Source organism: Trachypithecus francoisi, unplaced genomic scaffold (genome assembly GCF_009764315.1).
Source record: "Trachypithecus francoisi isolate TF-2019V2 unplaced genomic scaffold, Tfra_2.0 Lachesis_group10, whole genome shotgun sequence".
NCBI classification, from domain to species: Eukaryota; Metazoa; Chordata; class Mammalia; order Primates; family Cercopithecidae; genus Trachypithecus; species Trachypithecus francoisi.
In genome coordinates, this window is record NW_022681455.1 from 3,520,263 (window position 1) to 3,581,210 (window position 60,948).

The following is a 60,948-nucleotide window of genomic DNA, read 5'->3' on the forward strand; positions in this document are numbered from 1 at the left end:
ACTCCCCCATCCCCTGAGAATGATGTTCTGGTAGCAAGTGAAAAAAGAGGGCAACTAACAGTGTCTGGCATGTTCATTCAAATTCCCCGCTATCATTGTGAGTTTGTCATTTCCCGTGTAATTGGGTCCATTTTTGTTTTTATACTTTAGGCCGTGTTTCAAAGGTATACAGATTCACCACTTTCACATCTTCTGTTGGAGTGTTGCTGTGATAATTAATTAATAACTTCCTTTATCCTATTAGTGCTTTTTGTCTATTCTAATTTTTCATATTAATTTTGCTATGTCGCTTTTCTTTGAATTAGTAGTGGTTTTTCTGGATTATTAAATTTTTGGTGTGTTTCTTGCAAACATCAATTGGCTCAATTTTCTTTTTCATCCAGTTTCAGAGTCTTTATTTAGAAATAGATGAGTTTAATCTATTTACATTTATTGAATGACTATTTTTTGATTCATTCTACCACCTACTGTTTTGTTTTCAGTTTACCATGCCTTTTTCCTCTTATCCTTTTGTTCTTTTTTCCTTCCTTCTATTGTATTAAGTCTTCTTTTCTTCTATAATTTTTGAGGTTAAATATTTAGTCTCCATTCTTTTTGTAGTTATGCCATTTTTGACATGTATTCATAAATTTATATTTTAAATAAAGTAACAAGCTAATAAATATGTTTGTCTTACTTCTCAAAAAGGCAAGGACATCTAAGCCCCTTCCATCCCTCCCCTTCCATGTGTTATTAAGTATTAAAATTTCATCATGTTTTAAACTTTCCCTCCAGAGTGAGTTATGATTAAAAGTTTAAGAACCAATTTTATGTGAACCTACCAGCAGACTGTTTTGTGGATTCATGTCTTTTCTTGATAAAGTACATCCTTTAGTAGTTCTTTGAGCAAGAATTCAGAGAGTAGTCAAATCTCTTAGATTTTATTCATTTGAAATGTATTAATTTACCCTCCCTCTTGAATGATGGACTTGCTAGTTACAAAAGTTTAAGTTTTCAATTATCTTTCTTATCCCTTTGAAGATACCATTGTGTTGCTTTCTGACATTTGTAATTGCTAATGAGGAGTCTGATTGTGACTTTCTTCAAAAATTTTATTTCACTAGTTTTTTCTTCAGTTAGTTTTAAGATTTTTCTTCCTTGGCTTTCCATAACTTCATCTGTGTTATTCTGCTTGTTAGTTTGTTTCCCTTGGAATTTGGCACAGCTTTTGATATAAGGAGTCCTGTCCTGAGTTCTAGAATCTCAGCTATTTTCTACTTGACCCTCGCTCCTCCTATTTATCTCTGTTTTCTCTTTCTAGAATTCCCATGGATTAATACTGGGTCTTCTCTTTCTGTCCTCCACATCTTTTATTTTTATTTCCGTATTTTATATCTCTTATCACAAATGTGTTCTGTTTTGGATGATTTCTTCAGCTATACCTTCCAGTTAATCAATTGTCTCTTCAGTTTCGTGTAAGCTATTGTTCAAACTGTGAAAAATTATTGTTTCAGTGGCCACAATTTCTCTTTCTAGAATTTCTATTTGTCTAATTTTTAAGTCCAATGTTATTTTCCTTTTTATGTTCTATTATAATTTATTTCTTCCTTTGTTTAAAAGTTATTTTCCGATTGCTCTGCTATCCATTGTTCTTTCCGTATTTTTCTCCCATTTATTGTGCAGTTAGTTAACATTGTTGTACCACTGTTTGATATTAATTCCTTCTCTGCCTTGTAATTTTTGTCTGTGAGCTCATCTTCAATAGGAATACCTTTTGCAAAGGTCTCACAGGTACCCTGCGTTGCTAAGGGCTTCCCATGGGAATGTTTCCCTACTGCCTCTGAAACTGCTCCAGAACTGGAATCGTTTTCTGTTAGAGATCTTGACCCTGTACAGGTAGTGTTAAGAATTCTAGTCACACATCAACAATCGGCAGAAGTTATGGCTTCCAGTTTCTAACAATTGATTTAATGTTCACCAACAGCCCAGGGCCAGAGACCTGCTTCCTGATTGTATCACAGGTCATATTCAGAGCTTTCCTAGTCTCAATTCATACACAAAATTACATTGTTTTGTGGCTCCAGGTTTCATGGAATAGCCTCGTTTCAGGAGTTCCTAAAACTTTGACCCTAATCCATAACATCACAACCCCAGCTCCTATAATGTATTTCCAGTTTAGTTACATTTATGTGCCATACCATTTTGCCTCTCACTCAGTGAAGTAGATTTTCTACTTTTTTCCTGGTACCTGGCAGCTTTTTTACTTGCTTTCAGCCCCTAAACATGTTTTAAGAATAAATCTATGGGGCCGGGCACGGTGGCTCATGCCTGTAATCCCAGCACTTTGGGAGGCCAAGGTGGGCGGATCACAAGGTCAGGAGATTGAGGGAGACCATCCTGGCTAACACGGTGAAACCCCGTCTCTACTAAAAGAAATACAAAAAAATGAGCCGGGCTTGGGGGTGGGCGCCTGTAGTCCCAGCTACTTGGGCAGCTGAGGCAGGAGAATGGCGGGAATCCAGGAGGCGGAGCTTGCCCTGAGCCGAGATCGCGCCACTGTGCTCCAGCCTGGGCGACAGAGCAAGACTCCGTCTCAAAATAAAAAGAATAAATCTATGGAGTCAGGAGAGAGGCTCCCTGCAGCAGTTTACTCTGTCATCTTGAGTTTAAATCCCAAGAACAATGTTTTTACTTAGAGCTCATGTTTATCCGGATGGCTTTTCAGAGGACATAAGGGGAACTTAAGAATCTCCTCAAATTACTTTTTAGGGCTGCCGCTATTGGTAGCTTAGGAGTGAGAACAGATCAGAGAAGGACGCAATCAATATATTATATTAGGCTATTTTTCCTGTTCTCTTTATTATTTTTATAAAAACTGATTTTAGGGGCAAATATCTGCTGAAGATATTGTGAAGAAACCACTCAGAAACTCTGTATTTTATGCTTCTTAAAATTTATCTTAAAGTTTACGTGCTTAATAAACTTTAATTTTATACTTTCATAACTCCAAGCTTTTAAAAGAAGAACATAGAAATAATTTGATGTTTACAAAAGAAATGACTGGGTGTATATTTTACTAATACAACACAAAGCTAAACTTCTGAACAGAAGAAGAGACAACATGGATCAGTTATAACAACAATAATTTTTTTTTTTTTTTTTTTAATGAAGTCTTGCTCAGTCACCCAGACTGGAGTGCAGTGGTGGGATCTTGGCTCACTGCAACCTCCGCCACCCAGGTTCAAGCGATTCTCCTGCCTCAGCCTCCCGAGTTGCTGGGACCACAGGTGCGTGCCACCATGCCCAGCTAATTTTTTGTATTTTTAGTAGAGACAGGGTTTCACCGTGTTAGCCAGGATGGTTTCGATTTCCTGACCTCGTGATCCGCCCACCTCGGCCTCTCAAAGTGCTGGGATTACAGGCATGAGGCTTCGTGCCCAGCCCACAATAATAACTTTTAAAAGATTACAAGAAGAGAAAGGGAAAAGGCTAGAATAAACCCTATGGTGCTGGATTTATGAAGGTATCAGTATGAACTCACACTTTTTAAATATAAATATAAATAGAGGGATGAATATCAATGTGAATATGCATGGATTAGTATACAGACATTTACTTCTAGCTGTGTTTGCTTAAATGGCCTGAAAGCATTGACACCTCTGTAGCAACGAACACATCTAGTGCCCAGATCTTGGTTTCAAAATACCACTCTTCAATAAAAGAACCAAGAATCCATGGAGAAGTGGCTGATTCCAGAGCTGGGGCAGGGAATATACAATAAAAAGTGCCCGGAGTATCTTGAAATGCCAAAAAATAAGGAAATGCTCAAAAAAGGATGAGACTTCTCAAAAGGACACTGGAACTCCTTCAGGGAGCAACCAATGACCAAAGAGGAAACAATTTGAGCAACAAAATTATAACCCACAGAAGAAAGTCAATATCCAGGAACCTATACTGATAAATACATAATTAAAGGAATAAATATTAGAGAAAGAAGAGACAGCTCGTCCTTACAGAATTCCAATTAGTCAATTAGAAAGAATAAAGGAAACAGAAAAACATTTTTTGTGTTTTTTTTTTCTTAATTGGTACATTCATTAAAAACCTAGACTAAGCCGGGAGTGGTGGCTCATGCCTGTAATCCCAGCACTTTGGAAGGTCAAGGGGTGTAGATCACAAGGTCAGGAGATTGAGACCATCCTGGCCAACATGATGAAACTCTGTCTCTACTAAAAATACAAAAATTAGCCAGGCATGGTGGTGCACACCTGTAGTCCCAGCTACTCAAGAGGCTGAGGTGGAAGAATTGCTTGAACCCAGGAGGCGGAGATTCCAGTGAGCTGAGATCTGCGATCAGGCCACTGCACTCCAGCCTGGGCAACAGAGTGAGACTCTGTAAAAAAAAAAAAAAGAAAGAAAGAAAAAAGAAAAACATAGACTAATAATCCTGTGTTTAAATAGCATTGTGGTTGTATGCTGACTTCCATAAAACATGACTAATTGTAAGGGACTCCATAAATACACTTCGTACAGAAGTAAAAAGGTAAACAGAACTGACTGACAAAACAGTGCCATTTCAGACATAGTTCCCTTAATTATTAATATATGCTAGAAAATGGAGTTTGACATTATTTACTATTATACCAACATTTACAGAGGCCAAATGTCACAAGCATAATGGCACACCCTGACCACAAGATGTCTTTTCATACTTCTCAAATAGTTTTATATTTTAGCTATAAATAGCTTTATATTTTGGTTGAGAACAAGCTTAGCTGAGCCAAACTTGTTCTTAACAAGCAGAATTTTTATACCCAACCATTAAAGAGTCTCACAGTTTTCTGGGCCTATTTGCTTGCAGAGACTTGTAGAAACTGTAATCAGGTTCTGCATATTATACATTCACATGTGATACTCAATCTTCATATGCTGTGCAATTTCTTTAAGATAAAAGGAATGATTTGCAGCAGGGCCACGTAGATGAGGAGGTTCCATATGGAGGAGATCACATCCTCACACACCTTCCATTTCATCCCCTCTACATCCAGCTTCTGCACAAGGCCCTGGATCTGGAACATTGTGACTCTGACTCACCAGCCTTCAGCTGCCACTGAAAATCACTCTTAGAACACCACAGTGATTGTTGCAGACATGATCTGCTGATGGATAGCAACAAAATTGAGCCAAAGTTTCAGGGTAAATGGGATATTTGCATAGTCTCAAAGTATCTCCCCTCACCCTCGATTATTATTAATTACAAAGAGAAAGATACAAACTTTAGAATGGAGAGGCCCAGCAGACCTGACCTTAGCCACGTTGGCAAAGTTAATACCAGTAATGAGGCATATTGATGTCACGTACCCTTGGATATGATGGACTGAGGAGAGTGCATTGCTTCTATGATGTTCTTTTCAGAAATGCATAACCTCAAAATAATGAGGGGAAACCATAAGATGAACTCAAATTGAGGGGAAAACCTACAATTCTTCAAAATCACCAAGGTTATAAGAAACAAAGACAGACTGAAGAGCCATCTGAGGCTGGAGGAGACCAGGGAGGCAAGGCCAAGTGCAAGGTGAAATCTTGGATTGGATCCTGGACCAGCAAAAAAAAAGGCATTAGCTGGAAAACTGGGAGAATATGAAAAATGACTATTGTTTAGTATTGTGTTGTATCAATGCTAATGTCATAGTTTTGGTCCCTGAACTCTGGGTACAGAGACATTCACGTTAGGGGAGTCTGGGTGAAGGGTGCACAGGAATTCTAAGAAATATTTTTAAAACTTTTATGGAAGTCTAAAATTATTTCAAACTGAAAAGTTTTTTTTTATGTTGGGAACATTCTAAATCTTGTCTTCTAGCTATTTTGAAATATAGAGTTGGCCCTTGAACAAGTGTTGAGCTGTGAAGGTCCACTTGTAAGTAGATCTTATTCCACCTCAGCCACCCCCAAGACAGCAAGACCCACTCCTCCTTGTCCTCCTCCTCCTCCTTATTGTACTCAATGTGAAGATGACAAGGGTCAAGACCTTACTGATAGTCCATTTCCTCTTAATAAATAGTCAATATATTTTTTCTTCCATACGATTTTCTTTGTTTTAGAAGCAGGGTCTTACTCTGTTGCCCAGGATCGAGTGCAGTGGTGTGATCATAGCTCACTGCAGCTTCAAACTCCCGGCCTGAAGTGATCCTCTCACCTCAGTCTCTCAAGTAGCTAGAACTACAGGTGCATGCCACCACACCCAGCTAATTTATTTTCATTTTTGTAGAGTTTGGGTCTTGCTATGTTGCCCAGGCTGGCCTTAAACTCTTGGTCTCAAGTGATCCTCCCACCCCAGCTTCCCAAGGTGCTGGGATTAAAGGTATGAGTCACTATGCCCCACCCTTATCATTTTCTTAATAACATTTTCTTTTCTCTAGCTCACTTTATTGTAAGAATACAGTACATAGTACATAGATGAAATATGTGTTAATTGACTATTTACATTATCAATAGAACTTCTTGTGAACAGTAGGCTATTGGTAGTTAAGTTTCAGGGAAGTCAAAAGTTATCCACAGATTTTCAACTGCATGAGGGGGTTGGCCCTCCCCCTACTCCCACGTTGTCCAAAGGTCAACTGTACCATAAATTCTTGTTAACTATAGTCACCCTACTGTGCTGTCAAACTCTAGAATCTATTCCTTTTGTCTAACTGTATTTTGTGCCCAATGTTCCCAGCACAAACGTGATAAATGTTTGAGGTGATGAATATTCCAATTACTCTGATTTGATCATTACACACTGTATGCATGTATCAAAAAAACCTCATGTATCCCATGAATATATGCAACAATTATGCATCAATTTCAAAATCTTTTTTTTAAGGGAGGCAGAGTTTGTGGTTGTGAGGAAACTTCTGGTAGTGTGAAGCTAACCATGGGGGTTTAGGCTGCCGGTGGGAGGATGCACTGTGGCTGTGGGCTTCTCCTGCAGCTAGCTGCCCAGGCAGAGGGACGGCTCCTTCCTCCAGCTGGGGAACAATGGTGAGGAGTTATAAAGGGAAGAGCACTCATTAATACAGGATGAGTGAAAGAGCTGTGGAATTGAAAAGACTCATTTGAGGTGTTAAAACTGAACGTGAAAATGGAGATACATGATGAAGCTTCCGCAAATCTCACAATCTCCAAAAGGCCAGGTGGGGAGTGGGAGAGCAGGGAACCAGGGGAGAAAGAAAAGTAGAGGAGCGCATTTAGGAACACTGAAGGCTAAGTGATTAGAAAAAGCTCTTCCAGCCTGGGGAAAGGAAAGGGGCCAAAGGATACTTTGAGAAAATGTGATTCAACTCATCAGTCATTACTCAATTATAGATGATCAGATAGAGATTGTAAGGTAACTGTTTCAATTTTAGTGTTCAAATATTTTAAATCTTGCTCGCTCTAAATTGAATATTACATTAAAATTTTTTTTTAGTTTTGTATATTTATAGACATTTTTAAAATGTCTATAGATAGTTGGTGCTCCTTCTAACCTCAGCAAAATAGGGACCCTCCCTGCATGATGGAGAGAGGGACCAAAAAGAAAACTCAAACGAAGACCCTTGATTCACAGGAATGGCGTGTCTTTTTTCTCTGGAATAAAATAAGTAATTTCATGGGCCCATGAAATGCAAGCAGGCTTCTGATGATTGTGGAATGGAATCTTATGCAAAAAAAAAAAAAAAAAAAAGAAAAAAAAACAAAGCCTTTCCCTGCAGCCAGCCAGTGTTTAGGCAGCACCTGCCACACACCCAGGACTGGGACAGCTGCCTTAGAGAATACGCAGATGGTGAGTTTTGCTCACCAGAAATCATGAATAAGAATTTCTTGGAGAAAAGCTTTCAGTGCTACTGAAGGCCTGCACATCCCAGGGAGCTTCCGCCACAGAGCCAGCCGCAGAAGCCCTCACGGTCCCCTCTTGTAGGGGAGAGATAGGCGGTGAGATGGAAGGGAAGCAAGAAGGGAATGAGGGGAGCAGGGAGGCAGTGGGAAACCATGGGATGGGGAAGAGGGAGAGATGCAGGGGCTGCCTCAGCCCTGGTATGGAACTTCGGAGGAGAGTGACATCCAGAGAAGGTTCTGAGATGCTTATTTGGTGGCACACTATGCAAACCCCTTGGATGAGGACCTCACTTTTAAAAAAGCCTACAGCACAGTTCTTCACTATTCCTCTGGGCTTATGTTCCTTTGAATTCCACTTCATGCAGAGATTGGACCTGAGCGGCACTAGCAATTCAGTGGGGTTACAAATAACGGCCTTGAAGTTTCTTCCAAATGGAATAGTCTATGATCTTTGATTATTTCTAGACAACAAAGCCAGGGCCACAGAAGCAGATAAAATAAAGAATCAAGACCTGTACTAAACACTTAGAACCCCTACGTTCTGCTCTAGAAAGAGAGGGGAAGTACTGAGTGCTCTGAATTTGTCCCGTCTCCCATTGCCACACAGGATGCAATCATCCTCCCACCTTATGCTTTGATGTTTTCAATGACTAGACATCAGTTTTATCTTTGACTTGACCATGAGCAGGGGATGATGGAAACATGAACTGAGCCTTTCGGGTGTTAATCAATTTCTTTTAGAGAGCCTGGATTCCTCCCTTCGGAGCCCCTCCTCTTTCCCTTCTCAGGTCTAGTGATGCTCAGTAGGGACTAGGGTTTGTCTTCCTACTCCCCTATCTACTGGGCATCAGCACTCTAACAAAAAAATTTTTTTAAGCACTTCTCAGACTGCTAAACATGAGAGAGACAAATCTTACCACATTTTGTATTTTTGGCCCTTTTTCCTCAACTTAGCACTGAGTTCACACCCCTCCTACTGCAGTTGAATGTTGAGTCATCCATTCCACTCATGCCCTTTTCCCAGACTTCATAAGACTCATGTTTCAGAGAAGCTTCCATGGAGCCAGAGCAGGCCTAGGTGATTCTACAAATCTTCCCAGTGGTGCCTTCCCAGCAGTTACTGAGATGATGTGAGAGACATGCTGGAAACATTTAAGACCATAGAGCATGTAAGGCCTTCTACAATCTGTCCCAATATATCTTTGCAGTCTTTAATTTTCCCCACTGACAGAGCAGGAGTATCGCCATCTTGGACAAGCACCACCATTTTAAAGTTACCCTTGATCAAAAACCACCTAAATCCAAAAGGCATCAGCCTAATGGCTAAGGTCAGCATGACCATAAACCACAAATGACATCTCTGACCAGAAACATTCCAACCCTAAGATAAATCCCTCCCTGACCAGAGACATGCCAGCCCTGAGATAATCTCCCCTCCTGCTGGAGAGATGTCAGCTCCAAGATAACCTCTCCTCCAACCAGAGACATTCCAACCCCACAATAAACTTCTCCACACAGAAACATTCCAAGCCTGTGATAAGCTCTTTCACCCTAAATCCAATGAATACTCCTAGTCTGTAAGAGGGAGTGCTCCTGACCAAAATCAGCCAGATGCCCCTCTCAAGTTTATTCTCTAAAATAAACCTGTCTTTGACTGTTGAGCTGCTTTTTGTGTTTCTTTTCTCTTTCTTTAACTCTTACACCCATTATTCATATATATAACTTTACACCCATTATTCATATATAGAATATATACAAATCACATCTATCAATCAAAGCAAATACTACTTGCCAAGAATTGAGCTACATGCTAAGGTTACAGTGGAGCAAAAACAACAAAGTCCCTTCCTTCTTGAAGCTTATAGTCTATTGGATAAATACATATTAAATATTTAACTGTAAAAGCAATATATTTCAGCTGTGAAAAGTGCTGTAAGAACTGTAATATAATTTAAAAATACATATATAGCCTTTCTCCTCAGTTGGTACACAGCTTCAAAAACCCTCGGAGTTTTCTGAATGATAGGAATGTCTTTGTGATGCTAATGAGGTGATGCCCAGTGGGCCTCTACATAGCCTCAGTATGGGGGCTGGCCACCAGAAAGACTAACGATGAGATTATAGGGTTGGCCTTTCAGCTACCCAACTTCCAGGGAATGGAGACCTCAAGATCGAATTCAACTATGTGGCCAATTGTTCAATCTATCATGCTTATACAATGAAACACCAATAAAAACTCTAGACACCAAAGCTCATTGGAACTTTCTGGTTGGTGAAGACGGTATTGAATAAATGGGCTTGTTGCTTGACACACATAGAAGCCAATACTATGGCACTAGCTTTTGAGAGAAGAAAGGCTTTATTGCAAGACCAGCCAGCAAGGAGACAGGAGATGCAGTTCATATCTGTCTCACTGATTTGGGATCTGGGGCAAGTTTGAAGGGTTGAGAGGGCAAGAGAAAGGATTTAGGAATGTTGACTTGGCAGAGTCTGATGGGAGAGCTTCAAACGAACCATTTACAGTAAGGATTTTAGCCCCAGATATTCTGGGCCAACAGATCTGTTTTGAAAGAGTTCCAGCATTCAGGTTCCAGTCATTTCCCAGTCTTTTGATTCCCCAGAGAGGAATCCTTGTACCAGGTGTTGTTAAAGGTCAAACCTTTTTCTATTGCACATCCCTGGCCTACATGACTTTCACTCCGTTATGCCTACAAGGTGACTCGACGTCCTGTTATCAACAGAATAGGCCTAGTTTGGGCTGGTCCTGTGGTCACAAACACAGTAATGTGCTGGGAGGAAGAAATACCTGGATTCCATGAGGAGAGGGCTTGGGTGCTCTGTGTCCTCTCTACCCCATCCTATGTATCTTTATTTGGCTGTTCCTCATCAGTATCCTTTGTAATAAAACTATAATTATAAGCACAGTGCTTTCCTGATTTCTGTGAGTCACTCTAGTGAATTTTTGAGACTGAGTTGGGGATTGTGGGAACCCCTGAATTTGTAGCCAAGTCAGATAGAAGTGCAATTGGCCTGGGATCTCCAAAGTGCACCTGTCATCTGAAAGGGGTACAGTCTTATTGGGGTTGAGCCCTTTAATTTGGGGGCTCTGCACTAACTTTAGATAGTATCAGAATTGAACTGAATTGCTGAACACCCAGCTGGTGTCAGAGCATTGGTGCCAGAATGTAAGCGCATATAACAAGGAGGCTGTCCAGACGGAGGGATCAGAGAAGGCTTGAGGAGTGGCATTTAGGCTGAGACCCACTGATGAGCTTGAAAGGTTGGAGAATACATTTCTCTTCCATCCCTTTCATACCTCTTCATTCCTGGTCTTGCACTTGGAATTCCCCTTGCCTCAGTCTACCTAACTGCTACCCATCCCTCCAGATCCAGCTTAAACCCACATCCCTATGCCTTCCCAGCCCAGGTTGAGCCCCAGGGTTCCCATCCTCACTTCCGCTACCACGACTTTTTTGTCTGCTTCACCCACTTTGAAACGCATGGATTGTTGTTCTTTTGCTGTATCCATTTCGTCCAAAAAGTAAGCAACTGGGATTCAAAGTCCATGACTTCCACACCATAATAATAATGAAGTTACAGTCACACACAGAGCTGGCAGCTACTGTGCGGCTTAACTTGCAGCAGGTCCTATCCCACCCCCTTCCCAAGGGCTGCCTCCTCTAACCCCTGTGATACATTTATGAGGTGGACATTATTATCCCCATTTCACAGGTAAGGAAACTGAGGCCAGGAGAGGCTAAATAACAGATTCCCATAGCTAGGGGAGAGAAAAGCTTTAATACTAAGCGCCTATTCATATTTTTTATGAGATGAGGGACTCTGCAGTTGCAAGCAGAGCTAACCCCTGTTTTTATCATTTTCGCAGCACTTTTCTGGATGATCAAAGTTGCGTGAAGGCAGTTCATGAAAATCTAAAACTTTTCTTTCCAGGTAACAGGTAACAAGAAAAGGAGCTGTGAAATGTCAGCCCTTCTTCCAAGGGGTGAAGCCCCTGACCCCACACCAGAAACTCTCTGGGCCTTTGAGCAGGTGTGAGTCAGCATGCACTGCACCCAGGAGCGGGGGTGAGGCACCTACACCCAGGTGCTAATGCCTTTCTTCATTGGCCACTCCTCATTCAACAACTACGCATGAAGTGCCTTCTGGATGCTAGGGACAGGAGGCCCAACCTGAATACAACACAGCCTCTGCTGTTAAGGAGCTAGCAGTCCTTAGAGAGAATGACGAGTAATGAGAGATTACAAATCCAGTGACAATCCCTTCAAGACAGCATGATGCCCATGCAGTGCCTCTGTGCAAACCAGGAAAAGGCACTCCTCTGAGTGGACCCAGAGCTTGACAAGCAGGACTCGTGGAGTGAAGAGGTGTCCCCCAACCCCTGCCCCCAGGGGAGCACAGGGCTGACTGTCAGCCTCCTCAGGCCCCCTTGGTCCCCACCTGCAGAGCACTGGTTTGGCAGAAGTGAGGGAGGTACCCGCACCCCTAATCCAGATTGGCCAAAATGGTCTGGGAGGGATGAGAGAGTGAGGAAGTTAAGAATGGAGCCCTGGAATCGGAGTCAGACTCAGGCTCAAATCCTCCCACCTACATGATCTCAAGCAAGCAAATTCACCACTGAGCTCAATTTCTTCATTTAAAAATGAAAAAGTAGAAGAAGGTGATGATGATGTTGATGTTGCCCAACTCATGGGTTATTCTGAAGATTAAAAGAGAAAATGCGTGTATAGTTCTTGGCACAGAGTATGCTCTTAATAAACATAAGTTCTTGTTGTCTTTAATGAGCTGAGACCTGAAGGATCAATAACACAGGAAGCATGCATGGGGAGAGAAGGCGACTCGAGTGTAAAGGGAATCTGAGCTGCTAAGATGGGCCCCCTTCCTGGCCCTGCCATCAGCCGCAGCTTTCCCTGACCAACTTCTGCAAGTTCCTCCCGTGTACCCCAGGCCTTCCAGTGTTACAGTAGGTAGCTAGCCAGGCATGAGCAAGGCAGGAGAGGGCTCCCCAACACCTGCCCACCAGAAATGTCAGGAGACCATCAGGTGATGGTTTGGCAGTTGCCACACTGCCTCTCTAAAAATGAGAATTGGCAGACAGCACCAGGGAAAGGCAATTTCCTGATGGCCCACAGCTGTCACACTAAGGTGATAATTGGTTGCAGGCACCAGGGAAAGGCAATTTCCCAGTATATAAAAACACTTGAAATTGGGAGTCAGACGCTTCCAGTAAAATCTCATGAATCCGGGGAGTAAGCTTGGACATGTGCATTAAGAGACATGATCTTCAGGGGCATTCCACCGGAAAGGTAAGAAAGTCTCAGATGAGCGGGTGTACAACTCTAGTCAACACACGCACGTGCTCACCTCCCAAGCATAAAGAGAGCACCGCGTGCAGGCAGCCCCCACTACGAGAAAAACGAGGGGAAAGGGTCGCGAGATGCTGGGAAGGGGCTAGCATATAAAGTCCCAGGATCAAGGTGAAATGGGGCATTTGACTTCCAAGTCGCCTGCTTGGGTCTCTTCCAAGTGTACTTTCCTTTCTTTCCTGCTCTAAAGCTTTTAAATAAACTTCCACTTTGCTCTGAAACTTGCCTTGGTCTCTTTTTCCTGCCTTATGCCCCTCAGTCAAATTCTTTTTTCTGAGGAGGCGAGAGTTGGGGCTGCTGCAGACCCATATGGATTCTCCACCAGTAACTTGGATATTCGCCACCCCAACACGGGGAAGGAGCCTGTTGTCTTGTCTTCCAAGGATTTCTGCAAGGCTGATCCATCTTCCTCCCAATTCCCAGCATAAAGATGTTCCATGCATTCTTCAGGTCTGCAATACCAGGGACTGAACTCAGCCAGCCCCACTGTGAGAGGCGAGAGGAGCAGAGCCCAGGGGCAGCTGGGCAGAGACAGCTCACTTCTACTTCTTCACTTCTACTTCTTCCTCTTGGCCACCAGTCTCCTCCTACTTTAGGGCAGTGAGGACTCCTTCCAGGCTCCTTCCAGTGCATTTTTCTGAACTAAAATTCAGAAAAACTCTCTGATATATCTGCTGAGTGTGTGTGCTTGTGTGTATGTGTGTGTGTGTCTGTGTGCGCCTCTGTGAGTACGTGTTTCTGGGAGTGTGCTTGCGTGTGCCTATCTTTTGTATATATCTGTGTGTCTGTGTGTGTGTGTACATCTGTGTCAGTGTGTGTGCATATCTGTGTGTCTTAACATGTGTGTCTCTGTGTGTGTGTATCTGTGTGTCTTAGTATGTGTGTCTCTGTGTGTCTGAGTGTGTCCCTGTGTATGTACATAGAAAGCACAGGGTCAGAAATGAGGCAGGAGTCATTTATTTAAACACACACTTTTCTCCATTGATCTCAGGGTTAGTCGGTTTGCAGGCAGGAAGCGGGTGACTGAGTGGACCCAAAATAAACCCTTGCACACACAGCAAAATGATTTGCAACAAGGGTACCAAATCATTCAATGGAAAGAGGGCAGTCTTTTTACCAAATAATGCCGAGAAAACTGGATATTCATATGCTGAAGAATAAATTTGAATGCTTTCCTTACATGATATACAAAAATTAACTCAAAATGGATCAGAAACATAAATATTAAAGTTAAAACTATAAAAAATCTACAGGAAAACATAGGAGAAAAGCTTCACAACACTGGCTTTGGCAATGATTTCTTGGGTATGACAACAAAAGTGCAAGTGACAGAAGGAAAAATAGATCACTTGGACTTAAACAAGATTAAAAACTGTTGTCCATCAAAGGACACAGTGAAACGGCAACCCATGGAATGGGAGAAAAAACTGCCAACCAAAAATATATAGAGCACTCCCACAATGCAACACAGAAAATCCAAGCAACCCAATTCAAACATGGGCAAAGAACTTGCATAGACGTTTCTCCAAAGAAGACACACAAACGGCCAATAAACGCATGAAAAGAAGCACTCGGCATCGCTATCATTAGGGAGAGGCCAATCAAAATGCAAGCCAAATCCACAATAAGCTATCACTTTATACCCATTAGGATGGCTATTATTTAAACACAAACAAACAAAATGGAAAATAGCAAGTGCTGGCGAGGATGTAGAGAAATTGGAACCCTGGCGGATTACTAGCGGGAGTGTAAAATGGGGCCGTTGCTGAGAAAAACAGTTTGGCAGTTCCTCAAAAGTTAAACATAGAGTTACCACGTGATCCAGCAATTCCACTTGTGGGTATACACCCAAAAGAATTGAAAGGAGAGGCTCAGATAGATACTTTGTTCATAGCAGCTTTATTCACAACAGCTGAAAAGTGGAAACCCAACTATTCATCCGTGGAGGAGTAAACAAAATGGAGTATATTCACACAATGGAATACGATTCAGCCTCAAAAAGGAAGGAAATCCTGTCACATGCCACAACACGAGGGAAACTTGAGTACCTTATGCTAAACAAGCCAGTCCCTGGAGAGACAAACACCATGTGATTGCACTCGTATGACGTACCCAGAGGAGTCAGACTCGCAGAGACAGAAAATAGAAGAGGGATTGCCAGGAGCTGGGGGAGGAGAATTGGGAGTTAGCGTTTCAGGGGTGCAGAGTTTCAGTTCGGGAAGATGGAAAAGTTCCGGAGATGGATGGTGGCAATTGTTGCATAACATTATAAATGTACTTAAATGCCACTGGAGTTTACACTTAAAAATGGTTTAAATGATTAATTTTATCTATATTTTGCAATTATATACACATGTATGTATATATTATACATACATGTGTATTTATACATATATATGTCTGTGTGTATATATATACATTATACACACATATATGTCTGTGTATATATGTACTATATATACATTATACACATGTCTGTGTATATATACTATATATACTATATATGTATGTAAACTGTATATATGTGTATGTATACTGTATATATACTATATATACACATATATACATGTGTATACATTTAGATATACTTTTGTGTATATATACATATATATATATATGGTTTGATTTTATTCTTTTATAGGTTGCACGGTTTCATATCATTAGAATCCAGCTTGTGGCCACGGGAGTGCGTGTCCAAGGCCAGCAGAAGGCAGTGTGTTTGGAGGGCTAGAGTGCGAGGCGCTAAGGCTGCACTGTCAGCATGCCTGCAAGTGAGGAGGCACCATGAGGAACTATGAGGCCCTGGATGATGGGATGGAGGGTAGAGGAGCTGGAGCCTCAGAGATACTCGTGCTTGGGCAGGAGAGAGCTTTTGGTCTGCAAGTGGTAATGTACAGACCTTGGAGGAATGGAAAATTAGCAGCCTCTCCTGGAAGCGGTGAAAGGAAAGTGGGGTCCCCGGAGCGAGCCGGGCTCTGCCAGGGTGAGGAGGTGACGTGGGGCAGCAGAGCGTTCAGAGGCCCCAGAGAGGCTGCTCCCACCATCCAGGTGGGACATCTCCAAGAACTCCACATTGGTCTGGAGCCTGGACTCCCTCTCCTTGGCTCTGCCGATTTTCAATTTCATGCACTCCTTGCTGGGATGAGAATTTATGCCAAAGATCTGCTTCATGACTACTACCGAACACATTTCACAACGAGCGACCAAGAAGCAAACACAAAGCAACCTTGGCAGAGCCATCATCAATTCAAGATCAACATAGCCTGGCCTCAGAGCCCAGACACACCCCAGGGACAAGCCCTAACAATGCTTCTCCTCCTGGTCCAGAAGGTGTTAGAGAAGTCACTCCTGAAACCCACAGAGTGCAGCCCAGAAGTCAAGGGTAAGTCAGGACTGAAGAAACCCCTCGCCCAGGCATGCGTTAAATTAAATTGGGCAGAGCAGGAGGTCCTGTCTCTGCCAAACTCTGTCCACACAGGCTCTTGTTTTACTGGTGAACCCACACGCTACACCCTCTGATTCATCAGCTTGAATAATTAATCTATCCGTATGAACAATTAAGGCTCAGTTGAAACCTATCTATGAGAAATCCTGTAGTCATGTGGCTTGTTCATGCAGTGTGAGGAAGGAACCAGTAATTTTTTGACAAAGGTAGGTACGGTAGAAAACGCACACCCTGGTACCCAGTCCCACCAAGAGCTGTTGAGGCAGTAGCCATCTGCCACCTACTCATTTGCTCAATAACACAATTCCACCTCTTTATCATTCACAGGCCAGTCCTGGGCTATGTGGGGCTTCTGGCTTCCTGGATCCCAACTGCTGCAAAATCATCTAAATTCCACCTTTTTCAAGAAAAGCAAAGTTTGAGAGGGCTTTAATAAGGAGGAGGTGGACACTCAAAGTCCTTGGACAAAAGAGAAGACCTATTATGAGCCAGCCAACATGGCACTTCACACTCATTGTTTGTTCTTTACAATGCACTCTTTTATTTTTTTCTTTGACAGGGTCTCACACTGTCACCAAGGTTGGAGTGCAGTGTGCAGTGGTGCAATCATAGGCCTCTGCATCCTTGGCCTCCTGGGCTCAAGTAATCCTCCAGCCTCCTGAGTAGCTAGGACTACAATGTGTATCACTGCCCTTGGATACTTTTAAAAAACGTTTTATAGAGATGGGGGTCCCACTATGTTGCCCAGGTTGGTCTCAAACTTCTGGCCTCAAGCCATCCCCCAGCCTTGGCATCCCAAAATGCTGGGATTGCAGGCCTGAGCCACTGTGCCCAGCCTCACTCACTCCTCTTGACCAATATAGGGAAGCAGGTAGTAAACTGAAGTGTCGCCATGCTTGGGCCAGATTCCTTCCTGCCGCAGGGCCTTTGCACATGCTGTTCTCGCTCTGGCTGCTCTTCTCTATGTCCCACCCCTCACTTATCCTCCTTCCACATTTCAGCACTCAGTCAAGTCACTCACTCATGAAAGCCCCCGTGGACCTGCAGCCACATGGGTTTCTCCATGGTACACGACTTACCTGGTCACAATCCCTGTTGTAACTAACCACTGCATTGCATGTCATTCCAGCTAGAATGTAAACCCCCTCAGGGTCAGGACCCTCATCTGCCTTGTCTGTAACCCCAGAGCCCATGCAGAGTATCTGCCCTTCACCTGCTTGTGAGACCAGTGATTGAATGCAGGCAGAAGGAGAATTTAAATCCATGTCTCTCAGACTTAAAGCCCAAATCCTTTTAATCACACCAAATTCCAGCAGAAGGAAGACAGTGGGGGAGGGTGGACTTTGAGGTCATGATCACAGCTATCCAGTGGTTTTACAGAAACTAAAATCTCTGCACCTCCTTGAAAACTCCCAAAAGCTTCAAGCAGGAGACGGTATGGTAGGCCGGGGGCTTCCCTCACATGCTTGGCTTTCCATCAAGTCCGTTCATAGAGGAAGCTGGATTCTAACAAGTCCGCTTAGTCCTGAAGCTAAGCTTGTCATTTCATCACAGCTTTGCTAAGACAATTCAGGGTCCATATTCAACATTTTCAGGGTCGACTTCTGGGTAGGACCAGGCATTTTCCTTTATTGTGACACTGATCCTCCACCCTTCCTCTGCCCACAGGCTGAGTGCTGCAATCCTACCATCAGAGCCTGCTCTCTTGGTTTGAGATTTTGACCCCTAACAATGTTTTTAATACCCGGGGAAGAGACGACTCCTTGTACTATAATCAGGCGTTTATACCTCAAGGTCAACAAACAGTGCGACAGCAGATTCACTGAGTTAAAGGCAGCAAGGAGCTGGGCTGTGAAGTCATTCTGTGTGTGAGTGCCTATGTCTGCGGGACGAGGGGGCCAGGCAGCATCTCAGCTCCTCCAACAGGGACAGACAGCAGGGCCAACACCCACCAGGGAGGCTGAAATTCTACAGCATGCCCCAGGGCTTTTCTTCCACAAGTGTGAACAGTGATGCACAAAAGCTGGTTACTTTCAAAACAAACTCTGATCTTCAGCTGCTTTCTTCACCCTGTTTCTCTCCGTCCCGGTCCTACGGTACAGTCTTCAGATCCGTGCTGAGCGTTTTCATCTGAATTAGCCATGAAGAGATGAGAAAAGTCTTATTGAGTCTGAGCAATGACCCGTCCAGCTCACAGCACCACCAGAGAGCACAGGATGCCCACGGGAGGGCAGGGTCTGCTCCAACCTCAGAAACCAACAGGCCCTGGCTTTCCCTCTGAACCCAGTCATACACACGCAAGCTATGAATCACGCAAACCCTTCTTACACTCACTTATAAATACAAATTGGTATATACTAATATGAACAGCTTGCTTCATCTGTAAGGAAACAAATACAAGTTTTTCTAGACCAAACTCTAATATAGATTGCTCCAAAAATAGATCTCTAGTAACAGGCTCTATCTTCGGTGGGCCACGTATCCTAGACACTGTGCTAACAGATTTATATCCTTTATCTCATTTAATTCCCATAACGACCCGGACAAGTAGTTATTCTCTCTGTCTTCAGTTGAGTAAACTGAGGCTGAGAGGTCATGTGACTGGCTCAGAGTTACATGGCTGTTTAGTGGTTTAGCCAGGTTTGAACTTGGGTCAGTTTGATTCCAAAGACTGTACAATGACTGTGCTCTAGTGCCGCCTTTGTGACTTACCACAGCAGCTCTGACACTTATTAATGCGTAACTATAGGCCAGGTGCAGTGGCTCACGCCTGTAATCCCAGCACTTTGGGAGGGTGAGGTGGATCACCTGAGGTCAGGAGTTCAAGACCAGCCTGGCCAACATGGTGAAACTCCATCTCTACTAAAAACACAAAAAATTAGCCAGGCGCGGTAGCTCACGTTTATAATCGTAGAACTTTGGAAGGCCAAGGTGGGCAAATCACCTGAGGTTAGGAGTTCAAGACCAGCCTGGCCAGCACGGTAAAACCTTGTCTCTACTAAAAACACAAAAAAGGTGGGCATGGTGGTGGGCAACTGTAATCCCAGTTACTCAGGAGGCTGAGGCAGGAAAATCACTTGAACCCAGGAGGTGGCAGTTTCAGTGAGCTGAGATCACGCCACTGCACTCCAGCCTGGGTGACAAGAGTGAAACTTTGTCTCAAAAAATAATAATAATAATAAAGAAAAATTAATAAATAAGCACATAACTATAAGGGAACAATTACAGCAATAATTACTTCACTGCTGAAGTATAGTAACAACTACTAATAGCAAGCAAGTAACAAAAGAATGGCACTTGGACCTATCTGGATAAGAGAATCAGGGAAGGGAGTGAACGCAGTCAATCATGGTTGCCAAGAGCAGGCTTGACCACTTTGTGTATGAGAAGGAAAACAGCCAGGCTTGCTAAAGAATTGGGGGTACTCCCGCCAACCTACCAAGGAAACCATAATCTGGGCCCTGCTCAATGTCGGTTTTTCAGATTAATTATCAAGAAGATAATAAAGTCAACGAAAAACTCTAATCAAGCCTGTTAGATGCGCATGGTGGCAAGTGCCTGTAGTCCCAGCCACTCAGAAGACTGAGGTGGGAAGATCGCTTGAGCCAAGGAGGTTGAGGCTGCAGTGAACTGTGATGGCACCACTGCACTCCAGCCTGGGCCACAGAGAGACACTGTCTCTTAAAAAAAAAATTGTGAAAATATAACTTTGTAGAGATGTTCCAGTCAATTCATCTCCAAAACTGGCTTCTAGCTCACTGTAATAGAGCCAGCCACACGGAAAGGGTGGTGTGGGTTCTGAGATCTGTGTGTGTGTGTGTGTGTGTGTGCGCGTGTGTGTTACAGAGAGATGGGTAGAGGGGGAGAGACAGACAGAGAGAGAGAGAGAGAGAGAGAGAGAGAGAGGCAGAGAGAGAGAGAGAAGGGAGGTACAGGTTTGTAAACCCAACATATGAAGTCATGAATCCATCAGGAGCGCCGCTCCTGGTTATGCCACATTGTACCTGATGGATGACGGGGCAGTGGTTCTGGGGGCCATGGGCTTGGAGAGGGCACACACTCCAGCATGAAATATGGGAGCAGGATCCCTGGCAGAAGAAAGCCTGGGCATCAGGGCTCCACACAGAACAAGGTGGGTCCAGGCCAGGCTCTACCCATCAGGTGCCTGGGTGCTCCAGCAAAGCCAATCCGAAGTCCAGCCTCCCCATGGGCACAGGGCAGGGGCAGAGCAGAGCCAGGCCTGTGTGGCTTCCAGGGATCCAGACCACAGCCCACCTGCTCAGTGGGGGAGCTCCTGCCATCTGGCTGCTGCCCGTTGGATGAGCTGGGATCTTCCAAACCTCAACTGCCACCTTGCTTCTGATGAGCCCAGAAACCAAACACCCTGCCCTCTGCAGTCCCCAGGGGAGCACGGCAGGGCCCCCCCTTATCCTTGGGTGCTGGCCCCAAATGTGTTCCTTGAACACATAAGCCAGACCCAGAGAACCTGTCATGTACACTTCCTCATTCTTTCTTCTTTTCTTTCTGGTGAGCTGGAGGAGAAATTCCAGTGAAGGAGAAAAGCAAAGACCCTCTCATGGCCGCCCCGGGACTACTGAAAATCAAGCTGGGAAAGAATGAAGGGGTCATTTCCAGAGAAAATCCAGACTCCCTGGGGTACCCTGGGTGCTTCGGGAAAGGCGTTAGCCTGTTCCAGACACAATGACACACTCACTCAACGCGTGGTCGTTTCTCGCCTTCTGTGTGCAAGGCATCTTTTCAGAGTGGGAATGCTGGCACTGAACAGGACACACCAGGCTCTGATCTCATTTAATAAGATCCAAGGGCCCCTGAAGGAGTTCCTGGGACTTTAAGCTGCTCAACTCTTGTCTGGATGCCAATCACATGTCAAAGGAGTTTAGCTTAGAGAAAGAAGTTTCCAGGCCACATAACTCTAACTCTCAAATCGGAGTTGGAAGTGCGGAGCAGTCTCGGGGATAAACAGGCTGTGGATCCTGCCCCTGCAGCCAGGAGTGGATTTGAAGCTCAAACTCTCCGTGAGTTGATGCTATCTGCAGGCGAACCAGAGACTGAAATAGTCAGGGCCTCTTTCAACAGTGGTTAAGAAAATCTTCCAATGCCCCATCAGGTGGTTGGTCTTTGACGTACCTTCTCACTACCCTTGTTTTGCAGTAATTCCTTTTGTTTCTTTATTTTTCCTCCTTCCCTATCTGCTCCACCTTCTCCTCTTCCTTCTTGATACTGTGTTTTTGTGGGATTTCTTACATGTTAGCTGATGTCTATTCAGGACTGAGACAGCATCTTATGTGTCTCTGTATACACAGTGCCTTGTGCTGTGCTTGGAATGCAGTAGGTGCTCAGTAAAAGTCACTTCTCTTTCTCCTCCTCTTCCTGCCCTCTTTCAAGGGCTCTCCTTGGTTTCTCAGGCCTGCATGTGGATGACAACATCACGTCACAGAAACACTCATGCCTCAAGGGTTGCACAGTCACTGTCACCTCTCTGCCCACACTCTCAGAGGACTAATTTCATGGATTTTATTATAGACTTTTCTCCCCAAAATAGCAGGCTCCTGGGCTGACTCAGTCAAGTCAACTCCATTTATGAAATGAAAAATATAAATTGGATGAGAACAAGGGTCAAGAAGACTATTTTCGATGAGTCAAAATTTCTCCTCAGTCACCTAACTGTCCCAGCATGATTCTGAAGGCTGTGGCTTGGATGTGGTCTGTTTCCACTGAAACATGTTAGCAGCTGAAATCAGCAGAGATCAAACTTGTCCTGCCGGGTTGTGTGGAATGCCAGAGGGACACCTGGTCAGTGAAGGAAAGAAGACAGCTTTGGAAAATAAAAATCTGTTTTTAAAGCCAGAAAGTGAGGCCATTCCACATTCCGCATAGTCCTGCACCCAGTCCTCACGGCTCCATCACCATTATGAGTGGTCTCTCTACAGAAGGCAAGAGCTTCACTGTAAGGAAGCTCATATTCCAGAACTGAAACTGCTGTGATCAGCTGCTTCAAGGATCATCACCACTTCTAGCACAGTCCCTTGCTTTATCAATAAACGGACTAGAGTGGTAACCCAAAATACTTATGACAGAGAATGAAGATTAGGCCTCTGTGGCCCACCATGGATTGGTTGTAGTAATGACCCGGATTTGTTCATGCCTCCCTGTATCCATGCCCTTGGGTAGTGTCTTACCACATGGACACTGGACTTGACTTGCCTCAGCCAATGGGATAGTACAAATGGGATGCAGAGGCTTGAAAAGCACTTGTGCAAGGGCATTTGGTCTCTGACTGCTCTTGAACCATGAGTTGCCTTGTGAAAAAGCCTAGGCCAGCTAGATGGAGGCTGATTGATCCCATGGAGCAGAAAGAAGAAAACCACCCGGCTGAGCACTCCCACCCTAGCTGTTCCTCAACAAGCCCAGCCAAGATCAGCCCAGCCTGGCCCCAAAGAGCAGAACCACCCAGCTAATCCCAATCCATATTGCAGGCCCAAAGAACCAGGAGCTGAATAAACAGCTGTTTAGCCATCCACTTTGGAGCTTGTCTCATACAGTAAAAGCTAACTGATACAAGGGCTAATTTCTTTCATGTGACAATAGAAAGAACCACTACAAATCAATCAGGATCTCTATTCTGCAAATATATTCTCATGCATAAGAAATTTTTGCATATTCAGGTGTATCCTTTGCTTCTTATTTTGCAAAGGCAAAATATTTGAAGTCATCTCACTTTCCATCAATAGAGACTTAACTGTATTCACACATGCTGCTGATGGGAATGCAAACTGGTATGACTCCTGTGGAAATTTGCAACATCTACCAAATTATAATCTACCCTTGGACCCAGAAATCTACTTTGGAAGAATTGCCCTATAAATATACCCACACATGTATTGTGAAAAGGTCATTCACTGAAGAATTGTTTGTATAATCATGAATAAAACACTGGAGACAGCCCACATGTCTATCAACAGGGAACTGGTCAGGGCATGTCCATAAAGAACCATCGTACAGAAGACAACCAAGAATGAGGAAGCTCTTTAAGAACAGATAGGAAAGAGCCTTAGGATAGCTTAGGAAAAATAGCAAGGTATAGAGAAGTATACTTAAAATGCTAACTTTTACACTAAAAAGTATAGAGTGAGAATATATATTTTCCATGTATACTTATATTTGCATAAAAACTCTTGATGTATAAATAAGAAATTAATAAAAGTGGTTCCCTAGGTGGGGGCAGGGGTTCTGGGAAATGAGCAGACAACTGATAGGAGGGAGAAGGAGAAGTTTTACTACACACCTTTTTATTCCAATCATGTCTTTGCCACTCTCATCACTCCACTAAAATTGCTATTGTGAAGGTCGACAGTGACTTCCACTGTGTTCAAATCTGGCATTCTTTCCCTATCCTCATTGTATGTATAATAACTATCTCTTATGCACTGATCCTTGGCTGTTCCTTGAAACACTTTCTTCATTTGGCTTCCAAGACTTCTCATTCTCCTCACTTTTCTCATATTCCCTGGCCCTTCTCACTCTCCTTTTATTCTTATTTTACTTATTGATTCATAGGGGTTCTTTGAATAAGAAAGAGGAGTAGGAGCTCTTTGCACAGGAAGGAAATTAGCCCTTGTATCATTAGCCCTTGTATCAGTTAGCATTCGCTGCGTAACACAAGCTCACATGTACCTCACTCTGCTCTGCTGGTACCTCTTAATGTTGGGGAGCTCTGGGGCTCAGTCCTCAGAACTCTTTTTCTTTCTATACCTGCTCTTGTGGTGATCAAGTCCATTATCGTGGCTTTACCTATTTCCTCTTCTGTGATGATCCTCCCAAATCTCCACCTCCAGATCTGTTCTTTCTTCTTGGACCCAGTATTTTGGGAGGCTGAGGCAGGAGGGCTGCTTGAGCCCAAGGGTTCTAGATCAGCATGGACAACATAGCAAGACCCTGTCTTTATTAAATTTTTTAAAAAATTAGCCGAGTATGGCACACACCTGTAGTCCCAGCTACTTGAGAGGCTGAGGTGGGAGGATCACTTGGGTCCAGGAGGTCGAGGCTGCAGTGAGCCATGATCATGCCATTGCACTCCAGCCTAGGCGACAGAGGGAGATCCTGTCATTAAAAAATAAAATAAAATCATAATAAAAGGTTGCTATTTGTATGTTAGGTTCCAAAATTGACACTTAATTGATTAGAATAAATGATACATTCAAATTCTTTTTGAATAGAAAGAATAGATCTTGAATCTTGGCTGTAAGACCTGTCTAAATGTACTGAAGTGTCTAAGGAAGAATGTGTTAGAGGAAAGGCAATCAGCCACAGTAGCATTGCCGAAGCAAACTTGTTCATTGCCCATCAAGCACCATCTATCTGGTGGAGAGGAAATCTAGACCATCCTAACCAACTCTGAGTGTCTAATCCAGCAGTCAACCATAATAGTTCCATCCAAGAGGACACAGTTAGAGCATGGAAATATAAGTGCCCTGTCTTCCCACCATCACACTCTTCCTGGAGAAATGTTTCCCTGGTGAGCTGGGACTCTTTAAGGCTAGGAAGAGGGTCCTCCCTCCTAACACACTTCTGAATATTTCAGTCACACTATAGGCAAGGCCACTCTGACATGAGAGATACTATGGCTTAGACTTCCATGGGTGAATTTGTTCCTGTTGTCTCTTCATTCAACTCAGAGATTTCCAATACACTCATTGCCTATGTCAAGTTTTCACTTGTTCATAGGGAGAAAGAAAAAGCATGGTATAGTCACTTCTAAAAATTGCTTATTTATTGATTTTTTTTTTTTTTTTTTGGTGTGAAAGTGCCTTCTGGGAAAACTCCAAAGTCTTGGTACAATAATATTTCCAGTGGCATTAATGTAATTAATTCCGCCTATTACATTTTCTATATTAGCAGAGCCGGATTTAGATCATTATTTGACTTTTCCCACTTGTAGGGAGTAAATACTGTGGCAGGACATGATTTCTAAGTATTCTGATTTTGAGGTCAGTTATTTCTATTGTAAATATATACATGGGCAGCTATTTTGGTGTTTGGACATCTACCTCAAGACTGTTTAATATGAGTGTGCCCGCAGGAGACAAGTTTGCTCTCAAGGTTACTATCTGTAAGACCAAGAGCATCCCCTTGGCTTGTGGCAAATTCACCATCCTTGGCCACCTCCCACCACCCCATCCTCACCTCCACCCCCAAAACAGACAGGAGTGAATAACAGAAAGTATAATGCTTTGCCCAGAATAATAATAAAATTACACTTATTTAAGATATGATGTACTGCACATCAGCCAAGCCCTTTAGAAGCAAAACTCATCAAGTTTGAGCAGATCATCTATTTCCGAAGTGCTTCAGGTAGATAAGATAGATAGACAGATGAAGATACAGATATAGCTTCAAGACACGTTATTTTTGACCATAAATGCTAAATTATATAGACTCCAGAGGAATTCTTTTAGCTATTGTCTAAAAAGTGTATGCTTACATTTGTTTGGCATTTGCATGAAGAAATATTGGCAGGATATACCAGAAACTAATCAATTTTGAGGGGTAGAATAAGGACAGGAGGCAGAGTGATACTTTCTACAAAACCTTTCAAAGCTTTTTAATTTTTGGACCGCAGAAATATATCACCCACTCAAATTTTTAAAAGCAACATTTACATCTACACATAGCCTTGTTCACGTTGGAAGGCCTTTGGCATGAAGCATACGGGTGTGCCACGTTTGGTTTTCTCTGTGTTCCCGCAAAAGATAAAATCAAATCTCTCCATCAACCAGAGGTCCACAGGGATTGGTGTGTGTCATCACCATGGTTTCTGGTTTCTGTATTTGATGCTTTGACATCATGGGGTCTTGCTGACCCTGGACGGCCCCTCCAGGAATTAGCCAGTTCCTAGAGATGATAAAGGACCCATCTGCTAGTTTGCTTGGCACAGGCACACCAATCCATCCAGAGCCCACATCCAACCACCCTTACTGGCTTCCATACTCTGGGCCACCATCCATCTGCCCTAATCACCCCAGGACCAGGTACAAGACGACTAGGTACAGTCCCTCTTCTGCAGAGCCTGCTGAAATTATCAAACTGGCCAATCTTGAAGACTGCTTAGTCTGCCTCCCTATCTCCTCCCCACAGAAACCACAGTAAAGACTCTTGCTATGCCTTCCCCTGCTCCTTCTGCCTCCTGACCCACCCTGGTGCTTCTCACATGGTTCCCCAGGGCATATGTGCCCCCTCGACTTGGGATCTGCCTATATAGCAAACTATCTTTTCAATGGCAGCCGCCTCCTCATCTGTTGGCCTTGCCATCCTGAAAAATAATACAGTCTGCATTTTAAGTCCTTAGGCCTAGAAGAGAATACTGGTCTGCAGAAGGCACAGAGGACATGGGACAGAAATTTTAGTTGCAGTAAAAAGGCTTATCATTTGACAGAATGCTTCTAAAATGAAAGCCAAGAATGTGTTCTATCCCCAACAGGAGAAACTAGTGAAGGTTAGGACACATTTCTCAGGGCAGTTTGGCGGCCAACACCCCCGAGTGTACTTCTATTAATAAATGTTACAGCCATGAGAATTGTATGCTTACGAATGAGCCCACAGCCAGCTCCGTTACCAGGTAGCTTATGCTCGTGTGCCTCCCCACAATGAGGCAAGTGCTGGAGAGTGTCAGTTCTGGACGAATCATCACAAGCGGGCCTAGGCAATGTTTACATTGTGCATTTTTCACTTTAGGCAGGCCTCATACATGAAAACGAGCATTTATTACAAAACAGACGAAGAAGGGATGATTCCTCAGCCCATAAACAGTGTATGCCGAAAGCGCTTTCAGATGGGAAACTTAGGTGGCAACAGGAATTTGTTTGCATTGCCCACCGCTTCACAGGAGTCTCAAGTAGTGAGTGGAGTTGATGACAGCAGCCTTCACACAATTGTCAGTGACTAAGGGCGGTGTCCAAGCCACTGCAGCCAAGGCTCTCTTAGTTGCCAGAGCAGCACAAAGGGCCTGAGAGTGAATTAGGAGAGACGCCGGTCCCCAGAGGAATGTGCGGGCAAGAGTGAAAATTCACACATGACCCTCAACTGCTCTGGTATCGATTTCCTGGAATGACAGTTTAGAGGCTGAAAATTCACAATTCTTTCACTTGGTCAACTTTCTAATCTATTTTTGTTTATTTTTATGTATTTATTTATTTTTTGCCAATGCCTCAAAATTGGGATATTTCACAAAGAAGAGTCAGATTTCTAACTTTTACTGAAAAACTAGGAGATCTGGCCATACTGAGCCCATACTTGCAGGCAAAACCACCAGCTAAACTCAGCAGTGACAGCTGACCTCATTGCGCATGGACTGGGAACGGTAAAACTTCTTCAGTGAAGGCTGAGCAGGGGATGGGGTTGGGGAGCCAAACTGGAGTCTTGACAGAGGAACAAAGCCTGAGCAAAGAGGTGGCCAAAGCTGCATCAGTGACCAAATGGCTGGGGAGAAGCAGGTCTGTGAAACAGATGAGACGAGCCCGTGAATCAATCCTTGAAAGTCAGATGGCATTGACTGAACATGCTGATCAATTCTAACCTTAGCTACCAAACAGGAAGCCTCATCCTTGCACAGATCCAAATTTGATGCGTCAAGAAAAAAAAGGCAAATGGTCAGCCTCAGAGTGAGCCACCGACTAGCCTATTTGAAATCAAGATGGTTTAAACAACACAGCTGGAAGGCAGAGGGAACTGCAAAACCAAAGGGAAGTCCATGTGCTTTGCAGCTGGGCCATCAAAGAGATTTCCTGTGGCTGCCAAAGAGAAAAACGGAGGAAAAGAAAAAAACCCCAAGTCAACCCCCTTCTCCCTCCAAAATAAAACAAGCTGTGTGTCCATTTTTCAATCTGGGCAGATCGTTTCCCTGGGGTAAGAACATAACACACTTTCTCACTCACGGAATGTGACAGGAAGAGGGGGAGGGGCCAGGCCCGAGGAGTCAGTATTTGGTTTCCACCCTGTCCCAAGGCAGGGGACAAAAAGAACCATGCCTTTATACACAAACATCTTGGACAGACCAAAGTAGAGTCATAGATTTTATTTAATTAAAATAGATTAAAAACAGACTGTGTAAAAGAATTAGAATTCTCAATAATTTACTATTATTTACATTAGCAAATGTCGGTCGTTAGCAGACAGTGAGCAGAGAAGCCTGAAGAACAGGGATCCTCTCCTGCGGGCTGGGGAGCCCCCGCTTCCCTCTCGAGTCCCGTCCTTTCAAGTTCATTATGGCAGCTCCGTCAACAAGCACTCCGGGGAGGTGTGGCTGCAGCACCAGGACCTGCGCTGAAGGCCCAGAGACCTGGCAGGCCGGGAAGAAATTCCTTTCCTCTGGGAAGAACCACCAGCGCTCAGCCCAAGCTCACACGGGCATCTGGTCAGCAATGCCTTCCCCACCCTGTGGCTGACACCCACACTGTGCTGGGCCTTCTGCAAACACTCCTGGGGTTGACCCAAAGCCAGTTTCCAGAGAAAAGATAAAAAGCAAAAAAAAAAAAAAAAAAAAGCCACACATCCCAGTTCTCAGAGAAATCCTGGATTACTAAACATCCCCTGCCTGTGGTATCTGGAATGGGCGACTTGCCAAAATCTCCCTCAAGACGTTTTGTGCGTTTGCCGCGGGAGGGAACGGTGGGGAGTCAGGGTGGCCGGGGGGCGCTAGGCCACTTGACCAAGAGGGATGCACCTCCCAGGAAGCAGTAACAGTGAGAGCAAGCCCTGCAGGAACTGTCCCTGCCCCAGCAGTGTGCAGCCCTGTGGGCACCAAGCGGTGAGTGAAGACCCTCAGAACGCAGGCCCTGTGGCCTCCGGCCAGGACCTCAGCTTGCTGGAGATTCTGCGGTCAGCCTGGCCCACTAGGAGCCCCTGCTGCTCCACTTGCAGGACACCCAGGCCTCCTGGCGTCAGTGGGGCCCGGGACATCTGGGAGGTCCAGGGTTGGGGCAGCAGCTGTGACCATGGGGGCCAGCACAGCGGACAGCATCAGAGCTGGCAGTGAACAGCTGAGGTGGGGGAGGCCTGATAGAGAGGTTCAGTCCAAAATGTCTGTCTCGAAGGGCACCAGGTGGTAATACGACAGGTTGGTGACGTAGGCTGCTGGGTCATCCCCATCCTCCAACTCTGAGGGAAACTCACTGCCATTCTCAAATCTGAAATTAGAGAAAACAGAAGTGAGGGCTGGCTCATTGTTGGGATCAACACCAAACACGCGCCAGGCCCGTGAGCACGGCTTTCAATGCCCACTAGTAAGTGTGCAAAAAACCACGGCTACAAATTAACTGGTGAGCTGGCTCCTACTCTGAGACTGCCAGGGCTTCTGGTTTCCACTGCCTTGGAGACTGCTGTCTGTATTTGCTTAGACAATCCTTAGTGAGGCCTTCATCCATTCCTTCATTCATGGAGTGCTGATTTGCACCTCTTGTTCTGTGCCCAGCACCGCGTCAGGCTGTAGGATCAGCAGTGAACAAGGCAGGCAGGGTCCGTCCTCAGGGAAGAGGTGCCTGCCTCGTGCTGGGCCCTGGGGACAGCTCAGAGAGGAGTGGTCACGGGCTCCCAGCCTGACCACAGCCGAGATGGCACATGGACGCACAGGACGCTGCGGAGGGAACAGAAGGCTGGAGAAGAGCCGGAGGCGCGTGGAGGTCACAGGGAGAGTTACCTTCTAGTGGGGAAGCTGCATGCGGGAACACATTTCATTCGGGTTCTGGCAGATGAGAAGCATCCGAATGTGGGGGACTTACATGGGGTGTGGAGAACCAAGGGAAGAATACAAACCCCAAGCATAAGGGGACGGAAAGCCCGCGATACTGACTCCCTACACGCTGGAACTGTTTCTACTCCCTCTGCAGCCCAGGCATGACCTCCTACATTACAAAAAGAGACTCCAAGTCTTTAAAAACGCATAACAAAGAGAAAAGCACAAGAAGGACATTCTCCCCAGGAAGGGGGACGGAGCTGTGCTGCTTGTGGGATCTCCCTCAACCTATGAATCAGCCCAAACCCAGCAGGCTGCCTGAGAGTGTGGACAGAGGCAAGCGGCTGCCCCGCCCTCCTGGGAGTCACCTCAGGGCTGCCTCCTGTGCCACCCCTAGTGCCTGAAGGCGGCCCTGGCCAGTGGACAACTGTGGGAACTCAGCCATATCTGCAAAGCTTTGCCATGGCCAAGATTACCGCACAGTCCAGGCCCCTGGCTGGACACACAACACAAGGCAGGGTGAGCACATGTTCCCCCAAACCCAGTACGTTGCGCGTATCCCGCTGACCTCAAGGGACGGGGCTGTGAAGACAGCTTTCAGGCGTGTGGATAAGAAAGGCTGAGGCTGCAGAGGAGGCCTCCCCTCTCACTCCATGGCCAGGCCTGGAGTGTGTTGTCAGCCCCCGCCTCAGCTTCCCTATGCTCACGGTCCTGGCAACACCAGGCTGGAACAGAGGCCATGGCACGAAGAGCCCGAGCTGTGGGTGGGAAAGCTACGGGGGCTCACGGAGGCAGAGCAGCTCTCCAACTTCATCCCAGGGAATGGAATGTCTTCCCCAGGCCAGGGCTGGATGGAAACCCAACGGGGAGCCTTGGGTGTGCTGAAAGGCTCAAGCTAGGCGGGGGGCAGAGCCACAGCACCACCTCAAACAGTGTCCCACCACCTGCCCGTCCTCCCCGTCCAGATCACAGGATGACCCTGAGGACATGAGGAAGGAGGGGGACTGGGATGCTCAGGGAAAAGAGAGTCACGGGGCTGAGACTCCCTGAGGTCCCCACAGAACCGCCCAGTGCCTCAGCCCTGGATGACCTCCCAGAAACCAGGTGATCCCTGGTTTCACCAGCTGAGACTGTCACCTGCAGAGTCCCAGAAGTCCCCACTGGCCCCATCTCTATCAGATACAACCATTTCCTGAGTGCTGGGGGGTCTCTGGGCCCCGGCACTGGTGCCCACTTGCCCCTGGGGCCAGACTGGGGGCAGCCTGCCAAGACTCTGCTGTGGGGGCCCTGCCATGGGCCCGGCAGCACTGAGCTCACACTCGGCCCAGATGGTCAGCCTCAGGTGCCAGGGAGGACGGCCGCGCAGGGAGGTGAAGCCTCCAGTTCCACAAAAGGAATCTCTGCGCCCTCGGTTGCTGTCAACTCCCCACGCGACAACCGAGGCCGTAGAGTAATAGACCGTCCCTGCAAGACACCGGAGCTGGACCATCACCAACTCCAATGCACTGCCCGAGATTGAGCATCCACAGAGGCCCGGCAAGCCCGAGTCAGAACTCCCTCCCAACGCTCCCCTGAGCCCCGGGCGTTTCTTTGTTAGGCTCTCCTGGGATCGTGGAGATTTTCTCGGTCCTCTCTCCCTGTGAAGCAGGGCATCCCGGAGCAGGTGGCCACCTATTCAAGACCTGTCATTCCTGTCCACACACAGCCCTGGGCTGCCACCAAGAGCCACACCCCTGGCCCGGCTTTCTTCTCTCGTGTGTTTCTCCTCAGCTCCAGCCCGCTCACAGTTGAACCTGCCTCCTAAATCTGGCCTCATTCCGGGGTGCCGAGGGCCTCTTGGAGATAGAAAGGGGTCCCCTTGGAAACACTGCAGACTCAGGGCCTGCACAACTGGTAATGAGAAAGGGTCTCCATCTGTCTTCTCCCCCAAGACAGTGCCTGGCCAGTAACTACCCCTGCCAAGCTAAAGGGCCTCTTTCTTTCATCCATGATTACACTCCAGCCTTGTACCTCCATGGTGCCAGCCTGTTGGCATGGGGACCCACAGGGAATGAGTGAATGAGCTATGTACAGTGGGGTCAGGGCAAGGGACACAAAGGGGCAAAGCAGGTCAGGAAAGCTGCGGCCCTGGCCCCACCGGGACAGCCTCTGCCACCAGCAGTTCATGACCCCTCCACTGGGAAGGATTCTTGCACCGTCTACCTGAGAGACACACTGGTAAAGGTGGGAGTCTGTCAGCAGGAGCCAGTCCCACAAGCCTGACAGGGACCCCCCCACCCCCCGCCATGCTCAGTCATGGAGCAGGGATTCAACAGAGGAGGCCCAGGCCACCGGTGGAGCCCAGGTTGATGTTAGGGTCACAGCCCTGTAGTCCACAGGCCCGGATGTGGGTCTCAGCACATGTGGCCCGCCTAGTTCTAGTTTCAATCTGCTGCTGTGGAGGGCTAGCAAATGGGTGGGGCAAGACCTGGGCCATCCCCAGGCTACGTCATTCCTGGGCCCACAGGGAGACTCTGCAGCCAGAGCTGCCTCTGTAGGGCTCTCAAGTGGGATGTTTTACACTCATCATCTGTGGTCTTCAACACAGCCCATGGTGAGACGGCAGAATGGTCCCGCGAAGGTAAGAGAAGTCAGGAAAGTTTAAATAACTTTCTGAGCTCATACAGCCAAGAAGTAGCCTGGATTTGGCTATGTCAGGAAACAGAGGCTAAGCTGTCTGGGGACCCTGGTGTCCCTGTAATTCACCATGAAGATGCCTGGAGAAGAGCCAAGGCTAAGGTGCTGTGCCCCACAGTGCCCCCAATGTCGGGCTCTCTGCAGCATGTGTTACAGTCAAACCACAGACAGAAAGAGCGGAGAAGACAGTGGTAGCTTTGGCTGTCCAGCCTCAGTAATCAGACACATCCTACACCTTCAGCACAGGGCCAGGCGGCCATGAGGCAAACATGTCCCCATCCCAGGGAATCAGGACCATTGAGTATGAGGCATGTGGCCCTCCTGGCCCTGGAGACAGCATCACACCCTTTAGGGGCCACACAAACCAGGCCCCTAGCCCTGCAATGTCTCCTAAATGCCCCTTAGAGCCAGCAACTCCATCCTCCACAGATTTACTAATCAAGATCTCACCAGACTCTAGGAAAGGTAAACTTTTAAAATCAGTGTCCAAATGCAGGCAAGACATTTGGGTGGCTCTGGGTACCCACTTCCTTCCATAAGAACAGTGAGCCCCCATCCCACCAGACAAACGGCTCAGGATAGTCTATGAAACAATATTCCAATCAGCGTACTTACAAATGCTCTGCTGGGTCCATGCCCAGGTGCTGGTCTCTTCCATTTGGTATACTGTGGTCAATAACTATTGTTTCGGTATTTGCTAAACAAAATCCATTGGACCTCATGATTTCTGAAAATCAAAGCAACAAGGTGAGTCCTCAGGAGGGTTCGGTGCTTGAGGTTTTGGAGTTTGGGGTTTACCCCCATTTCCCTACTTTCTCCTCCACCTGTCGCCCGTGCCTCGCTTCCACACTGTGAGAGAACGCTGTGCACCCAAGACCCATTCAGAGCTCTGCCCCACAAAGTCAGGGAAGAGGTCAACCCCCACAGAAGCCAGGCCTGCTGCGTGTCTCTCCCTATACAAAGATGCTCTGGCTGCCCGAGCACTCTCTCCATATGCCCTTCGCTGTGGGCTTAAAGCTAGAGTACAAAGAAGGAGTACGGGGCTCAAATCTGTGAGTCTGCACGTGAGAGCAGACCCATGGCACAGTGACGCGTGGCTCTGCCCAGGGTACCTCGCCTTGCTGAGCTCTCACTGTGGCTGAGACAGGAGTAACAATATTGACGGCCTGGGTTGTTGTTCTGATTGCGTGAAATCAGTCTGCATTTTATTTTATTTTTATTTCAATAGTTTTGGGGGTACAGGTGGGTCTTGGCTACATGGATAAGTTCTTTAGTGGTGATTTCTGAGATGTGGTGGATCCATCTTTTATCCCTCACCCCATGTCCCCCAACTCCATGATACCATTCCCATGCCTTGGCATCCTCATAGCTTAGCTCCCACTTCTAAGTGAGAATATACAGTATTGGTTGCCCATTCCTGAGTTACTTCTCCGTGTGCATTTTAAATCAAAGGGTGACTTTCACTGTTTTGCTGCATATAAATGTAATGATTTATGTAAATGATTTTTTTTTTCCAAGTAAGCACAGATTTGGGTAATTTAGAAAAGCCAACAAAGAAAAATGACTTCCTACGTCCACACTGGCTGCATGGCGTGAGCTAGAGAGGGTGGGAGTCTGCGCTCATCCTCGGCTGGAGGAGCTGGAATGGAGGATGAGGAGCCAGGACAATGAGCTCCACGGCCTTGGGACTCAGTTTCCTCCAATGGAAAATTTCAAAGTTGTATTAATCTCTGAGGATTCTTCTCACTCTGAAATCCCATGAACTCCTGGATCGCATCATGCCATCTGGTCCATCTAGGCATAAAAAGCAAGAGTGGTGGACTCTCTGCTGCAGCATTCGTTTGTATTTTCTGAGGGACCGCGTTTCCGTCCCCTCGCTCGGCAGATGAGACCTGGTAGCCACAGCCAGTTCTTGGCACTAAAGTCCCCCAGCTGCCCGTGAGACTGCTCATCTCCGAACCTCAGTTCTAAGACCAGGACCACCTTCATCTGTTCTTTTGAATCAGAACCTCTATGTACCCCATCATAAAAGCCATGCCTAAAATATACTCCAAATTCCTGGTGCCTTCTCAAATCCAAAGGATTATCTTATTCCCATTGGGGGCACAGCTCCAAACAGCCCTCCCTCTCCCCCGGCACGCCACACCCAACAGGAAAATCGCTCACTCCCCATCGGATGCCTTAGTTGCTTGGGGGACTGTTTTCCTTTATTTTTTCTTACAACTTACCACAATTTAGACTGGTTTATTCCTGCCTATGGATTTGCTTTTTTTGTGTGACTGAAATAGTCACTTTCTGTTTAATCTTTCTAGGTATTTGGTTCTCAGTTCTTTGAACTGTTTTCCAAATGAAGAGAATTAGGGAAATGACACAAAAATGAGGAAAGAAAAACACATTTCCTTCTCACCCCCCCAGGATCAAAACGTCGATTCATCCGTCAGATTCATCAAGTCATTGCTAAAATTCTGCCTGCCTTTCTGGAGAAGGGGCCACTGGTGTTTCATGGACACATCAGTCCTCAGCTCTTCCCTGCCCTCCTCCCTGTGCCACTGGTAGGGCTGCAGGAGCTCGATGAAGCAAAGAGGAATCAGTGCTCAAACTCTGGGACCAGCCACACTTCCAGGTGCCAAAGGGACAAAAGAAGATGCTTACCAAAGCCTCACTGAACAGGCAGACTGTCAAAACCACTACATCCTAACAAGATAAACTAAGAGTCCCTCGCCTCTCTATCTAAAATGGGTGGCAGCACAGAACCACTCCCTTTATTGTTTTTACTAACTCTGACCCAAATCTGTCTTTCATGGGAAGCACATAAAACCTCAGAGCAACCTCCATACAGCCAGCTGACAGCCCCTCCCCTTTCTCCCACCCCTTTTGCAAAGGGAATTTGGTTGGGTGGTGGCCTACGAGTTAAAACAAATGTCACTGCTGCAAATCACTTCTGAATAAGATTCTGAAGAGGTATTTCACACGCCTAATCTTTCCTAAATGTGAAATTTGGAGCTCTATAAAATGGGAGTCTTTACCAGTCTCCCGAAAAATAAATTTTTAAGAAGTCATTCCTTAATTGCCTGTGACAAGGAGCCTCGTGCACATACATGCGGTTTAATTATTTGCAAGGCTGGCTGGGCCCTGGAGAACGCTGAGGTATGTCTGGTGTCTCCTGCATGGACCTTCCTGTCTCAGGCCCGGCCCAGGGAGGGACTTCGCTTAGACTCTTGCATTTCACTGAAGACGGTCCCTGAGAAGCTCTGACTTCCTCCTGGATCCCGCCTCTGCTCTCAGCCCCAGAACCTCGAAAAACCTTGGGGTAAGCCAGGCTACACAGCCGGCAGGTGCGCAGCAACCTTTGGAACATTTATTCCCAACTCGGGTTCAGAAAGGGATGGTTTATTGAAAAGCAAATTGTCTTAAAACCTAGGGAAATGTACACAGTTTTTCTATGCCTGCTCTAGTTGAAAAAGGAACACAGATTCTGTAACAGTTTACATTTTTATTTATTTGGTCACTTTAACAAAACAGTCCTAAGAAAAGCTGTACAAATGAGAACAGGTCCACAGTTTAAAAAAAGAAGAAAAAGCGTTTAGCTCTAGCAAGCCTCTAATTGTAGGGACCACTGGTTTAAGGAGATCAACTTGCTAAGCCTGTAGTCTGTGCCCATTTCAACCACAGACGGCAGATATTTAAATGGGAGTTGACCTCCTGGGTCAGTTTTCACGAGAGGATGGTGTAGACCATAAATTTGTTCCTTCAAGCAAAAGGCTTCATTGAGATTCATTGCTACGGGACCAGGGAGCCTGACTTGTAACAAAGTCCACTGGTAACTGGCCATGTGCCTTCGACCAGAGCACTAGCAAGTATGGCGTGTCTGCAGTGTGGAATGCTGGCTCCTCAGGAGGCATGAGCAGGTAGGAAAGCAAGCGGACGGTGCAGCTGGGGAAGGCTCTGCTACTTACGCCTGGAGAGCAGGTGACTTCTTGCTCAGTTTCTTTATCTGTACAATGGAAATAAAGGTATCCGCTCCAAAGGCCATTATGCAGACTAACTGAGATGATGTATGTAAAGAATCTAGCAAATGCTGAGGGCTTGGTAGAGTCCTGAGTGGTCTATCATGATCATTCAGTCCCCTTTTATTAACTGGCTAACTGGGCTACCCTTATATAGTAAAAATAAGGTTGACGTTATACAGAAGCCAGATTAATGAGAAACGGTGTTCTATTTCCAGGCCCCCTAAACCTAAATAATCAGATTTTGTGGCTGAAACTGATGAGTCCAAGTAGCCATATCAAGGCTGAGGTCCACATTTCCTCACAGCTATTATGATCATCGTTAGTGATGTCCTCACATCCATTATGATATAAATAAAAAAGAATGGAAGAAAGTGTAATTCCAGAAAAATTGTAGCATCTGAGCCGCACTTCAAACATACAATGTGAATGTCTTAGAAGTCAGCTTAGTATCTACAGCAAGAATCTTTGACCAATGTAGCCATTTTAATCACATACATGAGTGATTCCATGAAATAGTTCACTTTCAAGCAACTTTTTTACACTCGTATTTTTCCAAATGAAAACAGCCCTGCTCTTCCATGGAAACTGACATTGGCACAATACTGTTAACTAAACGAAAGACCTCCTTCACTCGAATTTCAACAGTTTTTCCACCAATGTTCCTCTTTTCCATGCGGGCCCCAATCCAGGATCCCTTGTTGCAATGTGTTGCTCTGTCTTGATCTTCTATGACCACTGATGGTTCCTCCATCTTTCCTTGTCTCTCATGACCATAACACTTTAAGAGAGGACTGAGCTATTTTAGCAAATGTCCCTCGATCTGGGTTTGTTGGCAGTTTCAGAGTGATTTGATCGAGGTGATGCATTTTTGGCAGGAATCTTGAGACCTGGAGTGGCATACGGGGGTGGGGGTGATGCCGACAGGTCCTGCTGCTGGGGAGGCTGCTGCGAGTGCCTGGTGAGGAGGCTTCTACCAGCTGTTTCCACAGTGAAGTTACCACCTTTCCCTTTGTAGTTAATAATTGAGGGAGGATGCCTCGAGGCTATGCAAATCCTGTTTCTCCTCAAAGTTTCACTCCTGAATCTTTGCATCTGTCAGTCAATGGATCTTCTTTGCACCAATTACCAGTGTATCTGTTTGCCTGATGGCAATTTTTCTGTTTTTTAGATGTAGCTATGTTTTCATAGCCCCACAAACCTGTCGCAACCCCTTACTTCAATAACTCTATTCCTTTTCTCAGCAGACACACAGTCTCAGCCGTGAAAACATTCACACTATAGCCTTCCTCCCTTTCACCTCTCTCCCACTGTATTTCCAATGCACTCGAGCAACGGAACAAAACCCAAAGCAGTGCCCCTTTATTAACTGGCTAACTGGGTTACCCCTACATAGTAAAACTAAGGTTGAGATTGGCCAGAAGCCAGATTAATGAAAAATAAAATTGTGATTCATTTCCAGGCCTCCTAAACCTGAATGGTCAGATTTTTGTGGCTGAGATTGACGAGCCCACGTTGCCAGATCGAAGCTGAGGTTTGCATTTCCTTTTATGTTGCAGAGCTGCAGCCACGGGGCAGAACGCTCTAGATTCCTGCTTTCTTACATTTGATAAGCATTGGGACAAAGAATGATTAAGGCTGCACTGGTTGGAAGTATTGTCAAGGGCTGCAGTCCCTCCTGACTGTCCTCAGGTGGCCCAGGATGTGGAAACCGTCGCCACGACTGCTAGCACCAGGCGCCACCTAGTGGAGCTCCTAACAACTAAACTGTCCTAGAAAAGACAAGGCACTTGGCGCCTGCAGGTCCCCATCCTCAGCCTACATCAAGAGAGCAGAGACGGTCAGTGCCTGTCCCCCGTGGCACCGCCTCCCTACACGTATGTCAGTGGCATAAGAAATGGAGGAGGAAGGTGGATGTGGGCTCGTGGCTGGGAATGAATGAAATTAACCAGGACAGGAGTGGACAGGCAGGTTTGCACGAAGGACCCTGCAGGGCCACAGTTCATGCAACAGCTGGCCGGTCCACCCGCAGGAGGCTGAGGCTCTGGAGTGGAGGTGACACAATCAAAACGCTAGCATGGGCTCTGAATGCCCAGAATGACCAAGAACTTGGGCTTGATTGTGAGAGTGAGCTTTTAAGACAGTTAATGGGCCAGGCGCAGTGGCTCACGTTTGTAATCCCAGCACTTCAGGAGGCTGAGGCAGGCAGATCACAAGGTCGGGAGATCAAGACCATCCTGGCTAACACGGTGAAACCCCGTTTCTACTAAAAATACAAAAAACTAGCCGGGTGAGGTGGCGGCGCCTGTAGTCCCAGCTACTCGGGAGGCTGAGGCAGGAGAATGGCGTAAACCCGGGAGGCAGAGCTTGCAGTGAGCCCACTCCAGCCTGGGTGACAGAACAAGACTCTGTCTCAAAAAAAAAAAAAAAAAAAGACAAGACAAAAAGACAGTTAATGAGCCTTAGAGGTCAGAGCTTTGGGATGACTGGTTCAGTCCTCGGGTTCATGCACTGGAGAAAGGGGGAGGCGTGAGAGAAAGCCATGTGGACAGTCTCAGGTGATGCCAGGGCTCTCTGGACCCCGTGCCTCAGCCTGGGGACCCACAGATCCAGAAACATGCCAAATATGGGACCAAGACTGAGAACATGATGTGCCTATGTGTGAGCCATTTTCTCAAAGGGATGTTGGGGCTATTTATTGTCAATAGTAATTTCATTAAAAAGCATTCCTGAAGGGAGGTATCTGCCACGGTGTGGGTGGACGTATTGCCTCACCACTGGCAGGTTAAGCAGCTCTAGATTAAGAAGCTCCCTCAGACACAGTGAGGGGCTGGCTAGACCGGGAACAGAGATCGGAGGGTCTGGGGGGTTCAGAGAGAGAACATCAGACTTGGTGACCGGCAGAGCAAAGGAAGAGGAGGAAACAAGCAGAGCACTTGCGACCCTCGGGTCTGCAAGGCTGCAAGAGGCCGAGCCACCTGCCACCTCCTGCAGCAACACCTCCGGATCCCCAGACTTTGCACTGAGACTGTTAGCCACAGGCTGGTGCAGACTCCATGGTTAGGCAGCCCCAGATGTTAGAACGTATTCTGTGCTGAGCCAAAGTCATCCACAGTTACTTCTACCTACAGGCCCAGTGCCAGCCCTCACGTGACCCCTTCCTGTGGCGGCCTGCCAACATCTGAGGGTGGCATCCCCTGCCTCCTAGCTGCCCTTCCACATTTCCTCCCACTCTTTTGACCCTGGTCCACCAGACACTCTTCTCTGGATGCAATAATTCGTCTTGCTGCATCCCAGGGACAGTCTTGACTTGCAAAAAGAGGCCAGGACCCCTGCCTTCCTAGACCTGGACACTGCACCCCCATCACACAAGGAAGACCACAAACAGCAGTGGCTGAAACCTGTCCTCAGCCCTTGCAAAAAGGCAAACAAAACATACTTTCAACTGCAACATGAGACTCTACGTTTCTCCCTGTTACCTTTCGTCTCACTATGCTCGTCCCTTAGGGTACACGTGGGCCACGTGTTCATCCACATCACTAATAGAAACAGGAGGCCAGGGCGGGCTGTAGCACGTGCCAGGCACTGTGCCTCAGGAGCTTCTGCATCAGAGGTGGCTCCAGGGAGCTCCAATCTGTCCCTCTTACTTGGGGGCCAGCACCTCCCACAAGGCAAGGCACTAGGACTATGTTGCTCCTTGATCTCATTTGTGGCAGCATGAACCAGCCTGTAGGCATTATATTAAGTGAAATAAGCTAGGCACAGAAAGACAAACGTCACAAGATCTCACCCATATGTGGAATCTAGAGAAGGGGAGATCATAGAAGCAGGAAGTAGAACAGTGGTTACCAGAGGAGGGAGGGGCTCACTGGTCAGTGAGCACAAAGTGACTGTGGGAGGAATAAGCTCTGCTGTGCTACTACTGTACAGTAGGGTGACTAGGGTTAACAGTGCTGCTTTGTGTATTTCAAAATAGCTAGAAGAGAGGATTTTGCATGTTCTCACCACAAAGAAAAGATGAATGTTTGAGATAATGGAAATGCTAAATACTCTCGACTTGATTTTTACACAATATACACATGTATCGAAACGTCACACTTTACCCTATAAATATGTACAATAATTATGTGTCAGTAAAAACAAACAGAAAAGTAAAAAACAAAACAAAGCAGCAGCCACAGACAGGGTCAGGCATGCCACCACCCTGCACACACACGATCCTATTAATATCTACAAACCCATCTTCCACTCCAGGTTCCAGAACCTGCCCACCGCACCCAGTTCTCCCAAACACACAATTCAGAATCCCACCTGTGCTGTGGTCAGTAATCAGCAAGGTCACATTCACAGCCAACAGCATCCATCACCCATCCCCACTGTCCTCTGGTGTCCCCAATTCCTTCTGAGTCAGCTCTGGGCTCAGACCCCCTCTCATCCACTCTTCTCCCTTGAAATCCTTCTGAGTCCTCCATCCCTCCTTCTCCCCTGCTTCCTCCACCATTCAGAAACGGAATGATAGACAAAGGCCCCCTGCTCTCCTTCCTGCAGACCACAATGTCATGGAGGTGCTCTCCTTGGGCTGAGCCATGTCTCCTCTCATGAGTCCCCCCTTCCCTCCCTGTCCACCAGGCAAACCATGGCAAGACCACACGCAACTGTCACCTCTTATGTCACAAGGTGACTGCCACTTGCTTGGGAAAATCCAGTCCTAGAGACTCCCAGGACAGAGCTCTTATCCCTACAAAAATCCTCCTCAGCAGCCTTTGCCAAAATAGTGCTGCAAAAAACAAATCTAGTGTTCTCATGACACCTGCAACCCAGATCTTAGTAAGTCACCAAACTTGGACTGGCCAAGAGGTCCCAGATTCCCCTTCCTTCCTTCCTGCGCCAGGAGCCACAATCCCACATCCACACTAAGGAGACCTAAAGCCTGTGCGTCCCTTTGGTTATGGCTGCCCCTAAAAGCAAGAACCAAATTCAATGCCACGTGACACGGGCTGTCTCGCTTCAGCAGGCTGAACGGTGGATTCCAGTAGTTTGCTTCAAACTCTATCATCAATGTGTTTGTTCATCGTTATACCGTTTCCGAAGTGAGTTCCAATTTACATGCCACACAAACCCCTGAGGACGCAGCAGGAGTAGAAACCAAAGGAGGAAACATCCTGCTTGGGGGGAATCAGGCAACAGCCGCTCTCCCTGTGCGTTCCCATTTCTCCCCATTGTCTTTCTGGAAAAGCGTGGCCCAGCCGCAGAGACAGCCAACTGAGGGTTTCTCTGAAGCCTCAGCCTCAACAGCAGCCCCTCCCCCCACACCTCCCTTGTGGCTCTTACCTGATATTTTGACTGGACTTTGAAAGCTGGGTTGAATTTTATGTACATTATCATTTTTTAACACCTGATCCAGAGGAGATCTTTCGAAGAAGGTGAGCACAACTTCTGATCTAGAATACTGGGGGAAAATACAGGGATTACTAAACATGAACAACCTCCATAGGCTGACCCTGTCTGTCTACCGAGAGAGAGGTCCTGCTTGTCCAGAGGTGGCCCGTGTGATGCAAACGCCCAGGCAATGTCCAGATGCTCCCATGGCTGGCCGCAGGGGCGGGGCTGCCATCACTGCACAGCCCTCATGTGCTCATGACCCAGGCAGCTGGAAGGCAAGGCCTCAGCGACCTCAGCAGTGGAGGGAATTATGGCTCCGATGTGCCAGTTTCACTCACGCCTCCCTCCGTCTATAGTCAACTGTAGGCTGTGACCATTCTCCCCATTTGCCAGAAAGAAACGGAAGCTGCCAGGAGCTAAAGAGGTCTGCCTGGCGCTCAAGTCCAGGTTTTTAACCACCACTCATGACAAAGCCCACAGGCTTACGTGGAAAGGGAGCTGATGGTCAAATCCGCGCCATGTGCCTCACTGTGCTGACACCAACATTCCGCTTGGTTTCCACATGTCTGTTCTAAAATCCCCTGAGCAAGACAGGGGATTCTGAGCAGAGGCAGAAAGCAAAGCCCCCTGCAGCCAGAGAGGCCCCACGCCCGCCTACTCATGCCTCCCTGCACCCCTCATTTTCACTCTTTCCCCAGGGAGGAAATACTGGGGCCACTGGAGCCCACAAAAGCCTTCTTTCTCCTGATGACACCTGCACACCTCCACCCGCATCCCTATCGCCTGCTACTTCCAGGGAGGGAACAAAACGGCTAAGTGAGATGGAGCAAGCAAGTCAACTCTCTGGAGGGATGGATGCCTTTCCCATTTGGGAGGCGCCAGCTCCCTGCCCAGCCCGGGTCCTGGCCGCACTCACTTTACAGGGCATGCTTATGATCGTCTTCAGCAGCTTCTCCACCTCGTTAAGCCTGGTCTCTATGTCGTGGGCTTCCTTTATGGCAACCAGTCCTAGAATTGAGACAGAAATGCTCAAAGTCAGAAAAGCACACCAGGAAATATCTTCCCAATTCAATACACAACAGGTGCCCACGAACCGCCAGGGTCGTCCTCTGTAATGAGACGTTGGGAACATTCATTCAGCCTTATGCACCTATAGCCCCATCCTGGAAGTCCTGCTCTAAGCCTCATCCAATGTTTCACCTACCCAGTGATCCATTAAGTCTGTGCTGGAGTCGGTACTGTCAATCTGAAAAGGGGATGGGAGGTGTAAGATCCCTCCAAGTGGGGCAGCCTGGCAAACTCCATAATCACCCCAGTCACAGCCAGAGCTCAGCCCAGGGCGAATCAGGCCCCACTGCATGGTGGGTACAGCCAGGGGTGCTGGCCCAGAACCGGCCCACCCCTAGTGACGCAGGGAAGGACTCACTCTGCTGGCCCCAGCTGCTCAGATCGCAGACCCCTGGAAACGGAGCCCCTGTTTAGACCAGTTATTTACATGCCACGTTCACAAGGAAAAAAGTCAGATCTCTGCCTGGAGAAAACCAAAGTGGACATGACTCATGCCACTTTCCAGGAATCTGAGCCTCTGTGCTTCTCACGGTCGCCACATGCCCGAGTGGCCGTTAAGCAGTACAATATTTTATTTTTAAAATACATAGCTCGAGGCATGAAGACGCGGGTGCTTTTCTATCTCCCCATGAGAAGCGCAGAGCAGAAGTCTTCCCATCACAGGTTCTATCCCTCAGCTTGGCAGGATGGGGAAGTAGGTGCCCAAGGACACTGGCATCTCCCCCACACTTGTGTGACTGAGGCTGATGCAAATGTGCCTGTGAGCGGTGATTAAACCACAAAGGCTTAAGTCCCAGAACTATTAATGGCAAAAACTGTGATTACTGCAATTACTTTTGCACCAACCTAGTATTAACTGGTCATGGAGACTAGGTTTTTCAGAAGTTCTGGTCTGATTTTGTTTTACGGGGAAAAGCCTGTTCAGTTTTCAAGCAATTCGTTGAATAGGTCTATAAAAGAGATAAAAATAATTTCTCAAACTTCCTAACTGAAATTAAGAGGTCCCAGAGCATAGAGTCCATGGAAACTCCCACCAGGGCTCCCCAGACATAGGTCAAAGGCACTTCTGAAAGAGTGGGCACCGCAGGGGCATCCCCGTAACTGGGGTCAGTGGGGGTCAGTGGAGACCAGGAACCTTCTCCTCACTTCCTCAAGCATGTGCCAGGTGCCTCTTCGCCTGGCTCACCTGGAATCCCTGCTTGGCAGTGGGGCTGTCTGATCCTGCTCCCTCCACTGACCTCAGCCACACTGGCCCAGGCGGCCAGTTGTGCAGGGCACGAGGGTCCAAGAGGGGCAGGTCCGTGGCCTGTGACTCAGCCACTGGAAACCCTGGGGCCTCTGTTCATGTGGCCTGTGCCTATGCCCAAAGGAAGGGACTGGACGACCCTCTGCCGTCTTCCCCAGCCTCACCCCAGCTCCCCACACGCCCGGGCAAGCAGAGTGGAGAAGAAAAAGAGAAAACAGCAAAAGTCCCAGACTCTCTGGAAGCCTCCACCCCAAGCCCTGAATTCCTTGCACAGAATTTCAAATATTTATATACCGCAATTTACGTAGAATTTCAAATATTTATATACTACAAGAAGTATATGTGCACCACTCTTTCAACCAAAATGCTTTGATCCCCTGCTTGCTAAGGGAAGTGTACCAAGGAAAAGACAGCCAGGTCAAAATTCTTAAAAAGTTGTTTTTAAAGAGAAGACAATTATATAACTCATTTCCACAAAGTGCTTCTTTATTCTAAGACAAGTAAGACTACTGTTATATTTCAACTTTTATTACAGCTACAATACTAGTTTTCGGTTGATCAAATGAAGGACACAGTAGTTGTATTCAATTTACAAGGTTGGTTTCTTGCATAGTCATGTATCCAGCATATGTATACCCATTTATAGGACAGCAAGCATGATCCAACAATTTACAGGTACTACAGAGGTTTCTAATGCTTGTATCTGTGCTTTGCTGACATATCTTTGGCTACATCTTTGATTTAATTCATGTGCAGCTCTTGGTTGCGTTGATAACCTCCAAGGGTAACATTAGGGAGATAAATATATTTTGTGGTACACTGATCTCCTTTTAGTATGGCCAAACTTAGCAAATAAGACACATGATGCCTAATTCAATATGAATTTCAGATAAACAATGGATAATGCAATAGCAGGGACAGCCTTACACTAAAAACATATTTGCTGTTTATTTGATATTCAAACTTAACTTTGGGTCCAGTATTTTATCAGCCTACGCTATCTTCTTTATGACCCATCTTCCAGACTGAACTACAGAAAGGCAAGTGTACCTGGTCAGGCCTCTGGAAATGATGTCAGGATTTCAGTTGGGCATGCAGACCCTTCCTGACCTGATCCCAGCCCACCTACCTCAGCAGCTCTGTGCCCTGTGAAACACACCCTCAAGGAAATCCCGAGGAACCAGCCCTCGCTGCCCAACAGCCTCCTCCACCTCCAGGCTCACGATGGGGCAAAGCCCACTTAGGCAAAAGCCTCCTGCTCTGTGACGACGGGACTGGGTCCTGCCGTGGGCTCAGAAGGTCCATCCCACCCTCTACAGCCTCTTGCTCCTCTGCAATGACTGTGCCTTCACCTGGGAGTCTCCCCAGAGACTAGTGGGAGCCATAGGGCAGGAGGTACCTCGGGCTCATCTCCCTGTGACCAGCAACCACCACAGTGCCTGGCCCACGCAAGGGATGCAATGTTCGTTGGCTGTGCTGGCAGAATACACTTGCACCAGACAAGACAGAAGTGGACGGGTGTTCGTCAGTCTTCTGTGTGTGCTCCAGCTGCCCTGGGACAGCCCCCAGTCTCAGTCTTCAGCCTGACCCCAGGCAGAACCCACCAACAGCAGGCTCCTCGGTCACCAGCCTCGAAGGAGAGTCTCGAGGGCCAAGTGGCACTAAAACTGCTGAGCCACGCTGGTTTGATTTTATGTGTGGAAATGTGCAGAACCACATTGCTTCCCTTCACCTATTTCTATGTTTCTGAATGGAAGTCAAGTTGTGTTCCTTGGGTGTGTAAACATGCTTAACAACCAAACAAAAGGAGCCTGATAACATTTAGATGGGGAAAGTGAAGAGCTGGAATCCCTCCCTACAAGCACAGAAATAACGGCTGCTTATTTTTTAAGCTCTAGGCTTTTAGTTAGGGGCACATCCATTATTTAATTCCCCATCCAGCTCCTGGTGGCAACCAAGCTGGCAATGTGGATCACCTTTCTCAGGACACTGTGGTCCTTTCTCCATGGAGACAGTTCACCTGAATGACAACAATCACTGGTCCTTTCCCCAGGAGGGGCCGCAGCTGATTCAAGAAGTGATGAATTCTGCTGCACTTACTGAAACCCACCCGATTGACAGCAGCACAGCTGGGCTGCCGCTGCTCCAGCTGCTGCCACCAGAGCTCCAGAGCACAGCAACAAGAATGCAGAGCCGGGCGCCTTGAGCAGCAAAGGCCTCCCCGCCCCCAGTCAAGACGTGGCACCGGCAAGAGACCACAGACAGCCTGGGCTTCTTAAAACGCCACGGCTCCCATTTCCCAACTCCCCTTCCATTGTTTTTAAAATGTTTTAAATACACCAAACGGATGAGTGTATTTAATGTGGAAGGAAAATACTTTAAAAAAAAAAACTGTACAACTGTCCAGTGCAGAAATGAAAGAAACGTTCATCTTGCAATTCTTGATTGTTTCATACTCACTAAGCTTTCTCGGTTTCACAGCTGGAAACCTCAAACTCCTGCTGCCGGCATGCCAAATTACACACACTCAAAGGTATACAGAAAAAGCTCTGAGCAGAATCCACGTCGAAAGACACTGGCTTATTCTCCAGGGACAGATGAGACGAACTATGCGTTTAAGAAGTACTGCTTCCCCCACAGCAAACTATTGTGTGCATCTGCGCTTCTTTCCACCCCACCTGCTGTACTCTTCCTTTGTTACTCAAGTGCTTTGGCTTCCAATGACTAGTGGAACTTTTCCAAATGTTGTCACCTGTTTACCATAAGCAACAATTTGAAAACTGGTTTTCAAAACTGCACTTAATACAATAACTTAAGATCATCTGAAACTTTTGGTTTTTGTATTCCAAATATTGTTGATGGCATGACAATTCTGTGGGGTTCCTGTCCGACTTAGCTTTACTGTCTGAGATCGCACAGATGAATACCGCAGGCGGGTGAAGAGGGTTGCCTGTTCTTCCAAGTGAGCCTTAAAAAGAAGCAGAGCCTCTTGATTCTGCTCTTTCAGGACTGGCCAGCAGGGGGCACGCGCACTCTGCGGAAAAGCCAGGATGGCCTTCACTGCAATGCACGCTTAAGGAAGTTAGCCTCAGAGCTCACAGCCCGGGAAACTATTCTAATTTCTAACAAAGAATCACGAATACAACCTCAACTTTTAAAATTTCATCCTACACAATTTGTGACATCAGAATTTCATCCAGATGTAGCCAAACAAGAATTTGAAACCAAAAAATTGGTAACACAGTAAGTGGGCCACCTGGACACACGTGGGGGCTAAGTATCAGCAGGTGGCTGCCAGCGTCACTTTTCTTCCTAAAGGAGTTTGGCCTCGAAAGTTGAAAACACAGCGTTGTATCTGTCAATTTGGGGATTAGCTGCTTTGTGCAAACACAAACACCTGATTTGTTCTTGGATTCAGAACGGAACGCGCTGGAGTCAGCACAAAGATCTGACAGTGAGAGCCAACATTAACAAACGTGGCTTCCGAATTGCAGAAACCTGGGTCCAGAGTCCCACTTTTTTGGGAAGTGGAGGCTTCGGGCTCAACACTTGTGGTAACTGGCCCAGCTTCCTCCAGGGAGGACCTTGGCCATCGGACTCTGGCGGGAGAGCTTCCTGCTGCTGCAATTCTGAAACTAAAGGCAGGATGCTGCTCGGGTGCGCGGGGAGGTCGAGCACTAAAGAGCGTCCACTACCCAAAGAACAAGTCTCTCTGAGCACTCAGAGGACACGTTCCCACACGCACACAAGAGACAGCCCTGGGGAAATGCTCTGCAAAGGGAACTTTCAAACTGAGTCAAACCATAAATTACATTTATATTGTTTCCTTTCCATTTAACAAATGTGCCCATCAGCACACTACACAGATGCAGAGGTGAAAGGGGGAACGCAGCCTCATCTTGCGTGCTGCACAGGGGACACATATTCTTTAAAGGTTGAGTGGAATACACATTTTGGAAACTAATGTTTCCAAATTTGGAAACATTAAATACACATTTGGAAACTAAAACTAAAATGTTTTAGGAAAACCTTTAAAACTTCCTAAGTACCTGTTTTCTAAATAGGCAGTCAATACTGAAGAAGCAGCAAGCTAAGAGCTGACGAGCTGGTTATTCGAGGCATAACTAAGCATCCCAAGGAAGTTCCAACTGCCTGGGAACCTGAGGCTGCTCTTCACTATCGGAGACTCACGAGCTTCCACCTGCGCAGTGTCACACGGTGTAACTGTACAAGGAGAGCGAGCTTGCAGCTATGTGGACACAAGGACAGAAGGCCTCCCCGCGCACCTCCACCCTGCGATGCACCAGGGGCGCCCAGCAGCGGGTCCACAGTCACCTCTCCTCTACATCTTTGCAGGAGTGAAAAGCTGAGCTGAGAACGCAGGAGGACGAGATGGAAGTGGCTGAGGAAAAATAGAACACCCGGAGGACCGAAGCTGGGGGCTGAGGGAAGCCTCCCTCCCTCTCTCTGCAGCAGCAGCTGCCTCCTGTACCTTCGAGGTGACTCCTAGAGTGAATGGGAAAAAAGTGTTCGACTTCACCTTACTGAGCTCTGCTCTGCTCTTCCCATAATCCTGCCTTCTCTAGGCCTTTTCATTATTCTCCCCACCAAAAGCCAAATCCCCTTCCTAAATTTTAGACTCAACATTCTCCAACAGCCATCCACTCAGCCAGTCCATCCTGCAGCATCACAGGCACCCGGCGGGGGCAGCCCACTCAGGCAGGAAGGAAGCACTTTGTTCGAGCTTCCCAAAGCACCCACGGCTCCTCTTCCACCAGGCTGGGGATCCCATGGCTAACAAGACGGGATCCCGGCCTCCCAGCACGTCATGCTAGCCAGGAGAGCCAACAGGAGGCAAACACAGACCACAAAGTGTCCCCTACCTGGCAAATCCGGGTGCTAGGAGGATGCACAGCAGGGGCAGGAGGCCACGTGAAGGGTGAGCAGATGTAAGGGTGAAAGGGGTTATGGAAAGAGGGAGTGAGATGGGGAAGGTGAAGGGCAGAGGTGGGGAGAGCTGAGACCAGAAAAGGACAAGCAGGGTCTCACGAATCCTGTGAAAGGGTTTGCTCACGAGGGGCAAGGAGGCAACGGCTTCCCACAGAGGTTCTGGCCACAAGAACTCTGTGCACTTGGCAATTCTTACTTTTATTTATTTATTTATTTATTTTTACTTTTTTGAGATAAAGTCTCGCTCTTGTTGCCCAGGCTGGAGTGCAGCGGTGCGATCTCAGCTCACTGCAACCTCCGCTTCCAGGGTTCAAGCGATTCTCCTGCCTCAGCCTCCTGAGTAGCTGGGACTACAGGCATGCACGCTACCATGCCTGGCTAATTTTTCTATCTTTAGTAGAAACAGGGTATCACCATGTTGGCCAGGCTGGTCTCAAATTCCTGACCTCAAGTGATCTACCCGCCTCGGCCTCCCAAAGTGCTGGGATTACAGGCATGAGCCACCACGGCCAGCAATTCTTTCTTAGGATCAAGCCTGGATCTCAGGATCTTTCTTAGGCAATCTAAGCTTGGCCCACACCCAGCACCAATTCTAGTTTCTGGACCAGCAAGGCCACAGGCCCAGTCTGTAGGGATCCCACTGAAGTTCGGTGGTGACCTCCGCTTTGTGGGCTCTCTCTTTAGCCAGGGCAGGGGTATTCTCCCAGAGGGGATGGGGGGCCACACCCAGAAGAGGGTGGGCACATGAGCGGGCCGCTACTCTCAGGAGCCAGCCTCCAGCACTCTCCTGCAGACCACTGTCATCAAGGGGACACGGCAAGTGCCAGGGCAAAGAGCAGAGGGTCCCAAAGCCAGCAGCCCGTATGTGTCCGGCTTGGTGCTGGGCACTCTACGGATACTACTGCTTTCGGTACTCACAACCAGCCTGCGTGCAGATATTATTACTGCTATAGCATCAACAGTGCACTCAAGGCTTGAGGAACCGAGCCACTTGCCTGGAGTGACATGCAGGTGGCAAAACCAGCATCCAATCCCCTAACCCCACCTGTCTGGGTCTAAAGCCAGTGCTTTCAGCCTGAGCCTGACCTCTTCTATTAAGGCCTGGCCATGTTCCCAGGTGGGGGGATCCCTGAGCCTGACCCTTCTCACTGTAATTGAGCAGTGTCCCAGGTGGCTGACCCCTCCTACAATGACCCAGCTGTGTCTCAGGTGGGTGATCCAGCAATCTGGCAGGGCCTTGATCTTCTATGATGAGACTGAGAGCTGCCACCTGTCAAAGTCTGAACTGCAAGCTCTTCCCTCCCCCTCTGCATCCCCTATCCACCATGTGTTTTCTGCTGAGTCTACGTTGCACATCAGCAAAGTTTCCTAAAAATGGGAAGAAACCCTTGCAGGTGTAAGTTGGTAAAAGAGCTATGTGGTCTGTCTCATGTCCCCACTCCCTGTGGGACGGGGCAAGAGGGGGCACGGCTAAAGGTGTCTGTCTGCAGAAGAATGTCACCACACGTGGTGTACGCTCAGCTCCTCTCGCCACCAAGCAGGGAGCTCAGATCAAGGTGCTCCTGAGCTGAGTCCCTGGCCTGTCCTGTGAGAAGGCTGCAGCTTTTCAGTGCCAACTGCCCCGTGAAAGCCAGTAGCCCTGGAAGCAGGTCTGTCTGTGGAACTGTCCGGTCTCCAGCTGGGAAGTGATCTCAGGTGTCGCCTGGGGCCCAGGGGCTCAGTCTGAGATCTGTCGGGGGCAGCAAACCAAACACAGCCTAGTGGCCATTTACGGAAAAGAGGATCCCAGGTACAGCAGGATGGGGGAAGCAGAGTGGGCGGTGGGGTTTGGGCTTGGGAAAGAAAAGCAAAGCAGTAGGAAGAAAGAGGAAGAGGAGGCTACGTGAAGGTGGGTGGCCCCACGGGAGTCCTGGCAGGGCAGCACTGGTACAGGGTGACTCGGTCAGGTCAAGAGAGTGAAAAATAGGTCTGTGAGTCAGAAAAGAAGATCCAAGTCCCCTGAGAAGTGAAACTGCCCCTCTGGGTGGGGCAGAATGGCGCAGGTGAATTCTGCATGGGTGGAGCTGTGGTTGAAGGCAAAGGGCAGGCCCACCCAGCACCCCACTTGCAAGGGTCCACTGGGTGGGGCAGAGATGGTGCCTCTGTGACCCTGCTCTGCTGCCCGGGACGGGTGTGGCCCATGATCATTTTTTAGCCACGGTCACTAAGAAAGTAAACTCTGTGGCTTTGCAGTTGGCCATTGGGTGGGATTCTCCCTTATCTTTCAGGGATTCTCCCCTCACTGTCAGACACAGGGCTTCTCCCCTCACTGTCTACCTAAGAACAGCATGAGCAGGTTCAGTCCATGGGATCAAAGCACGCATCTTCCTAGAGCTGTCAGGGTTGTGGGAGTCTGGTGGTCGCATCTGTGTCCAGCCCTTTACTGGTAATGTCCCAGATGCCAGTCCCCTGGTACTCGGATCTCAAGTCTAAGAAGACAGTCTCCTAGCATGCAGGTAAGATGAACGTCTTTGGCGATGAAGGTGAGCACAGGCAGGTACATTAGCACCACATGGGCTCGTGGGCTCGTGATCATGGCCTTACTAAAAGAAAATGCTAAAATGCCGCCTCCCACGCTGCCCTCCTGAGCCACCTCCTCCCCCATGCCAGTTCCTCCTGCCGACTCCTCCATGGCAGCAAATGGCAATCTTGCCAGTCCAGCACCTCAGACTGAACACTCTGGGGTCATCTGCACTCTCCTCCGCGCCCCATGTCTGGCCTTGCAGTGCCCCGTGACTCCCCCTCAATACAAATCAGCATTTGCTCACTTCTCCCACCTGTTCTGCTGCACCACGCCCCAGCACCTGCCTCCCTGCCTCCCCACTCTTTCTCAGGACAGCAGCCTGAGTTTGAGTGAGGCCAAATCACGTCTCTGCTCAGAGCCCTCTCTGAATAACGACCTGCCCCTCTGTGACCACGACCTGCCTCTCTCCCTTCCTGACCAACACTCTCCACACCAGCCGCTACACCTCCTCACACCCCAAACCTACCAGACACACGCCGGCCTCAGGGCCTTTGCACCTGCTCTTCCACTGCCTAGAATCGACTTCTCCAAGCACCCAATGGCTTGATCCCCACTTTCTTTCAGTTCTCTATTCAAAGGTCCTTGACCACCCTGTGGAAATGCAAATCCCCTCCCCTGCTCCTGCAAGTCGGAGCCCCTTTCTCTGCTTCCTTATTTTTTCTTGTGAACACGTATCACTCTCGAATATATTTTGTTACTTGTTTATCTTGTTTACTATTGGATTTCTCCCAACCAGAATATAAGAATCATGAGGACAGCGATGTTCTCGGTCTCTTGTTCACTGTTGTGCCACTATCACCTATACATGTGGTAGGCATTATGCAGATATTTGATGGAATCAATGTAAAACCAAAATGTTGATTGTACAGCCACTAAGCATCAAAGATCACCTGACTACTCAGGAACACAATCTGCTGCTGCAGTGGCGACCTGGTTGACTCAGACATCACAAAGCCTGAAACTATAGAAACAATGATCAAAAAAGTCCAGGAGCCTCCAACTGCCAATAAGGAAATTCAACATGCTTATGTTTTAAAGCATAAACCTTCCTAGGTGTGAGAGATGTAAATAAAGGGTAACCCTGAACCATGTTAGGTATCGCACAGAGGGGATTTAAATGAAAAACGGGCCCACCAGAAAACACAAGAACGGAACACCTTGGCAACCCAGCAACAATATCCCCAGGAAACAGCTAGCTCCCTCCCCTAGGGCCGGGGGACAAGAAAGGGAGAGGGGGCATATCCAATCCAGATGGAGAAGAAGGTCGGGTGGGAGAGCGGGAGTGCGAGGAAAGGGGCTGGAGGACGGAAGCTGGGCAAGTACTGAGGTCAGCCTGGTCCGACCTCACCCAAACAGAAGGCCAGGAGAGTGCGCTAGTGAGCACTTTGCCTCCACCCCAGGCAGGGTTGACATATCCCTGCAGACGTGGCACTGTGACACATACAAGGCCCAGGGATGGCCTCCAAGCACCACTCCACAGTGTGTGTGCAGAGAGAGAAAACGCACATTGACCCCCACTGCAATAGTCAAGGGACGAAGACAAGGGCTCAGCATCCCTTTAATTGCTAGCAGAGTCAAAGCTGCAAGCCGGGCCAAGGCTCCCACACCCTCCAAGGGAGTGCAGTCAGACACTTCCAACAGTCACCAGCCCACTGCCAACAGAAGCTCAGAAATCCAGATTTCCTCACAAACCTCTTACATGGAACGAGAGAATGCAAATCTGACTCACCCCAGAAACAGTTCAATGCATGCAAACTGGGGAATCTGACAGGGAATTATGCAGAGAAAAGCTGGCACTGCAGCGCAGCAGGGCACACACACCTGGCGGCCTTTTGTGTTGACAGTTCGTATATCCAGACAATCTTTTTATGCAAATAATAAATCTGCACGGAAATAAGGTGCAATCCGCTTTTACATTACTGGGATATATTTTACTTGGTAAACAGTTTCCCTGGACTTAAAAGGATCAAAGAAAGGGAAAGGACTTCCCTGGCGCTGCACAACAAAACCTGGGTGTGCCAGGCAGGGACCGGCTAACTGTCCCTCAGAAAACCAAAGACTAGAATGGAGACAGGGCTTATGGTCCCGGCTCTGGTCCCAGGCTCCCCTCTTCACCCTCTCCAGGGGGTGCCAGACTGTCCCCAGCAGAGGCAGCAGCTCCAACAGTTCCATGGTGTGCTGTTAGAATGTCCTTCACACCCAGCCGCTGGGCCTCACACTCAGCACCCACCAGCCCTGCCACCATCACTCTGACCCCTATTTCTGATTTGTGTTCCCCTTGAGGTACTTGGAGGTACCTATCGTATCCCTTCTGAGTCTTTTCTCCACGGTAATCTCTCGCGTCTTTAACCTTTCTTCACTCTTTGGAGACACTCTCGCGTGTCCACACACCTTGTGACCGCATAACGGACCCAGCACAACTCAGGTGAGAGCAAAAGAGGCGGAGTCAGGGTGCGTGCAGGGCAAGTGGAGTTCCTCACACGCCCCGCCCTCCTGCTTCAGGTGAGCTGTTTCCACCCGCGTGGATGCGAAACCACACCCTCTTTCCACCGGCTGGCCCAACCCCTGCCAGAAGGGCTGATGCGATGGTAACGATGACAACTGGCATTTATGGAGAACCTGCTCTTGTTAGACCCTCTACCATGCCTTTCAGTCCTCACCAACGTCAGAGGCCACAGGTACAAAGTTACAGGTGGGAAGCCCCACGGGGAGCCCACTGCAACCAGCCTGCCTGGGGTCACGGAGCTCAGACGCCTGACCACAGTGAGGCTCAAGGACTCCAGTGTGTTCAAGCCTCGTTCCAAGAAAGGTCATTGAATAAACCGCTGTTCCTTCACGATGCTTTCCTGATTTGGGCATTCATTTGTTAAATTTAAAATATCTTAACAAACAGCAAATCCAAAGAAAACTGCTTCCACGCTTGAAATAACACCCAACTGTCTGGAGAACAGCTATAAATGCGAGGCTGTGGGGAGCAGAGGGAAGCCTGAAAGGCGGGCCTTCTCGCTCAGGGCCCCAACTGGCTGGCTGTGGGAGCCCTTCCAAAGGATGTGTCATGAGAACCGAGCTAATTATCCACGTAATTCACACACTGGGGTTGGGGCCATCGCCAGGGAAAAGCAGAGGATATCTCAAGACTGCAGCCAGACAGCAGGCTGGGGAGACTTGGACGGGCCACCCTCTGCTTCAGTAAGTTGGCCCCAGGCTTTCAGGAGGTCTCCGCTTAGAGAAGGATTGAAGGACGGCTGCTGGGCCACTGTCCCAATGCTCTGAGCTACAGGTGGTCACACATGTCCGGCGGGGGTGCTGCTCGGAAGTCCTCCAGTCTTCCCGCCCCTTCTACTCTCCTCCCAGGCGGCCCCTCTCCCCGGCCTGCTCCCTCCACCCTGCATTCTTCCCGTCTCAACTCCAGCCCCTCTCTCTTGCGTCCTCCCCGCTTCCACCCCCTCAGCTTGGCCTCCAAAAGAAAGCTCGGGCAGAGCCGTAGGAAAAGGGAAGCCACCGCGGTTTCTGAAAACAAGAATTCCCGCGAGCCAGGACGGTCACAAGGCCGGGGAGGAGGCGGCCCAGCTGATCCAACTCGAATGGGGACCAGCCCTGGCGGGGGTGCGGGGGGGGCCCTGGCTGTCCGCGGCAGCCGTGGGCGGGGCGGCCCCTCCGAGGAGGGACGGAAGGGCTGCGTGGCACCTCGCGCTGGAAGACCAGGGGCGCGCCCTCCGCGGGGAGAACTCAGGGGCGGCTGCCACACCCGACGCGACCCCCGGCTGGGACCCTGCAGTTAACTGCTCCCAGACGCTTTCCCAGTGCGCCCGCCCGCCGGCCCTCGGGAGGTACCGGGCAGGGGTTAGGGCCGGGCTGACCCTGCGAGCCGCTCAGCTCCTGGCGCCCCCGCCCTCCTCCGAAGTGACTCGTCCTCGGGGACCGTGCGGCGTCCGCCCTGCCGGCCTCGGCCCCTTTCCCGCCCCATTTGGCTCCTCCGCCAGGGGCGCCCCCAGGCTGGGCAGGCCGGCTCCCCGTCCCCCTAACCCGGCCGCCCGGGCACCCCTCGTCTGCGGGCGCGGGGTCCAAGTGTGCCCTGTCCAGGGTGGGCAGGAAGGAGAAGTCGCAATCTCGGTTGAAGTCTCTCCCCGCCTCCTTCGTGCACTTCAAGGTAGCCTCGGCCCCGCGCCCCTCCCGCGTCCCCGGCCCCGCACCTTGCCGCAGCGGCCCCCGCGCCAGCTCGGACCGGTCCTCGGGGAAGGCGTCGCGTAGGCGCTGCCACAGGCGACCCAGGTCCGCGAGGCTGCGATGCAGGTAGAGCACGCTGCGGTCCGACCACTCCGTGCGGATCTCGAAGAACTCCTCCTCGTCGCCGCGCCGGCTGACGATGAGCCTGCGGATGCCGTTCACCCAGCAGCCACGCACGAACATGTTCACGAGCGACGTGCCCTCAAACACCGCCGAGGCCATGTCGCACGCATGCCCCCTCCAAGGGCGCCCCGGCCCCGCCGCCCGCCCCCCCGCAGGAGGCGCGCCCAGGCCGGGGTCGTCCCGGGTACGTCCGTGGCCGGGGTAGTGCGGGGCGCGTCCGGGGCAGGAGTCGTCCGCGGTGCGTCCGGGGCCGGGGTCGTCCGGGGTCGGCCAGGCACTCCAGGAGGCTGCGTGCGGCCCGCGTTCGGGGCGGCGCGGCGGCGAGTGGCTCGGGCCGGCCGGGCGCGGCTTTATAAGGCGCTTCCCATCGCGGGCGGCGCGGTAGTCGACGTCGAGGCCAGGCCGCGTCCGCCTCCCTCCCGCCTCCCGCGGAACGGGCGCCGCGGGCCGCCCTGGAAAGGAAGAGGTCTGGCTGGCCGCGCCCCCGCAGCCTCCGCAGAGACCGCGCTGCTGCGGCCACGGGAACCCCCGGAGCCGAGAGCGGGGCCGAGCCCCGAGCGCCCGCCCCCGCCTCGCGCCCCCCGCGCCTCCTCCCTCGCGGCCCCGGAGCCGCAGGTCGGTGACTGGACCAGCCGGGAAGGGAGGCGGGGCGGGCCCTGCCTGCCAGGCGCTCGGCGCAGACTTTTTTCTCTTTCCGTTTCGCGATCCTCGGGACCTCCCAGGGCTGGGAGCTGCGCGCCCCACCCGGCCCGCGAGGGGATGGCAACTACCGGGGGTCCGGAGGCGGGGCTGCGAGTGTCGGGGCGGGGGGCGCGGGCCGGGCTGAGCGCCGCCCCCACCAGGGCCCAGGCCAGGCCGGCCCGCCCCGGGTCCCCTCCGAGCCCCGCGTCCCCTCCGTGCACTGCGTCCTTGCCCTCGCGTCCCCGCCCCGCGTCCTCCCGCGCATTCCGGTCGTGCCTCAGCCGCCCCAAGGCCCGGGACGCGGCCGGACAGACCGCGGGGCAGCCCTCGGAGAAGTGATGAGAAGGTCTCCCGGGAAAGAGCGCCCTGGGAAGCCGGACGCCGTGGATGCGCTTGAGGGGCCTCAGGAGTGGACTTGGGGAAACCGCCGGCCCTGAAAACTGACTCAGCGGCGCGTTACTGAGGCCGTTCCTGTTGGAAGAGAATTAATAGCACTTGTTTGAGAATTACAAGTTAGTTCCAGAAATGAATCGAATGACCTCACAGCGTGTAGGCAGGGGTGGGAGAGCCAGGGCGAGCCCCTCACCTCACCCCCGCCCCGGCAGCGCTCTGGAAAGCCTCTAAAGCCCAGCCCTGTTCGGAAATGTTGGAGGCCCAAGGCGGGTGGCCTGCCTGGACTCAGTCCCGACCCAGATGTCCACCCAGGTCCCTACCATTCGGTCCCGCCTGCCTCGACTCAGTCCCGACCCGCATGACCCTCACCACCATGACCAGCTTTTATTCCGACTGTGCCGGTGACTTGCAGATAGCATAGCTTCAAAGTTCTTCACCTGATCTGGGACGGTGAATAGGTCAAGATGGAGAGTGTCAAGAGAGACTTTTGCTTTGTTTATGATGTTCTTATATACATTTGTTAATTAAATGAACGCATATGTTTCCTGTGTGATGTTGTGTAGGGGAATAGGGGCCGTGGGAACTGGAAGTAAACAGTCAGTGTGTCAGCAGCGCTTAACTCTAGGTGGTGGGAATAAGTGCCATTGTAGCCGCAGGACCAGCCCAAACGAGGCTTACTCTGTTTATAACAAAATGTTGAGTTACCTTGCAGGTATAACAGAGCCAAAAACTCTAAGTCACAAAGCCCAGGCATGCACCCTAGAAAAAGGTTTGATCTCTAACAAACATCCAGAACCAACTGTTCCTCTCCTTGGAACGCAGAAGACTGGGACATGACTGGAACCCGAACATTTCAGCTCTCAGAAGGGAAGGGTCTCTTGGCCCAGAAGATAGAGACTAAAATCCAACTCAACATACCTTGCCATAAATGGCCAAATTTGAAGGTCTTCAAACAGATCCCGCCAAGCCAACATTTATAAGTCCTTTCCTTTGCCCTTTGCTTCCTTAAAACTTGTCCCAGACCCCAAATCAGGGAGGAAGATTTGAACCTGCCTCCTGTCTCCTTGCTGGCTGGTCTTGCAATAAAGCCTTTCTTTTCTCAAAAGCCAGTACCATGGTATTGGCTTCTGTGTACATTGATTGAGCAGTGAGCCTGAGGCAGGAAAATAGGGTCATGAGGCAGGGAACATAAGGCCAATTCACACTTCAGCTATAACAGGAAATATCCACTCCATAGGGCTATGCTGTAAATGACTTTGTAACTTTACTTCATCCTCTCCATTTACATAGAGCGTAAGCGAAGTAACCAATGGAATCATCTAGGGGGTATTTAAACTTCCAAAACTTCTGTAACGGGCCTCTGAGGCCCTATGCTCTGGCCGCTCCCGCACTGTGGAATGTACTTTCATTTTCGATAAATCCCTTCATTCCTTCCTTGCTTTGTGCGTTTTGTCCACTTCTTTGTTCGAGATGCCAAGAACCTGGACACCCTCCACCAGTGACAAGCCCATTTGCTTAATAAGATTATGATTTTCTTCTCAGTATTTTTTTGTTACTTATTTTCTGAAAGTGCCAGGAAGAGGAGAGCAGGCAGGGACCACCCCAAAAGAGGCTACCTGTGGTATCATGGTGACCTCTAACCCCAGCCCCCAAAATATGAAAGTGATGACGACTCTTATGAAGTGTTGGATTTAACTGAGTATGCAAGAAGACATCAGCGGTGGAATCGAGTGTTTGGCCCCAGTTGGAGACCTATGGTGTTATAGAAAAATACTCAGTAGCTCCCCAGATCAGAATGTGTGGTGTGACAGGCTGGTATGCAGGATTTTTGCTCCCGAGAGTTGGGAAGCTTGCAGCAACTGCGGTGACTTCCAGATTGACTGGAAGAGAATTGAAAGAGACATACACAAAGCAAAAAGACATACTAAAGGCTGGGCGTGGTGGCTTATGCCTGTAATCCCAGCACTTTGGGAGGCCGAGGCGTGTGGATCACGAGGTCAGGAGATTGAGACCATCCTGTCCAGCATGGTGAAACTCTGTCTCTACTAAAAATACAAAAATTAGCCAGGCGTGGTGGTGGGCACCTGTAATCCCAGCTACTTGGGAGGCTGAGGCAGGAGAGTCACTTGAACCCGGGAGGCAGAAGTTGCAATGAGCCGAGGTCGCGCCACTGCACTCCAGCCTAGTGACAAAGCAAGACTCTATCTCAAAAAAGAAAAAAAAGACGGACTAAGAAATGAGCAAGTAAAGCAGCACCTGAAATCAACAATACAACTGAAGAAGCAACTGAATTTATCAAACAGAACTTTGTGACATCTAGTGGATTTGTGGGAGGCTTTTTGCTAAGACTTGCATTTTAAGGACATGGATGGTCTACCATAGTAGACTCAGCTATGAGAAGTGGCGGCAACACGGTGTCCTCTCTCAACAGTACGTGCTGCCAAATCTCAGACAAACAACTGGCTGGACAATACTGAACTCACAACTTAGCATTTTGCAATCTGGAGCCTGGCAAATTGGTATTTGCTATAAAACAACTTATATGGTATGTGAACAGTATAGTTCTGAGCAAAACGTGGCTTTTATCATTTTTTAAAAATTGCTTCTCTTTAGAATTGGCCTGTAAAATAACACCATTGGTTGTAGATATGGAGAGAAAAGAAACTGCTACATTTATTTGCCTGGTGAAATATTAATCCCTTTTTGTTTAAATAAGATGTTCTGGCTTGGGTGCAGTGGCTCACGCCTGTAATCCCAACACTTCGGTAGGCCAAGGAGGGAGAATCACCTGAGGTCAGGAGTTTGAGACCAGCCTGGCTAACATGGTGAAACCCTGTCTCTACTGAAAATACAAAACAATGAGCTGAGTGTGGTGGAGGGTGCCTGTAATCCCAGCTACTCAGGAGGCTCAGGCACAAGAATCGCTTGAACCCAGGAGTCAGAGGTTGCAATGAGCCAAGGTTACACCACTGCACTGCAGCCTGGGTGGCAGAGTGAGACCCTGTCTCAATAAATAAATAAATACATACACACATAAATACATAAATAAATAAGATGTTCTTCATTGTGGTTTACGGTATAATGACAATTGTTTTAAAATTTGTATTATAGCTTCAATATTAGGACTGACTTTTTTTAAAGATATGTTTGCAATAAATTGAAGAACTGCAATGCCCCTTTGTGGAAAGCTTTATAAGTGATATAATTATTAAAGATATTA

At 48.3% G+C, this 60,948-nt stretch overlaps 2 protein-coding genes and 1 long non-coding RNA gene across 4 annotated transcripts; all 3 read right to left on the reverse strand.

Annotated features, from left to right (window-relative positions):
* Positions 1–4,430: 4,430 nt before the first annotated feature.
* On the reverse strand, positions 4,431–6,126 carry LOC117088637 (mitochondrial import receptor subunit TOM5 homolog). The gene has a single exon (XM_033219864.1). It carries the CDS (start codon positions 5,055–5,057, stop codon positions 4,902–4,904), a length of 156 nt encoding a protein of 51 aa, XP_033075755.1. The 5' UTR covers positions 5,058–6,126; the 3' UTR covers positions 4,431–4,901.
* Positions 6,127–15,848: 9,722 nt separating this feature from the next.
* Positions 15,849–24,727, reverse strand: LOC117086634. Its single transcript, XR_004438492.1, has 3 exons — positions 24,669–24,727; positions 20,670–22,476; positions 15,849–18,795 (listed from the first exon to the last, which is right to left on the reverse strand). It is a non-coding gene; the product is annotated as an uncharacterized LOC117086634 (long non-coding RNA).
* A 4,014-nt stretch (positions 24,728–28,741) lies between these two features.
* On the reverse strand, positions 28,742–57,294 carry PXDC1 (PX domain containing 1). 2 transcript variants are annotated; one of them, XM_033216076.1, is made up of 5 exons: positions 56,498–57,294; positions 43,394–43,485; positions 42,427–42,544; positions 33,704–33,815; positions 28,742–29,867 (listed from the first exon to the last, which is right to left on the reverse strand). In XM_033216076.1, the coding sequence occupies exons 1-5, from the start codon at positions 56,751–56,753 to the stop codon at positions 29,750–29,752; spliced, it is 696 nt and encodes a 231-aa protein (XP_033071967.1). In that variant the 5' UTR covers positions 56,754–57,294; the 3' UTR covers positions 28,742–29,749. The 2 variants fall into 2 exon arrangements, with proteins under 2 accessions (XP_033071967.1, XP_033071968.1); XM_033216077.1 differs by lacking the exon at positions 33,704–33,815.
* Between the last annotated feature and the right edge of the window lie 3,654 nt (positions 57,295–60,948).

Excerpts from the sequence above, each read along its gene's own strand:
- LOC117088637 (XM_033219864.1), bottom strand. The coding sequence starts at position 5,057 with ATGTTCCAGATCCAGGGCCTTGTGCAGAAGCTGGATGTAGAGGGGATG.
- PXDC1 (XM_033216076.1), bottom strand. The coding sequence starts at position 56,753 with ATGGCCTCGGCGGTGTTTGAGGGCACGTCGCTCGTGAACATGTTCGTG. Across the intron at positions 43,486-56,497 it reads GCGGGGGCCGCTGCGGCAAG|GACTGGTTGCCATAAAGGAA; the intron begins GTGCGGGGCCGG and ends TCTCAATTCTAG. Across the intron at positions 42,545-43,393 it reads TCATAAGCATGCCCTGTAAA|TATTCTAGATCAGAAGTTGT; the intron begins GTGAGTGCGGCC and ends ATTTTCCCCCAG.